This window comes from Betta splendens, chromosome 21 (assembly GCF_900634795.4).
Source record: "Betta splendens chromosome 21, fBetSpl5.4, whole genome shotgun sequence".
Lineage (NCBI taxonomy): Eukaryota > Metazoa > Chordata > Actinopteri > Anabantiformes > Osphronemidae > Betta > Betta splendens.
The window spans coordinates 16,546,893-16,615,619 of NC_040899.1; the positions used below are offsets into that span (position 1 = coordinate 16,546,893).

General features: G+C 46.7%; 29 non-coding genes across 29 annotated transcripts; 20 read left to right on the forward strand and 9 right to left on the reverse strand.

Annotated features, from left to right (window-relative positions):
- The first annotated feature begins 6,090 nt into the window (after positions 1–6,090).
- trnas-gcu (transfer RNA serine (anticodon GCU)) lies at positions 6,091–6,171 on the forward strand. The gene has a single exon. It is a non-coding gene; the product is annotated as a tRNA-Ser (tRNA).
- Positions 6,172–7,302: 1,131 nt separating this feature from the next.
- On the forward strand, positions 7,303–7,384 carry trnas-gcu (transfer RNA serine (anticodon GCU)). Its single transcript has one exon. It is a non-coding gene; the product is annotated as a tRNA-Ser (tRNA).
- Positions 7,385–8,530: 1,146 nt separating this feature from the next.
- On the forward strand, positions 8,531–8,612 carry trnas-gcu (transfer RNA serine (anticodon GCU)). The gene has a single exon. It is a non-coding gene; the product is annotated as a tRNA-Ser (tRNA).
- Positions 8,613–14,848: 6,236 nt separating this feature from the next.
- Positions 14,849–14,930, forward strand: trnas-gcu (transfer RNA serine (anticodon GCU)). Its single transcript has one exon. It is a non-coding gene; the product is annotated as a tRNA-Ser (tRNA).
- A 1,140-nt stretch (positions 14,931–16,070) lies between these two features.
- Positions 16,071–16,152, forward strand: trnas-gcu (transfer RNA serine (anticodon GCU)). The gene has a single exon. It is a non-coding gene; the product is annotated as a tRNA-Ser (tRNA).
- Positions 16,153–17,294: 1,142 nt separating this feature from the next.
- trnas-gcu (transfer RNA serine (anticodon GCU)) lies at positions 17,295–17,376 on the forward strand. The gene has a single exon. It is a non-coding gene; the product is annotated as a tRNA-Ser (tRNA).
- A 101-nt stretch (positions 17,377–17,477) lies between these two features.
- Positions 17,478–17,550, reverse strand: trnaa-agc (transfer RNA alanine (anticodon AGC)). The gene has a single exon. It is a non-coding gene; the product is annotated as a tRNA-Ala (tRNA).
- A 968-nt stretch (positions 17,551–18,518) lies between these two features.
- trnas-gcu (transfer RNA serine (anticodon GCU)) lies at positions 18,519–18,600 on the forward strand. Its single transcript has one exon. It is a non-coding gene; the product is annotated as a tRNA-Ser (tRNA).
- Positions 18,601–18,699: 99 nt separating this feature from the next.
- On the reverse strand, positions 18,700–18,772 carry trnaa-agc (transfer RNA alanine (anticodon AGC)). The gene has a single exon. It is a non-coding gene; the product is annotated as a tRNA-Ala (tRNA).
- A 971-nt stretch (positions 18,773–19,743) lies between these two features.
- trnas-gcu (transfer RNA serine (anticodon GCU)) lies at positions 19,744–19,825 on the forward strand. Its single transcript has one exon. It is a non-coding gene; the product is annotated as a tRNA-Ser (tRNA).
- Positions 19,826–19,926: 101 nt separating this feature from the next.
- Positions 19,927–19,999, reverse strand: trnaa-agc (transfer RNA alanine (anticodon AGC)). Its single transcript has one exon. It is a non-coding gene; the product is annotated as a tRNA-Ala (tRNA).
- Positions 20,000–20,968: 969 nt separating this feature from the next.
- On the forward strand, positions 20,969–21,050 carry trnas-gcu (transfer RNA serine (anticodon GCU)). Its single transcript has one exon. It is a non-coding gene; the product is annotated as a tRNA-Ser (tRNA).
- A 101-nt stretch (positions 21,051–21,151) lies between these two features.
- trnaa-agc (transfer RNA alanine (anticodon AGC)) lies at positions 21,152–21,224 on the reverse strand. The gene has a single exon. It is a non-coding gene; the product is annotated as a tRNA-Ala (tRNA).
- A 968-nt stretch (positions 21,225–22,192) lies between these two features.
- Positions 22,193–22,274, forward strand: trnas-gcu (transfer RNA serine (anticodon GCU)). The gene has a single exon. It is a non-coding gene; the product is annotated as a tRNA-Ser (tRNA).
- Positions 22,275–22,374: 100 nt separating this feature from the next.
- trnaa-agc (transfer RNA alanine (anticodon AGC)) lies at positions 22,375–22,447 on the reverse strand. Its single transcript has one exon. It is a non-coding gene; the product is annotated as a tRNA-Ala (tRNA).
- Positions 22,448–23,414: 967 nt separating this feature from the next.
- Positions 23,415–23,496, forward strand: trnas-gcu (transfer RNA serine (anticodon GCU)). The gene has a single exon. It is a non-coding gene; the product is annotated as a tRNA-Ser (tRNA).
- Positions 23,497–23,597: 101 nt separating this feature from the next.
- Positions 23,598–23,670, reverse strand: trnaa-agc (transfer RNA alanine (anticodon AGC)). Its single transcript has one exon. It is a non-coding gene; the product is annotated as a tRNA-Ala (tRNA).
- Positions 23,671–24,637: 967 nt separating this feature from the next.
- trnas-gcu (transfer RNA serine (anticodon GCU)) lies at positions 24,638–24,719 on the forward strand. Its single transcript has one exon. It is a non-coding gene; the product is annotated as a tRNA-Ser (tRNA).
- A 100-nt stretch (positions 24,720–24,819) lies between these two features.
- On the reverse strand, positions 24,820–24,892 carry trnaa-agc (transfer RNA alanine (anticodon AGC)). Its single transcript has one exon. It is a non-coding gene; the product is annotated as a tRNA-Ala (tRNA).
- A 966-nt stretch (positions 24,893–25,858) lies between these two features.
- Positions 25,859–25,940, forward strand: trnas-gcu (transfer RNA serine (anticodon GCU)). The gene has a single exon. It is a non-coding gene; the product is annotated as a tRNA-Ser (tRNA).
- Positions 25,941–27,081: 1,141 nt separating this feature from the next.
- On the forward strand, positions 27,082–27,163 carry trnas-gcu (transfer RNA serine (anticodon GCU)). The gene has a single exon. It is a non-coding gene; the product is annotated as a tRNA-Ser (tRNA).
- Positions 27,164–28,303: 1,140 nt separating this feature from the next.
- trnas-gcu (transfer RNA serine (anticodon GCU)) lies at positions 28,304–28,385 on the forward strand. Its single transcript has one exon. It is a non-coding gene; the product is annotated as a tRNA-Ser (tRNA).
- A 1,141-nt stretch (positions 28,386–29,526) lies between these two features.
- Positions 29,527–29,608, forward strand: trnas-gcu (transfer RNA serine (anticodon GCU)). The gene has a single exon. It is a non-coding gene; the product is annotated as a tRNA-Ser (tRNA).
- A 99-nt stretch (positions 29,609–29,707) lies between these two features.
- Positions 29,708–29,780, reverse strand: trnaa-agc (transfer RNA alanine (anticodon AGC)). The gene has a single exon. It is a non-coding gene; the product is annotated as a tRNA-Ala (tRNA).
- Positions 29,781–30,748: 968 nt separating this feature from the next.
- Positions 30,749–30,830, forward strand: trnas-gcu (transfer RNA serine (anticodon GCU)). The gene has a single exon. It is a non-coding gene; the product is annotated as a tRNA-Ser (tRNA).
- A 99-nt stretch (positions 30,831–30,929) lies between these two features.
- On the reverse strand, positions 30,930–31,002 carry trnaa-agc (transfer RNA alanine (anticodon AGC)). The gene has a single exon. It is a non-coding gene; the product is annotated as a tRNA-Ala (tRNA).
- Positions 31,003–31,971: 969 nt separating this feature from the next.
- On the forward strand, positions 31,972–32,053 carry trnas-gcu (transfer RNA serine (anticodon GCU)). The gene has a single exon. It is a non-coding gene; the product is annotated as a tRNA-Ser (tRNA).
- Positions 32,054–33,194: 1,141 nt separating this feature from the next.
- trnas-gcu (transfer RNA serine (anticodon GCU)) lies at positions 33,195–33,276 on the forward strand. The gene has a single exon. It is a non-coding gene; the product is annotated as a tRNA-Ser (tRNA).
- Positions 33,277–34,419: 1,143 nt separating this feature from the next.
- On the forward strand, positions 34,420–34,500 carry trnas-gcu (transfer RNA serine (anticodon GCU)). Its single transcript has one exon. It is a non-coding gene; the product is annotated as a tRNA-Ser (tRNA).
- Positions 34,501–68,727: the final 34,227 nt, after the last annotated feature.

A 68,727-nucleotide genomic window follows, 5' to 3' on the forward strand; every position in this document is an offset into this window, starting at 1 on the left:
GGAGCCTCCAAGACGGCGCAGTTAGGAATGAAATTCCTGCAATAAGAGCACATACCTAAAAAGGACATAAGCTGTTTGTATGTGCACGGTTTAGGCAGGTTCTGAATAGCTTCAGCTCTTTTAGGTGAAATGGATTTTCCTTCAGCGGTGATGATGTGACCTAGGAAGGTAACTTCAGTCTGAACAAACTGTAATTTAGACAGACTTGCTTTGTGTCCTGCAGCATGCAGGTGTTTCAGCAGCTTGACCGTGTCTGCTGCGCAAGTTTCCTGATCCTCACTGCAGATCATCAAGTCGTCAACGTACTGCAGCAGGGCGGTGCCTGGGGACAAGACAAGATCATCCAGGCTGTCTTTCAGTGCCATATTGTAGATTGTAGGGCTTTCTGAATATCCCTGACACAGTCTGGTAAAGGTGTATGATTTTCCGTTAAATTCAAAAGCGAACCAGAATTGACTGTCTTTGTGAATGGGCACGCTGAAAAAAGCATTGGCCAAATCAATTACTGAAAAACATTTTGCTTGGGCGGAACCTGAGAAAGAATGGTGTAGGGGTTCGGTACCGTAGGCGCGCGTGGTTGGACCGCCGCATTTACTGCTTGCAGATCCTGGACAAACCTCCATTCTGTTGGCTGTCCTTTGTCTCTGATTTTCTTAAATGGGAAGAGTGGAGTCCTCACTGGAGAGTTGTCACATGGGACGACGACTCCTGCTTTCAAAAGAGAGTTAAACACCGGTGTTATTCCTTCAATTGCTTTTCTCTTTAAAGCGTATTGCTGTTTGCATGGTCTGTAGTCAGATTTTGGCGTGATGACCACTGGGTCACACCCTTTGATCAAACCTACATCATATTTGTGTGTGGCCCACATGGAAGCCGGAACTTCCTGTAAGGCTGGATACTGCGTCAGAGCGTCCTCCGACAAAAACACGTGGTGTGGAGTGTGTGTGGAATGTTGAGGTACCAAGTGCACTGTACGCTGCGCATGAAAGTTGGACTGAAAAAGTTTTTTGTAAGCATGCAAAGTAGGTGAATATATCACATTCGGGTCGGAAGTCGTTTGCCAGTCTCCTTCCCGTTGACATCTGTCCACGAAAGGACCCAAGTCCTGCCATCTGTCTCCGTCATGTTTTGACAGAAGGGCATGTGGATCTGTAGAATAAGCATCAACAAATCTCTCTTGTTCGTTAGTGAGAGAAATCGCAAGCGCAGACATATGTTCATCCCAGAATAGAGAGGTTGAGGTCAGTTTGTCCGCATGTGTGCGTAACCATGATTTTTCAAACTTCTCATCAGGACCAGTGGACACATGTGCTGTACAAGACAGGTCAGATGTGTCTCTAAAGGTCGTATTCTGTGAGGAAACAAGCTGTCGAGCAGCCTGTATGAGGGCCTCAGTTACAGCCTCTCCCTTCAGTAGCCACTGATAAGAGTAGAGCAGTGGCTCTGAGCTGAAATTAACACAATCAAAAGAAAAATTATTTACATTGTCCGGAGTGGAAATCAGTGAAATACCTAAACTACACATGAGATCTCTTCCTAATAGATTAACTGGGCATAAGTTTGAAAAATGAATGTTTGAGTGTCTTGCCGTCTGATGTTGTGCAAGACAGAGGAACAGTAAGTTTTTCTTTTATTGTCTGGCCAGACGAACCTATAGTGTGCGCAAATCGTCCACTCATTTTAGGTGGATTGGAAAACATGGAAGATTTTATTACCGAATTTTTGCTCCTGAGTCTACTAAAAACACCATACGTTCACCTTGAACCGTCAGAGCAAATTGTTTGAAACCATTTGACTGTAAAGTCCTGCAGCAGTTGTCATTTAGCTGTTTGTTATTCAAAATCACTCTGTGGGATGTTTTGAGCAGAAAGCGATTCTTCATTGCAAGCAGATAAGCATGAATTTGAATCAATTGAGCATGTATCAAGTGTGAGCGTGTGTGTGTGTGTGTCTGTGCGGTACCGTCTACATCATCATGTGAACGGAAACCTTCGCTGGGCTCCTCCTCTAGTCAGTCTGACGAGAGTGCCCGGGAGGGTGGAACCTGACGTAGCCGGGGGCAGTACTTCCTCCAGTGTCCCATCTCGCCGCAGATGTGGCAAGCGTTTCCTGGATCTCCAGATGCGCCTCCTGTGTCTCTGTTGGACCAATTCCGTCTGAAGTCTCTTCCTCGTCCTCGCCCGCGAAACCTGCCCGCTCCTCTGTTGTTGTTATGCATCGCAGAGAACATCTCCAAGGATGGCAGACACAGTTCCTTCTGTTGTTTTTCCTTCTTCGCCATCTTCTTCTGCTGGAGAGTGTCATAAGCATGGCGTGCGTGTCTTGTGAGGTCAGACAGACGCGCTTCTTCTTTCCATCCGATGTATGACTGCTTTACAGCGTCAAAAACTTCAGGGAGTAAGCCTTTCATCACCAGTTCACACAGGTGACTCTCGTATGTTGAACAGATGAGTCCTCCCACTCCTTCAGGGGGAGGTCGAGCTCCTCCGTGTGTGTTGTATGCAGTGGTGAGGCGGTGAACAAAGTCATCAACTGATTCCTCAGGTTGTTGTTTGCATGTGGTGACTTTAATCATACAGACTTTATCAGGGAACGCAGTTTCGAGGTGGGCAACAGGCGTCCTCACTGCGGCAACGAATCCATCATTTAAGTTGTTTGTCCAGTCTTTGTGTTTGAGAGCAAGTGTCACATCAGGCAATTGTCTAGCCAGCTTTTGGTATTCACAAGGTGCAAGACGTTTGGCCAGGATGCGACGAATCTCAGCTCCAGTGGGTCTGTACTCCTGGCAGAAAGCCAGAAGGTTGGCACCGAATGTCTGGAAGAGTGTGAGCAAAGTCAGCTATGTAAGCGCTAGTCCATGGTCTGTGCACTAACATGCTTCCTTCAGGGCCGGCCACTTCCACCATGGGCAAGCTGATTTCTGGAGCTACTGGTGTGTTGCTCCTTAGGGTACGAACGCTGGTAGTTGCAGAGGCAGCACTCGTAGTAGCAGTTGGTGCAGGGGCACAGCTTGTGGCAGTGGATGATGTAGGAATGAAGCCGATAGGTGAGTTGGCCCAGAACGCCTCTGCATCCATTCCAGGAGTTGGTGTGAGATTTACACTGTCCTCCACATGCTCTGACTGCTCTGCAGCCGATGTTGCAGCTCCTGATGACAGAGGTTGGCTAGGCTGTTGGTGTGGGCCAGGCTGCTACAGTGGTGCAGGCTGTTGATGTGGGGCAAGCTGTTGATGTGGGTCTGGCTGTTGTCGTTGATCAGGCTGTTGTCTGTGGTCAGGCTGTTGCTGTTGGTCCGGCTGTCCACCCTGCCCGGCCCTCCTGCTGACATAGAAGGAGTCCAGGTCGGAATTCACCTTGACCGCGCTCAGCTCTGCAAAGGGATACAAAGCAGAAACAGTGGGAGGGCTCTGTCTCTCATCATGTTGTGTGTGTGTATGGTGGCGGTGTGCAAGCTTCCACAGAGTTGTTATCTTTTCTGCCAGCTACGTCACCACTCTCGTCTTTTCTCCCTCCTAACTCTTTTTGGCATTTCAGTCTTTCCCTGCGTTCTGATTCTTTAACCCAAATTTTAAGGCATCTGTTGTTTAATTCAATTTCTTCTAAAGTTTTAACTTTGATTGTTCTACTTTTATGGAGATGTTTCTCCTTTTCTTCTAATTTTTCTTTTAAAGCGCGTATGTCCTTCACACTGAGTGAACCACCTTTTTGAAACCCATAATGTTTTGTCCAGTCGTGAAGACATGACACGCACTCATCACCATATTTACGTCTCATTAATTTTGTAATGCTGCAGTCTGGTGGTGGAGACTTAGATCGCCCCGAACCCATCTTTCAGATTCCCGGCGGTTTTCTGCCTTAGACTTTTTTGTGTTCCGGCCGGAACCTTTTTTCGAAATTTCTCTTCCACGGACGTCTCCGTAGAAAGGGAACCGCTCAGATCAGCGACAGGGTTCTCGGAAGTGCTCCCTCACCGTCAGGCCCCTCTAAGACCCGGGTCCCTCGTATCTCAAAAACACTTCCCCCTGCAAACGCGCTCCGTATTTCATAAGCCGTCCTTTATTTCCTTGTCCACTCCCTTTGGACTGCGCTCTGATCTGCACACTGTTCTGTATCCTCAGTACAGACAAAAACAAGCTCGGTTCCACGAGCCAACCCTTAGCAACCACTGTCTCGACCACCAGGGTAGACTTGTACCTAATTAATTTTTCTACCTGAATATTAAATTTAAAATTAAAAAAAATTTGTTTGGTCCTAATTATTATATTTTAGATGTTTTCAGCCACATAGTCGTTTTAGAAATATTATTATCTCTATTCCTAGTTATGTTTTCTTTTGTCGTTGTTTGTTTAAGTCTAGTAGGGGATGTTTTAGAATTAATTGTTATTTGCCTTACTTTCCCTAAACCAAATGATCAGAGCCAAGTAAACCTGAAACCAATTTCAAACCCGTTTTCTTTTTTTTTTTCCTTAACAAGTCGCAACAAAATGGAATCTCTCTCACCGGGCCGAGTAGAGGTTGGATTTTGTGTTCGTTGGATCTCGTCAGAGGCGATGCAGACGGGTGAGCAGTCCTCCCACTCAGAACAGCTGTAGAGGTTTGGAGGCTGAGCGACCCTAGTCCTCAGGACTATCGTCCCTGGTCACACCGTCCAGACGACCTGCCGCGGGATCCTGTTCGTAGACGCCAATTTCTGTGGCGGAAATTTTCCATAAAGAAGCAGATGAGAGAGTTGTCCTTTTGTGCGATTTATTGAAATAATAAAGAAAATAAAAATAATGGGGAAAGCAAATAAAAAGCATGGATGTTGATCGTGCACATCAACAAACCAAAAACCAGCTGGGGAGATCAGTGCACACACCACGAAGGTGTGATGCAAAGAGCCTACGATCCTCAAGTTGCTTCTGCCTTTTAACCCCTTTCCTCGGCTCTGGTGGAATGTCTCTCTGCAGCAATGGAATTGTTTGCGCCACCTTATCTCGCTGTGAATGAGAATGTTTGCTTTCTCACTTCTGCATCGTCATGTCTTGTTATCCAAAGTAAGGAACACCGAGCTTCCAAGACAAGATGCATTCGCTTTACCAGCCTTGGGTCTGGTGGGGAGTCAGATAGGATGGAGCCAGAGTCCGGGTGTAAAAGACAAACATATATCAGAAATTATTAGTCAGTCAAATGGAACATCAGACGTTTAGACTTGATGTACGTCAGGGCACAAGAGATTAGTTGTTTGTGTAAGAATGTTCAGTATTGCACCTAACCAGCACATGACGAGTGTGTTGGATAAGAAATAGCACAAGGCAACATTTTTTCCATTACAGGGATCAATATTGGCAAACCTGTGGATAGTTGGAAAATAGGCTATTGACATGCAGACTACTTCAAAACACAACCATTAGTAAGACAAAAAAAAGACACATGGAGACTGTGGGAATCAATGCCACTGTGTCTTGCATGCTATGAGAGCACTCTACCACTTGAGCTAATACCCCTACATGTAACCAATCTTTACAAGGGCCTTTACAAGTCCCTCATAGGGGTGATGTAATGCAGCAATCTCTGAACTCATGGGGTAGACTCCCATCTTGGTCGACGCAGCCAATCTGACTTAAATGATTTATTGTACTTGGGGGTACAACGTATACAACAGTGGTCATACAGATGCAGAGACTGCTTCAGATGACTGGTAGGTGTCGTGTAATGTAACGCTGGTCTTAGTATGTTACAGTGCACAGCATGAGATCACTGTATTGTACAAAGCTCAACAACTAGGCCAAGGCAGATGTAGGTGGATTAAACAACTGCAAGTTAGTTGTATCAGCTACTTTTAATACAATTGAAACAGGCATTTACTGTTACAGTGTTTGGTTCAATTAATAAAACTAATCACCAAGCATTCACTTCATTCACTGGGATGTAGGTGAGCCTGGGAATATATAGTTGGAAAACAGGCTATTGACCTGCAGACTGAGCGAAACCAGATCATGAAAGAAAGACACTTGCAGAATTTGGGCTTCAACCCCAATTCCCATTGCATGCTCAGCAAGCTCTCATTGAAAATATTGTTGTGAAGGATGTAAATTTCCTTGGAGGACAGATGAGGTGGCTAGTGGTTAAGGCGATGGACTGCTATTCCATTGTGCTCTGCACGCGTGGGTTCGACTCCCATCCTCATCGGCCTAGTAAATTATTACTTGTAGTTGGTTTTCAGACACATTTGCTGACATTTTTTCAAAATGAATTAAAAAAAAACATTTGTGAGAAGAAACAAAGACACATGGAGAATGTGGGCATTGATCCCACTGGCTCTCGCATGCAAAGTGAGCGCTCTACCACTTGACCTTAAACCCCTGAGTTTCATGCATTGTTGCTGAACACTTTACAGGTCAATAGTAGGGGTGTTGTACAAATCGCTGAGTGTATGTGGTCGACTTCCATCTTGGTCGACGCTGCCAATTTCGCTGCCAATTTTTGTAGTTGGGTATACAATACAACATTGATCGTAGACGCAAAACCTGCCTCATCGTGTTATGTACCACTGATTTAAGCATGTCACAATGCAGAGTAGTTTGGGTATTGTTACATAGCTAAACTAGGTAAGCGTAGAAACGTTGCCGGTGTGAGCTTCTTTGGAGAGAAAGGAAAAAAGCATTTACTGGTATAGCGTTTTTGTTCAATTTAAAGAGCAAATCAAGCCCACCAGAGCACCAAGTGAAGTGTTTTCCTTCGGTAAAGTATCTTACACGAGCTCACCAGCCGCTGCACTGCAGCCGCAGGGGATGGCTGGACATGCAGAGATCAATTTCCACAACGAGGGATCTATTTATCGATTTATTGTACTTGGGGTTACAACATATACAACAGTGGTCATACAGATGCAGAGACTGCTTCAGGTCACTGGTAGGTGTCGTGTAACGTAACGCTAGTCTGACTGATGTTACAGTGCACAGCATGAGATCACTGTATTGTACAAAGCTCAACAACTAGGCCAAGGCAGATGTAGGTGGGTTTAACAACTGCATGTTAGTTGTATCAGCTACTTTTAATACAATTGAAACAGGCATTTACTGTTACAGTGTTTGGTTCAATTAAAAAAAACTAATCACCAAGCACTCATCTCAATCACTGGGATGTTGGTGAGCCTGGGAATATATAGTTGGAAAACAGGCTTTTGACCTGCAGACTGAGCGAAACCAGATCATGAAAGACACTTGCAGAATTTGGGCTTCAACCCCAATTCCCATTGCGTGCTCACCAAGCTCTCATTGAAAATATTGCTGTGAAGGATGTAAATTTCCTTGGAGGAAAGATGAGGTGGCCGAGTGGTTAAGGCGATGGACTGCTAATCCATTGTGCTCTCCACGCGTGGGTTTTACTCCCATCCTCGTCGGCCTATTAAATTATTACTTGTAGTTGGTTTTCAGACACATTTGTTGACATTTTTTCAAAATGAATAAAAAAAAAAAAAACATTTGTGAGAAGAAACAAAGACACATGGAGAATGTGGGCATCAATCCCACTGCCTCTCGCATGCTAAGCGAGCTCTCTACCACTTGAGCTAATTCCCCTGAGATTTACACATCATTGCAGAATACTTTACAGGTAATAGTAGGGTTGTTGTACAAATAGCAGCATGTAGGGTGTCGACTTCCATCTTGGTCGACGCTGCCAATATCGCTGCCAATTTTTGTAGTTGGGTATACAATACATATACAACATTGATCGTAGACGCAAAACCTGCCTCATCGTGTTATGTACCACTGATTTAAGCATGTCACAATGCAGAACATTACATTGGGGTATTGTTACATAGCTAAACTACGTAAGCGTAATACCGTTGCCGGTGTGAGCTTCTTTGGAGAGAAAGAAAAAAAGCATTTACTGGTATAGCGTTTTTGTTCAATTTAAAGAGCAAATTAAGCCCACCAGAGCACCAAGTGAAGTGTTTTCCTTCGGTAAAGTATCTTACACGAGCTCACCAGCCGCTGCACTGCAGCCGCAGGGGATGGGTGGACAAGCAGAGATTAATTTCCACAACGAGGGATCTATTTATCGATTTATTGTACTTGGGGTTACAACATATACAACAGTGGTCATACAGATGCAGAGACTGCTTCAGGTCACGGGTAGGTGTCATGTAACGTAACGCTGGTCTGAGTATGTTACAGTGCACAGCATGAGATCACTGTATTGTACAAAACTCAACAACTAGGCCAAGGCAGATGTAGGTGGGTTAAACAACTGCACGTTAGTTGTATCAGCTACTTTTAATACAATTGAAACAGGCATTTACTGTTACAGTGTTTGGTTCAATTAAAAAAACTAATCACCAAGCATTCACTTCATTCACTGGGATGTTGGTGAGCCTGGGAATATATAGTTGGAAAACAGGCTATTGACCTGCAGACTGAGCGAAACCAGATCATGAAAGAAAGACACTTGCAGAATTTGGGCTTCAACCCCGATTCCCATTGCGTGCTCAGCAAGCTCTCATTGGAAATATTGCTGTGAAGGATGTAAATTTCCTTGGAAGAAAGATGAGGTGGCCGAGTGGTTAAGGCGATGAACTGCTAATCCATTGTGCTCTGCACACGTGGGTTTGACTCTCATCCTCGTCGGCCTATTAAATTATTACTTGTAGTTCGTTTTCAGACACATTTGCTGACATTTTTTCAAAATGAATAAAAAAAACATTTGTGAGAATAAACAAAGACACACGGAGAATGTTGGCATCGATCCCACTGCCTCTCGCATGCTAAGCAAGCGCTGTACCACTTGAGCTAATTCCCCTGAGTTTTACACATCTATGCAGAATACTTTACAGGTAATAGTAGGGTTGTTGTACAAATAGCAGCATGTTTGTGGTCGACTTCCATCTTGGTCGACGCTGCCAATTTTGCTGCCAATTTTTGTAGTTGGCGATACAATACATATACAACATTGATCGTAAACGCAAAACCTGCCTCATCGTGTTATGCACCACTGATTTAAGCATGTCACAATGCAGAGCATTACATTAGGGTATTGTTACACAGCTAAACTAGGTAAGCGTAGAAACGTTGCCGGTGTGAGCTTCTTTGGAGAGAAAGGAAAAAAGCATTCACTGGTACAGCGTTTTGTTCAATTTAAGGAGCAAATCAAGCCCACCAGAGCACCAAGTGAAGTGTTTTCCTTTGGTAAAGTATCTTACACGAGCTCAACAGGCGCTGCACTGCAGCCGCAGGGGATGGGTGAGAATAAGAATAAGAAAACCTTTAATAGTCCCGCAGTGGGGAAATTACCTCTCACAACAGCAGTACAGAAGAGCAAGAATACAGGTACAGAACAGTTTGTGTTGGCACAGTACAAAGCAGTACAGTACAGTTAGAGAGAGTATGAGGTCATTGCAGGGTTATTGCACAGTAATGGGTATAAGATTTTTACCGATAACAATATACATGATTGTTCACAGACTTACACAAATATTGTGCAGAGCAGGTTGCTATATAAACCACTGATGCAGTGGGTGGGTGACTGTGGTGGGACGTGGTCAACAGTTCTGATTGTACAGTCTGACAGCAGCAGGTAGGAAGGATCTACGATATCTCTCCTTCACACAGCGAGGGTGGATCAGTCTGCTACTGAAGCTGCTCTCCAGAGCAGACAGTGAGTCCTCCAGTGGGTGAGAGACCTGGTCCATGATGGATGTCAGTTTAGCCAGGACCCTTCTCTCACCCACCTCCTGCACCGTGTCCAGAGTGCAGCCCAGGACAGAGCTGGACTTCTTGATGATCCTGTCCAGTCCCTTCCTGTCCCTCGCTGTGATGCTGCTGCCCCAGCAGACCACACCGTACAGGATGGCTGATGCCACCACAGAGTCATAGAAGGTCTTCAGGAGTGGCCCCTTCACTCCAAAAGACCGCAGTCTCCTCAGCAGGTGTCTGCTCTGACCCTTCCTGTACAGTGCATCCGTGTTATGAGTCCAGTCCAGTTTATTGTTCAGATGCACTCCCAGGTACTTGTAAGAGTCCACTCTCTCAATGTCCCTTCCCTGGATGTGCATCGGTGGTATGACAGCAGGCTGCTGTCTGCGGAAATCCACCACCATCTCCTTTGTTTTCCCTGCATTGATCAGGAGGTGGTTCCGCTGGCACCAGTCCACAAAGTTCTGAGTGAGGCCTCTGTACTCTGCATCGTCATCATCTGTGATCAGTCCGACGATCGCAGAGTCATCAGAGAACTTCTGCAGAACACAGCTGTCCGTGTTGTGTCTGAAGTCTGACGTGTAGAGGGTGAAAAGGAAGGGGGCCAGTACAGTCCCCTGTGGGGCCCCCACACTGCAGGTCAGAGTGTCAGACACACAGTCCCTGGCTCTCACAAACTGAGGCCTGTTTGTGAGATAGTCCATAATCCACTCCGTCAGATGAAGGTCCACACCAGCCTCCTCCAGTTTGTGTTTCACACACGGATCCACACAGATCCTCACAGTGCTGCCGGGCTTCTCTAGGTGGGAAAGGGCTCGATGTAGGAGGAAGATGACGGCGTCGTCTACTCCTATGCCGTGTCGGTAGGCAAACTGCAGCGGGTCCAGGTAGGTTCCCACTGCAGAGCGGAGGTTACCCAGGACCAGTCTCTCCAGTGTCTTCATCAGGTGTGATGTCAGAGCCACTGGTCTTAAGCTGCTGGGGTCTTTGGCGTGCGGTGTCTTGGGCACTGGTACCACGCAGGAGGTCTTCCAGAGCTGTGGTACCACCCTCAGCTTGAGGCTCAGGTTGAAGACATTCTCCATAACTTCACACAGTTCGCCTGCACAGGACTTAAGGAGTCTGGAGCTGATGCCGTCTGGTCCAGCTGCTTTCCTGAACTACTGGGTTTTCTAAATATACCCATTCCCACTAGAAGGTGGTCAAATGATCTGCTCGGCTAGCTGAGACCCTGAATCATCTGTGAACAGCTGCCTTTGTTAGGTAAAGAGGGCCATCACTGACGCACTCTAGGTGGTGGGTTGCGTGGGCTTGCTGACCCTGCTCCTGTCTGCAAGGCTGCACAGTTCCTATGAGTCTAAGAGTGACATCCACTGTTACAATGTTCAACCGCTATGTGCTTGGATTTACAACGTGAAAGGACGAGTGTCATTGTTGCGGTCTCACCGAAGGAAGCAATAAGATATCATCATCAATAATACAATAAGACAGTTTTAGATCCTTCTCAAATGTGGCGAAGCTTTGTTTATTTACAAAAAAAAACTAGTTCAAATATTGTTTGCACTGTAACGTCATCAAAAATTACAGAAAAGATGACAGTACACTCATCAAGTTTTAACAAATGTGCAATAAAAAATATAAACAGAAAACGCTTGAAAACGTTTTTTATATTCCGTTTATTTCGTTATTACTGCTTTCACCTGTAACACATAAAGTCATTGTAGAGCTACAACCATGTTCCTACAAAGTTAACCAGATGTTTATTTCGTTATTCCCTCTTTCATGTCCGTCTGTTGAATGAAAGTGGGCGTGGCCATCCACGTAACAGAGCAGGGACACTGGGGGAAGGGGAAACGCTCATCAACACGCAGGACAAAGATCTGCGTTTCTCTGCTGCTACAGCCTCGGCTGCGTTGGGTTGTTAGTGTCCCTTTCACCTCTACCACATGAAATGTGTTCCTGCTAAGTTGATCTTGAGCTGCTATCAGAATCGTTTTTATTCCCCAGGTTTGAACAGGGCAAACATTACTTTTATTTACAAAAAAATTAAAACGTTCACATGTGATTTGCCCGCTTTGATGTAGACAAAATTCTTGAAAGCGTTTTACATTACATCCCGTTTATTTCGTTATCCCCACTTTCATATCTGTCTGATAAATAAAAGTGGGCGGGGCTATCAGTCCCGTAGCAAAGGTAAGCGCTGACTGTGGGGGCTGGGCGCATCAACATACAGGACAAAGACCTGTGTTCCTCTGCCACAGCCTCCTCTTTCAGACTGTTGCTTTGGGCCGTTACTCCCCCACTTACTGGAGCCACATGTTGACAAAGTTGACCAGCCGCTTTCATGTAGACACCAAACTCTATAAAGCATTTTACTTTACATTCCGTTTATTTCGTTATTAATATACATGTAATTGCAAATGCTGCTCTGAGTGTAACGGAGTTAAAATTAATTCCACTTGTGGTCAGCTGAGGGCGCTGTCTTCCCCCCTCCGGGGTGGGGTGTCACCAAGAAGACAAGGGAGAAGAAGAAGACTGAAGAGTTGTGGCGGGGAAGAAGTCAAGAACGACGCCTGATGACCCCACTGAAAAAGTAGCGATGGCAGCGTGAACGGCCAGACTGTTGTTCAGTCCAGGAAGTTTGTTTGAGTGTTTTGCACAGGCGTATTGTTCTCTCTTTTTGGGAAAGGTTTTGCTTCAAGGATGCTAACTGCATGGAGATGAGTACCTTGTGCTAGTCCCATTAATAAACGGTACAACGTGAACAGACGACGTCCTCCCGACCGTCATTTAATATATAAAACACAACGCAGAGTCACTAAAGAAGGGTTGCTAAACTAACCGGTTGGACGCCAAGTTCAATTGAGTTAGTTACATGAGCTCTTTTACTTTGATGAGTTTTGTGTCTACATGAAAGCGGGCAGAAAAACGTCCATGCGTGTGTCACGCTGAAAGCGGCTGGTGAACCTCTTGGGAACATGGCTGTAGCTCTGCAATGACTTTATGTGGTACAGGTGAAAGGGAAAATAACAAAATAAACGGAAATATAAAACAGAAACGCTTTCAAGCGTTTTCTGTTTAAATTTTTTATTGCACATTTGTTAAAACTAGATGGGTGTACTGTCTTTTTTCCTAATTCTTAGTGACGTTACAGTGCAAAGCGTATGGGATTTTTTTGTAAATAAAAATAATTAAATAAATGGAATATAAAACGATAACGTTTCAAGCGTTTTCTGTTTATATTTTGTAAATAAAAATAAACCCGGTGAATAAAAACGATTCTGATTCTGAAAGCAGCTGATCAACTTCGTAGGAACACATTTCATATGGTACAGGTGAAAGGGACACTAACAACCCAACGCAGCCGAGGCTGTAGCAGCAGAGAAACGCAGATCTTTGTCCTGCGTGTTGATGCGCGTTCCCCTTCCCCCAGTGTCACCGCTCTGGGACGTGGATGGCCACGCCCACTTTCATTCACCAGACGGACATGAAAGAGGAAATAACGAAATAAACAGCTGGTTACCTTTGTAGGAACATGGCTGTAGCTCTGCAATGACTTTATGTGGTACAGGTGAAAGGAGTAATAACCAAATAAACGGAATATAAAATGGAAACGCTTTCAAGCGTTTTCTGTTCACCCAAACTAGATGGGTGTACTGTCATCTTTTCAGTCATTTTTAGCATTTGCATGTTGTTGTATATGAATAACGAAATTACGTTTGACAAAACTGTGAAGAGTTCCGTGTCTACATGAAAGCGGGCAGAACAACGTCCGTCTATGACTCACTGCCGAAAGCGGCTGGTGAAACATGGCTGTAGCTCTGCAATGACTTATTATGTGGTACAGGTGAAAGGGGAAATAACGAAATAAATGGAATATAAAACCGAAACGCTTTCAAGCGTTTTTTTGGTTTATAATATATTTTTAATTGCACATTTGTTAAAACTAGATGGGTGAGCGGTGTACTGTCGTCTTTTCTGCAATTTTTAGTAACGTTACAGTGAAATAATGTGTGAACTTTATTTATTTTTTTTGTAAATAAGCAAAGCAGCAAAACTGTTTTATTGTCTTGTTTTTTATTGCTTCCTTCGGTGAGACCGCAACAATGACACTCGTCCTTTCACGTTGTAAATCCAAGCACATAGCGGTGGAACATTGTAACAGTGGATGTCACTCATAGACTCATAGGAACATGAGTAGGAACCCTGCTCTGCCTTGCAGGCAGCAGCAGGGTCAGCGAGCCCATGCGTCCCACCCCACAGAGAGCGTCGGTGATGGCCCTCTTTACGTAACAAAAGCGGCTCTTGGCAGGGTGCCAGCTGGAGCGTGGCGGACAAGTGAACACCCAGCCGTAGTTAGGGGTATATGTAAAGGTGTACGTCCCTTAGTAGTTCTAGTGTTAAGCATGTCACAATGCAGAACATTACATTGGGGTATTGTTACATAGCTAAACTACGTAAGCGTAATACCGTTGCCGGTGTGAGCTTCTTTGGAGAGAAAGAAAAAAAGCATTTACTGGTACAGCGTTTTTGTTCAATTTAAAGAGCAAATCAAGCCCACCAGAGCACCAAGTGAAGTGTTTTCCTTCGGTAAAGTATCTTACACGAGCTCACCAGCCGCTGCACTGCAGCCGCAGGGGATGGGTGGACAAGCAGAGATTAATTTCCACAACGAGGGATCTATTTATCGATTTATTGTACTTGGGGTTACAACATATACAACAGTGGTCATACAGATGCAAAGACTGCTTCAGGTCACTGGTAGGTGTCGTGTAATGTAACGCTGGTCTTAGTATGTTACAGTGCACAGCATGAGATCACTGTATTGTACAAAGCTCAACAACTAGGCCAAGGCAGATGTAGGTGGGTTAAACAACTGCATGTTAGTTGTATCAGCTACTTTTAATACAATTGAAACAGGCATTTACTGTTACAGTGTTTGGTTCAATTAAAAAAACTAATCACCAAGCATTTACTTCATTCACTGGGATGTTGGTGAGCCTGGGAATATATAGTTGGAAAACAGGCTATATACCTGCAGACTGAGCGAAACCAGATCATAAAAGAAAGACACTTGCAGAATTTGGGCTTCAACCCCAATTCCCATTGCGTGCTCAGCAAGCTCTCATTGGAAATATTGCTGTGAAGGATGTAAATTTCCTTGGAAGAAAGATGAGGTGGCCGAGTGGTTAAGGCGATGGACTGCTAATCCATTGTGCTCTGCACGCGTGGGTTCGACTCCCATCCTCGTCGGCCTATTAAATTATTACTTGTAGTTGGTTTTCAGACACATTTGCTGACATTTTTTCAAAATGAATAAAAAAAACATTTGTGAGAAGAAACAAAGACACATGGAGAATGTGGGCATCGATCCCACTGCCTCTCGCATGCTAAGCAAGCGCTCTACCACTTGAGCTAATTCCCCTGAGTATTACACATCACGTTGCAGAATACTTTACAGGTAATAGTAGGGTTGTTGTACAAATAGCAGCATGTATGCGGTCGACTTCCATCTTGGTCGACGCTGCCAATTTCGCTGCCAATTTTTGTAGTTGGCGATACAATACATATACAACATTGATCGTAGACGCAAAACCTGCCTCATCGTGTTATGTACCACTGATTTAAGCATGTCACAATGCAGAGCATTACATTAGGGTATTGTTACACAGCTAAACTAGGTAAGCGTAATACCGTTGCCGGTGTGAGCTTCTTTGGAGAGAAAGGAAAAAAGCATTCACTGGTAAAGCGTTTTGTTCAATTTAAGGAGCAAATCAAGCCCACCAGAGCACCAAGTGAAGTGTTTTCCCTTGGTAAAGTATCTTACACGAGCTCACCAGGCGCTGCACTGCAGCCGCAGGGGATGGGTGGACATGCAGAGATTAATTTCCACAACGAGGGATCTATTTATCGATTTATTGTACTTGGGGTTACAACATATACAACAGTGGTCATACAGATGCAGAGACTGCTTCAGGTCACTGGTAGGTGTTGTGTAACGTAACGCTAGTCTGACTATGTTACAGTGCACAGCATGAGATCACTGTATTGTACAAAGCTCAACAACTAGGCCAAGGCAGATGTAGGTGGGTTAAACAACTGCAAGTTAGTTGTATCAGCTACTTTTAATACAATTGAAACAGGCATTTACTGTTACAGTGTTTGGTTCAATTAAAAAAACTAATCACCAAGCATTCACTTCATTCACTGGGATGTTGGTGAGCCTGGGAATATATAGTTGGAAAACAGGCTATTGACCTGCAGACTGAGCGAAACCAGATCATGAAAGAAAGACACTTGCAGAATTTGGGCTTCAACCCCAATTCCCATTGCATGCTCAGCAAGCTCTCATTGAAATATTGCTGTGAAGGATGTAAACTTCCTTGGAGGAAAGATGAGGTGGCCGAGTGGTTAAGGCGATGGACTGCTAATCCATTGTGCTCTGCACGCGTGGGTTCGACTCCCATCCTCATCGGCCTATTAAATTATTACTTGTAGTTGGTTTTCAGACACATTTGCTGACATTTTTTCAAAATGAATTAAAAAAAAACATTTGTCAGAAGAAACAAAGACACATGGAGAATGTGGGCATCGATCCCACTGCCTCTCGCATGCTAAGCAAGCGCTCTACCACTTGAGCTAATTCCCCTGAGTTTTACACATTGTTGCAGAATACTTTACAGGTAATAGTAGGGTTGTTGTACAAATAGCAGCATGTATGTGGTCGACTTCCATCTTGGTCGACGCTGCCAATTTCGCTGCCAATTTTTGTAGTTGGCGATACAATACATATACAACATTGATCGTAGACGCAAAACCTGCCTCATCGTGTTATGTACCACTGATTTAAGCATGTCACAATGCAGAGCATTACATTAGGGTATTGTTACACAGCTAAACTAGGTAAGCGTAGAAACGTTGCCGGTGTGAGCTTCTTTGGAGAGAAAGGAAAAAAGCATTTACTGGTACAGCGTTTTTGTTCAATTTAAAGAGCAAATCAAGCCCACCAGAGCACCAAGTGAAGTGTTTTCCTTCGGTAAAGTATCTTACACGAGCTCACCAGGCGCTGCACTGCAGCCGCAGGGGATGGGTGGACATGCAGAGATTAATTTCCACAACGAGGGATCTATTTATCGATTTATTGTACTTGGGGTTACAACATATACAACAGTGGTCATACAGATGCAGAGACTGATTCAGGTCACTGGTAGGTGTTGTGTAATGTAACGCTGGTCTGAGTATGTTACAGTGCACAGCATGAGATCACTGTATTGTACAAAGCTCAACAACTAGGCCAAGGCAGATGTAGGTGGGTTAAACAACTGCACGTTAGTTGTATCAGCTACTTTTAATACAATTGAAACAGGCATTTACTGTTACAGTGTTTGGTTCAATTAAAAAAACTAATCACCAAGCATTCACTTCATTCACTGGGATGTTGGTGAGCCTGGGAATATATAGTTGGAAAACAGGCTATTGACCTGCAGACTGAGCGAAACCAGATCATGAAAGAAAGACACTTGCAGAATTTGGGCTTCAACCCCAATTCCCATTGCATGCTCAGCAAGCTCTCATTGGAAATATTGCTGTGAAGGATGTGAATTTCCTTGGAGGAAAGATGAGGTGGCCGAGTGGTTAAGGCGATGGACTGCTAATCCATTGTGCTCTGCACGCGTGGGTTCGACTCCCATCCTCATCGGCCTATTAAATTATTACTTGTAGTTGGTTTTCAGACACATTTGCTGACATTTTTTCAAAATGAATTAAAAAAAAACATTTGTCAGAAGAAACAAAGACACATGGAGAATGTGGGCATCGATCCCACTGCCTCTCGCATGCTAAGCGAGCACTCTACCACTTGAGCTAATTCCCCTGAGTTTTACACATCATTGCAGAGTACTTTACAGGTAATAGTAGAGTTGTTGTACAAATAGCAGCATGTATGGTGTCGACTTCCATCTTGGTTGACGCTGCCAATTTCGCTGCCAATTTTTGTAGTTGGGTATACAATACATATACAACATTGATCGTAGACGCAAAACCTGCCTCATCGTGTCATGTACCACTGATTTAAGCATGTCACAATGCAGAGCATTACATTGGGGTATTGTTACATAGCTAAACTAGGTAAGCGTAATACCGTTGCCGGTGTGAGCTTCTTTGGAGAGAAAGGAAAAAAGCATTTACTGGTACAGCGTTTTTGTTCAATTTAAAGAGCAAATCAAGCCTACCAGAGCACCAAGTGAAGTGTTTTCCTTCGGTAAAGTATCTTACACGAGCTCACCAGGCGCTGCACTGCAGCCGCAGGGGATGGGTGGACATGCAGAGATTAATTTCCACAACGAGGGATCTATTTATCCATTTATTGTACTTGGGGTTACAACATATACAACAGTGGTCATACAGATGCAGAGACTGATTCAGGTCACTGGTAGGTGTTGTGTAATGTAACGCTGGTCTGAGTATGTTACAGTGCACAGCATGAGATCACTGTATTGTACAAAGCTCAACAACTAGGCCAAGGCAGATGTAGGTGGGTTAAACAACTGCACGTTAGTTGTATCAGCTACTTTAAATACAATTGAAACAGGTTTTTACTGTTACAGTGTTTGGTTCAATTAAAAAAACTAATCACCAAGCATTTACTTCATTCACTGGGATATTGGTGAGCCTGGGAATATATAGTTGGAAAACAGGCTATTGACCTGCAGACTGAGCGAAACCAGATCATGAAAGAAAGACACTTGCAGAATTTGGGCTTCAACCCCAATTCCCATTGCGTGCACAGCAAGCTCTCATTGGAAATATTGCTGTGAAGGATGTAAATTTCCTTGGAAGAAAGATGAGGTGGCCGAGTGGTTAAGGCGATGGACTGCTAATCCATTGTGCTCTGCACGCGTGGGTTCGACTCCCATCCTCATCGGCCTATTAAATTATTACTTGTAGTTGGTTTTCAGACACATTTGCTGACATTTTTTCAAAATGAATAAAAAAAACATTTGTCAGAAGAAACAAAGACACATGGAGAATGTGGGCATCGATCCCACTGCCTCTCGCATGCTAAGCGAGCACTCTACCACTTGAGCTAATTCCCCTGAGCTTTACACATCATTGCAGAGTACTTTACAGGTAATAGAAGGATTGTTGTACAAATAGCAGCATGTATGGTGTCGACTTCCATCTTGGTTGACGCTGCCAATTTCGCTGCCAATTTTTGTAGTTGGCGATACAATACATATACAACATTGATCGTAGACGCAAAACCTGCCTCATCGTGTCATGTACCACTGATTTAAGCATGTCACAATGCAGAGCATTACATTGGGGTATTGTTACATAGCTAAACTAGGTAAGCGTAATACCGTTGCCGGTGTGAGCTTCTTTGGAGAGAAAGGAAAAAAAGCATTTACTAGTACAGCGTTTTTGTTCAATATTAAAGAGCAAATCAAGCCTACCAGAGCACCAAGTGAAGTGTTTTCCTTCGGTAAAGTATCTTACACGAGCTCACCAGGCGCTGCACTGCAGCCGCAGGGGATGGGTGGACATGCAGAGATTAATTTCCACAACGAGGGATCTATTTATCGATTTATTGTACTTGGGGTTACAACATATACAACAGTGGTCATACAGATGCAGAGACTGCTTCAAGTCACTGGTAGGTGTTGTGTAATGTAACGCTGGTCTGAGTATGTTACAGTGCACAGCATGAGATCACTGTATTGTACAAAGCTCAACAACTAGGCCAAGGCAGATGTAGGTGGGTTAAACAACTGCACGTTAGTTGTATCAGCTACTTTAAAAACAATTGAAACAGGCATTTACTGTTACAGTGTTTGGTTCAATTAAAAAAACTAATCACCAAGCATTCACTTCATTCACTGGGATGTTGGTGAGCCTGGGAATATATAGTTGGAAAACAGGCTATTGACCTGCAGACTGAGCGAAACCAGATCATGAAAGAAAGACACTTGCAGAATTTGGGCTTCAACCCCAATTCCCATTGCATGCTCAGCAAGCTCTCATTGGAAATATTGCTGTGAAGGATGTAAAATTTCCTTGGACGAAAGATGAGGTGGCCGAGTGGTTAAGGCGATGGACTGCTAATCCATTGTGCTCTGCACGCGTGGGTTCGACTCCCATCCTCATCGGCCTATTAAATTATTACTTGTAGTTGGTTTTCAGACACATTTGCTGACATTTTTTCAAAATGAATTAAAAAAAAACATTTGTGAGAAGAAACAAAGACACATGGAGAATGTGGGCATCGATCCCACTGCCTCTCGCATGCTAAGCGAGCACTCTACCACTTGAGCTAATTCCCCTGAGTTTTACACATCATTGCAGAGTACTTTACAGGTAATAGTAGGGTTGTTGTACAAATAGCAGCATGTAGGGTGTCGACTTCCATCTTGGTCGACTCTGCCAATATCGCTGCCAATTTTTGTAGTTGGGTATACAATACATATACAACATTGATCGTAGACGCAAAACCTGCCTCATCGTGTCATGTACCACTGATTTAAGCATGTCACAATGCAGAGCATTACATTGGGGTATTGTTACATAGCTAAACTAGGTAAGCGTAATACCGTTGCCGGTGTGAGCTTCTTTGGAGAGAAAGGAAAAAAGCATTTACTGGTACAGCGTTTTTGTTCAATTTAAAGAGCAAATCAAGCCTACCAGAGCACCAAGTGAAGTGTTTTCCTTCGGTAAAGTATCTTACACGAGCTCACCAGGCGCTGCACTGCAGCCGCAGGGGATGGGTGGACATGCAGAGATTAATTTCCACAACGAGGGATCTATTTATCGATTTATTGTACTTGGGGTTACAACATATACAACAGTGGTCATACAGATGCAGAGACTGCTTCAAGGTCACTGGTAGGTGTTGTGTAATGTAACGCTGGTCTGAGTATGTTACAGTGCACAGCATGAGATCACTGTATTGTACAAAGCTCAACAACTAGGCCAAGGCAGATGTAGGTGGGTTAAACAACTGCACGTTAGTTGTATCAGCTACTTTTAATACAATTGAAACAGGCATTTACTGTTACAGTGTTTGGTTCAATTAAAAAAACTAATCACCAAGCATTCACTTCATTCACTGGGATGTTGGTGAGCCTGGGAATATATAGTTGGAAAACAGGCTATTGACCTGCAGACTGAGCGAAACCAGATCATGAAAGAAAGACACTTGCAGAATTTGGGCTTCAACCCCAATTCCCATTGCATGCTCAGCAAGCTCTCATTGGAAATATTGCTGTGAAGGATGTAAATTTCCTTGGAGGAAAGATGAGGTGGCCGAGTGGTTAAGGCGATGGACTGCTAATCCATTGTGCTCTGCACGCGTGGGTTCGACTCCCATCCTCATCGGCCTATTAAATTATTACTTGTAGTTGGTTTTCAGACACATTTGCTGACATTTTTTCAAAATGAATTTAAAAAAAACATTTGTGAGAAGAAACAAGGACACATGGAGAATGTGGGCATCGATCCCACTGCCTCTCGCATGCTAAGCGAGCACTCTACCACTTGAGCTAATTCCCCTGAGTTTTACACATCATTGCAGAATACTTTACAGGTAATAGTAGGGTTGTTGTACAAATAGCAGCATGTATGGTGTCGACTTCCATCTTGGTCGACGCTGCCAATTTCGCTGCCAATTTTTGTAGTTGGGTATACAATACATATACAACATTGATCGTAGACGCAAAACCTGCCTCATCGTGTCATGTACCACTGATTTAAGCATGTCACAATGCAGAGCATTACATTAGGGTATTGTTACATAGCTAAACTGGGTAAGCGTTATAACGTTGCCGGTGTGAGCTCCTTTAGAGAGAAAGGAAAAAAGCATTTACTGGTACAGCGTTTTTGTTCAATTTAAAGAGCAAATCAAGCCTACCAGAGCACCAAGTGAAGTGTTTTCCTTCGGTAAAGTATCTTACACGAGCTCACCAGGCGCTGCACTGCAGCCGCAGGGGATGGGTGGACATGCAGAGATTAATTTCCACAACGAGGGATCTATTTATCGATTTATTGTACTTGGGGTTACAACATATACAACAGTGGTCATACAGATGCAGAGACTGCTTCAGGTCACTGGTAGGTGTTGTGTAATGTAACGCTGGTCTGAGTATGTTACAGTGCACAGCATGAGATCACTGTATTGTACAAAGCTCAACAACTAGGCCAAGGCAGATGTAGGTGGGTTAAACAACTGCACGTTAGTTGTATCAGCTACTTTTAATACAATTGAAACAGGCATTTACTGTTACAGTGTTTGGTTCAATTAAAAAAACTAATCACCAAGCATTCACTTCATTCACTGGGATGTTGGTGAGCCTGGGAATATATAGTTGGAAAACAGGCTATTGACCTGCAGACTGAGCGAAACCAGATCATGAAAGAAAGACACTTGCAGAATTTGGGCTTCAACCCCAATTCCCATTGCATGCTCAGCAAGCTCTCATTGGAAATATTGCTGTGAAGGATGTAAATTTCCTTGGAGGAAAGATGAGGTGGCCGAGTGGTTAAGGCGATGGACTGCTAATCCATTGTGCTCTGCACGCGTGGGTTCGACTCCCATCCTCATCGGCCTATTAAATTATTACTTGTAGTTGGTTTTCAGACACATTTGCTGACATTTTTTCAAAATGAATAAAAAAAAACATTTGTCAGAAGAAACAAAGACACATGGAGAATGTGGGCATCGATCCCACTGCCTCTCGCATGCTAAGCGAGCACTCTACCACTTGAGCTAATTCCCCTGAGTTTTACACATCATTGCAGAGTACTTTACAGGTAATAGTAGGGTTGTTGTACAAATAGCAGCATGTATGTGGTCGACTTCCATCTTGGTCGACGCTGCATATTTCGCTGCCAGTTTTTGTAGTTGGCGATACAATACATATACAACATTGATCGTAGACGCAAAACCTGCCTCATCGTGTTATGTACCACTGATTTAAGCATGTCACAATGCAGAGCATTACATTAGGGTATTGTTACACAGCTAAACTAGGTAAGCGTAGAAACGTTGCCGGTGTGAGCTTCTTTGGAGAGAAAGGAAAAAAGCATTCACTGGTATAGCGTTTTGTTCAATTTAAGGAGCAAATCAAGCCCACCAGAGCACCAAGTGAAGTGTTTTCCTTCGGTAAAGTATCTTACACGAGCTCACCAGGCGCTGCACTGCAGCCGCAGGGGATGGGTGGACATGCAGAGATTAATTTCCACAACGAGGGATCTATTTATCGATTTATTGTACTTGGGGTTACAACATATACAACAGTGGTCATACAGATGCAGAGACTGCTTCAAGTCACTGGTAGGTGTTGTGTAATGTAACGCTGGTCTGAGTATGTTACAGTGCACAGCATGAGATCACTGTATTGTACAAAGCTCAACAACTAGGCCAAGGCAGATGTAGGTGGGTTAAACAACTGCATGTTAGTTGTATCAGCTACTTTTAATACAATTGAAACAGGCATTTACTGTTACAGTGTTTGGTTCAATTAAAAAAACTAATCACCAAGCATTCACTTCATTCACTGGGATGTTGGTGAGCCTGGGAATATATAGTTGGAAAACAGGCTATTGACCTGCAGACTGAGCGAAACCAGATCATGAAAGAAAGACACTTGCAGAATTTGGGCTTCAACCCCAATTCCCATTGCATGCTCAGCAAGCTCTCATTGGAAATATTGCTGTGAAGGATGTAAATTTCCTTGGAGGAAAGATGAGGTGGCCGAGTGGTTAAGGCGATGGACTGCTAATCCATTGTGCTCTGCACGCGTGGGTTCGACTCCCATCCTCATCGGCCTATTAAATTATTACTTGTAGTTGGTTTTCAGACACATTTGCTGACATTTTTTCAAAATGAATTAAAAAAAAACATTTGTCAGAAGAAACAAAGACACATGGAGAATGTGGGCATCGATCCCACTGCCTCTCGCATGCTAAGCGAGCACTCTACCACTTGAGCTAATTCCCCTGAGTTTTACACATCATTGCAGAGTACTTTACAGGTAATAGTAGGGTTGTTGTACAAATAGCAGCATGTAGGGTGTCGACTTCCATCTTGGTCGACGCTGCCAATTTCGCTGCCAATTTTTGTAGTTGGCGATACAATACATATACAACATTGATCGTAGACGCAAAACCTGCCTCATCGTGTCATGTACCACTGATTTAAGCATGTCACAATGCAGAGCATTACATTGGGGTATTGTTACATAGCTAAACTAGGTAAGCGTAATACCGTTGCCGGTGTGAGCTTCTTTGGAGAGAAAGGAAAAAAGCATTCACTGGTATAGCGTTTTGTTCAATTTAAGGAGCAAATCAAGCCCACCAGAGCACCAAGTGAAGTGTTTTCCTTCGGTAAAGTATCTTACACGAGCTCACCAGGCGCTGCACTGCAGCCGCAGGGGATGGGTGGACATGCAGAGATTAATTTCCACAACGAGGGATCTATTTATCGATTTATTGTACTTGGGGTTACAACATATACAACAGTGGTCATACAGATGCAGAGACTGCTTCAAGTCACTGGTAGGTGTTGTGTAATGTAACGCTGGTCTGAGTATGTTACAGTGCACAGCATGAGATCACTGTATTGTACAAAGCTCAACAACTAGGCCAAGGCAGATGTAGGTGGGTTAAACAACTGCACGTTAGTTGTATCAGCTACTTTTAATACAATTGAAACAGGCATTTACTGTTACAGTGTTTGGTTCAATTAAAAAAACTAATCACCAAGCATTCACTTCATTCACTGGGATGTTGGTGAGCCTGGGAATATATAGTTGGAAAACAGGCTATTGACCTGCAGACTGAGCGAAACCAGATCATGAAAGAAAGACACTTGCAGAATTTGGGCTTCAACCCCAATTCCCATTGCGTGCTCAGCAAGCTCTCATTGGAAATATTGCTGTGAAGGATGTAAATTTCCTTGGAGGAAAGATGAGGTGGCCGAGTGGTTAAGGCGATGGACTGCTAATCCATTGTGCTCTGCACGCGTGGGTTCGACTCCCATCCTCATCGGCCTATTAAATTATTACTTGTAGTTGGTTTTCAGACACATTTGCTGACATTTTTTCAAAATGAATAAAAAAAAACATTTGTCAGAAGAAACAAAGACACATGGAGAATGTGGGCATCGATCCCACTGCCTCTCGCATGCTAAGCGAGCACTCTACCACTTGAGCTAATTCCCCTGAGTTTTACACATCATTGCAGAGTACTTTACAGGTAATAGTAGGGTTGTTGTACAAATAGCAGCATGTAGGGTGTCGACTTCCATCTTGGTCGACTCTGCCAATATCGCTGCCAATTTTTGTAGTTGGGTATACAATACATATACAACATTGATCGTAGACGCAAAACCTGCCTCATCGTGTCATGTACCACTGATTTAAGCATGTCACAATGCAGAGCATTACATTGGGGTATTGTTACATAGCTAAACTAGGTAAGCGTAATACCGTTGCCGGTGTGAGCTTCTTTGGAGAGAAAGGAAAAAAGCATTTACTGGTACAGCGTTTTTGTTCAATTTAAAGAGCAAATCAAGCCTACCAGAGCACCAAGTGAAGTGTTTTCCTTCGGTAAAGTATCTTACACGAGCTCACCAGGCGCTGCACTGCAGCCGCAGGGGATGGGTGGACATGCAGAGATTAATTTCCACAACGAGGGATCTATTTATCGATTTATTGTACTTGGGGTTACAACATATACAACAGTGGTCATACAGATGCAGAGACTGCTTCAAGTCACTGGTAGGTGTTGTGTAATGTAACGCTGGTCTGAGTATGTTACAGTGCACAGCATGAGATCACTGTATTGTACAAAGCTCAACAACTAGGCCAAGGCAGATGTAGGTGGGTTAAACAACTGCACGTTAGTTGTATCAGCTACTTTTAATACAATTGAAACAGGCATTTACTGTTACAGTGTTTGGTTCAATTAAAAAAACTAATCACCAAGCATTCACTTCATTCACTGGGATGTTGGTGAGCCTGGGAATATATAGTTGGAAAACAGGCTATTGACCTGCAGACTGAGCGAAACCAGATCATGAAAGAAAGACACTTGCAGAATTTGGGCTTCAACCCCAATTCCCCTTGCATGCTCAGCAAGCTCTCATTGAAAATTTGCTGTGAAGGATGTAATTTCCTTGGAGGAAAGATGAGGTGGCCGAGCGGTTAAGGCGATGGACTGCTAATCCATTGTGCTCTGCACACGTGGGTTCGACTCCCATCCTCATCGGCCTAGTAATTTTTTACTTGTAGTTGGTTTTCAGACACATTTGCTGACATTTTTCAAAATGAATAAAAAAAAACATTTGTGAGAAGAAACAAAGACACATGGAGAATGTGGGCATCGATCCCACTGCCTCTCGCATGCTAAGCAAGCACTCTACCACTTGAGCTAATTCCCCTGACTTTGACACATCATTGCAGAGTACTTTACAGGTAATAGTAGAGTTGTTGTACAAATAGCAGCATGTATGGTGTCGACTTCCATCTTGGTTGACGCTGCCAATTTCGCTGCCAATTTTTGTAGTTGGGTATACAATACATATACAACATTGATCGTAGACGCAAAACCTGCCTCATCGTGTCATGTACCACTGATTTAAGCATGTCACAATGCAGAGCATTACATTGGGGTATTGTTACATAGCTAAACTAGGTAAGCGTAATACCGTTGCCGGTGTGAGCTTCTTTGGAGAGAAAGGAAAAAAGCATTTACTGGTACAGCGTTTTTGTTCAATTTAAAGAGCAAATCAAGCCTACCAGTGCACCAAGTGAAGTGTTTTCCTTCGGTAAATTATCTTACACGAGCTCACCAGGCGCTGCACTGCAGCCGCAGGGGATGGGTGGACATGCAGAGATTAATTTCCACAACGAGGGATCTATTTATCGATTTATTGTACTTGGGGTTACAACATATACAACAGTGGTCATACAGATGCAGAGACTGCTTCAGGTCACTGGTAGGGGTTGTGTAATGTAACGCTGGTCTGAGTATGTTACAGTGCACAGCATGAGATCACTGTATTGTACAAAGCTCAACAACTAGGCCAAGGCAGATGTAGGTGGGTTAAACAACTGCACGTTAGTTGTATCAGCTACTTTTAATACAATTGAAACAGGCATTTACTGTTACAGTGTTTGGTTCAATTAAAAAAAACTAATCACCAAGCATTCACTTCATTCACTGGGATGTTGGTGAGCCTGGGAATATATAGTTGGAAAACAGGCTATTGACCTGCAGACTGAGCGAAACCAGATCATGAAAGAAAGACACTTGCAGAATTTGGGCTTCAACCCCAATTCCCATTGCATGCTCAGCAAGCTCTCATTGGAAATATTGCTGTGAAAGATGTAAATTTCCTTGGAGGAAAGATGAGGTGGCCGAGTGGTTAAGGCGATGGACTGCTAATCCATTGTGTTCTGCACGAGTGGGTTCGAGTCCTATCCTCGTCCTCTTATTAAATTATTACTTGTAGTTGGTTTTCAGACACATTTGCTGACTTTTTTAAAAATGAATTAAAAAAAGCATTTGTGAGAAGAAACAAGGACACATGGAGAATGTGGGCGTCGATCCCACTGCCTCTCGCATGCTAAGCGAGCACTCTACCACTTGAGCTAATTCCCCTGAGTTTTACACATCATTGCAGAGTATGTTACAGGTAATAGTAGGGTTGTTGTACAAATAGCAGCATGTATGGTGTCGACTTCCATCTTGGTTGAAGGTGCCAATTTCGCTGCCAATTTTTGTAGTTGGGTATACAATACATATACAACATTGATCGTAGACGCAAAACCTGCCTCATCGTGTCATGTACCACTGATTTAAGCATGTCACAATGCAGAGCATTACATTGGGGTATTGTTACATAGCTAAACTAGGTAAGCGTAATACCGTTGCCGGTGTGAGCTTCTTTGGAGAGAAAGGAAAAAAGCATTTACTGGTACAGCGTTTTTGTTCAATTTAAAGAGCAAATCAAGCCTACCAGTGCACCAAGTGAAGTGTTTTCCTTCGGTAAAGTATCTTACACGAGCTCACCAGGCGCTGCACTGCAGCCGCAGGGGATGGGTGGACATGCAGAGATTAATTTCCACAACGAGGGATCTATTTATCGATTTATTGTACTTGGGGTTACAACATATACAACAGTGGTCATACAGATGCAGAGACTGCTTCAGGTCACTGGTAGGTGTTGTGTAATGTAACGCTGGTCTGAGTATGTTACAGTGCACAGCATGAGATCACTGTATTGTACAAAGCTCAACAACTAGGCCAAGGCAGATGTAGGTGGGTTAAACAACTGCACGTTAGTTGTATCAGCTACTTTTAATACAATTGAAACAGGCATTTACTGTTACAGTGTTTGGTTCAATTAAAAAAACTAATCACCAAGCATTCACTTCATTCACTGGGATGTTGGTGAGCCTGGGAATATATAGTTGGAAAACAGGCTATTGACCTGCAGACTGAGCGAAACCAGATCATGAAAGAAAGACACTTGCAGAATTTGGGCTTCAACCCCAATTCCCCTTGCATGCTCAGCAAGCTCTCATTGAAAATATTGCTGTGAAGGATGTGTATTTCTTTGGAGGAAAGATGAGGTGGCCGAGCGGTTAAGGCGATGGACTGCTAATCCATTGTGCTCTGCACACGTGGGTTCGACTCCCATCCTCATCGGCCTAGTAATTTTTTACTTGTAGTTGGTTTTCAGACACATTTGCTGACATTTTTCAAAATGAATAAAAAAAAACATTTGTGAGAAGAAACAAAGACACATGGAGAATGTGGGCATCGATCCCACTGCCTCTCGCATGCTAAGCAAGCACTCTACCACTTGAGCTAATTCCCCTGACTTTGACACATCATTGCAGAGTACTTTACAGGTAATAGTAGAGTTGTTGTACAAATAGCAGCATGTATGGTGTCGACTTCCATCTTGGTTGACGCTGCCAATTTCGCTGCCAATTTTTGTAGTTGGGTATACAATACATATACAACATTGATCGTAGACGCAAAACCTGCCTCATCGTGTCATGTACCACTGATTTAAGCATGTCACAATGCAGAGCATTACATTGGGGTATTGTTACATAGCTAAACTAGGTAAGCGTAATACCGTTGCCGGTGTGAGCTTCTTTGGAGAGAAAGGAAAAAAGCATTTACTAGTACAGCGTTTTTGTTCAATTTAAAGAGCAAATCAAGCCCTACCAGAGCACCAAGTGAAGTGTTTTCCTTCGGTAAAGTATCTTACACGAGCTCACCAGGCGCTGCACTGCAGCCGCAGGGGATGGGTGGACATGCAGAGATTAATTTCCACAACGAGGGATCTATTTATCGATTTATTGTACTTGGGGTTACAACATATACAACAGTGGTCATACAGATGCAGAGACTGCTTCAAGTCACTGGTAGGTGTTGTGTAATGTAACGCTGGTCTGAGTATGTTACAGTGCACAGCATGAGATCACTGTATTGTACAAAGCTCAACAACTAGGCCAAGGCAGATGTAGGTGGGTTAAACAACTGCACGTTAGTTGTATCAGCTACTTTTAATACAATTGAAACAGGCATTTACTGTTACAGTGTTTGGTTCAATTAAAAAAACTAATCACCAAGCATTCACTTCATTCACTGGGATGTTGGTGAGCCTGGGAATATATAGTTGGAAAACAGGCTATTGACCTGCAGACTGAGCGAAACCAGATCATGAAAGAAAGACACTTGCAGAATTTGGGCTTCAACCCCAATTCCCATTGCATGCTCAGCAAGCTCTCATTGGAAATATTGCTGTGAAGGATGTAAATTTCCTTGGAGGAAAGATGAGGTGGCCGAGTGGTTAAGGCGATGGACTGCTAATCCATTGTGCTCTGCACGCGTGGGTTCGACTCCCATCCTCATCGGCCTAGTAATTTTTTACTTGTAGTTGGTTTTCAGACACATTTGCTGACATTTTTCAAAATGAATAAAAAAAAACATTTGTCAGAAGAAACAAAGACACATGGAGAATGTGGGCATCGATCCCACTGCCTCTCGCATGCTAAGCGAGCACTCTACCACTTGAGCTAATTCCCCTGAGTTTTACACATCATTGCAGAGTACTTTACAGGTAATAGTAGGGTTGTTGTACAAATAGCAGCATGTATGGTGTCGACTTCCATCTTGGTCGACGCTGCCAATTTCGCTGCCAATTTTTGTAGTTGGGTATACAATACATATACAACATTGATCGTAGACGCAAAACCTGCCTCATCGTGTCATGTACCACTGATTTAAGCATGTCACAATGCAGAGCATTACATTGGGGTATTGTTACATAGCTAAACTAGGTAAGCGTAATACCGTTGCCGGTGTGAGCTTCTTTGGAGAGAAAGGAAAAAAGCATTTACTGGTACAGCGTTTTTGTTCAATTTAAAGAGCAAATCAAGCCTACCAGAGCACCAAGTGAAGTGTTTTCCTTCGGTAAAGTATCTTACACGAGCTCACCAGGCGCTGCACTGCAGCCGCAGGGGATGGGTGGACATGCAGAGATTAATTTCCACAACGAGGGATCTATTTATCGATTTATTGTACTTGGGGTTACAACATATACAACAGTGGTCATACAGATGCAGAGACTGCTTCAAGTCACTGGTAGGTGTTGTGTAATGTAACGCTGGTCTGAGTATGTTACAGTGCACAGCATGAGATCACTGTATTGTACAAAGCTCAACAACTAGGCCAAGGCAGATGTAGGTGGGTTAAACAACTGCATGTTAGTTGTATCAGCTACTTTTAATACAATTGAAACAGGCATTTACTGTTACAGTGTTTGGTTCAATTAAAAAAACTAATCACCAAGCATTCACTTCATTCACTGGGATGTTGGTGAGCCTGGGAATATATAGTTGGAAAACAGGCTATTGACCTGCAGACTGAGCGAAACCAGATCATGAAAGAAAGACACTTGCAGAATTTGGGCTTCAACCCCAATTCCCATTGCGTGCTCAGCAAGCTCTCATTGGAAATATTGCTGTGAAGGATGTAAATTTCCTTGGAGGAAAGATGAGGTGGCCGAGTGGTTAAGGCGATGGACTGCTAATCCATTGTGCTCTGCACGCGTGGGTTCGACTCCCATCCTCATCGGCCTATTAAATTATTACTTGAAGTTGGTTTTCAGACACATTTGCTGACATTTTTTCAAAATGAATAAAAAAAACATTTGTCAGAAGAAACAAAGACACATGGAGAATGTGGGCATCGATCCCACTGCCTCTCGCATGCTAAGCGAGCACTCTACCACTTGAGCTAATTCCCCTGAGTTTTACACATCATTGCAGAGTACTTTACAGGTAATAGTAGGGTTGTTGTACAAATAGCAGCATGTAGGGTGTCGACTTCCATCTAGGTCGACTCTGCCAATATCGCTGCCAATTTTTGTAGTTGGGTATACAATACATATACAACATTGATCGTAGACGCAAAACCTGCCTCATCGTGTTATGTACCACTGATTTAAGCATGTCACAATGCAGAGCATTACATTAGGGTATTATTACACAGCTAAACTAGGTAAGCGTAGAAACGTTGCCGGTGTGAGCTTCTTTGGAGAGAAAGGAAAAAAGCATTCACTGGTACAGCGTTTTGTTCAATTTAAGGAGCAAATCAAGCCCACCAGAGCACCAAGTGAAGTGTTTTCCTTTCGGTAAAGTATCTTACACGAGCTCACCAGGCGCTGCACTGCAGCCGCAGGGGATGGGTGGACATGCAGAGATTAATTTCCACAACGAGGGATCTATTTATCGATTTATTGTACTTGGGGTTACAACATATACAACAGTGGTCATACAGATGCAGAGACTGCTTCAAGTCACTGGTAGGTGTTGTGTAATGTAACGCTGGTCTGAGTATGTTACAGTGCACAGCATGAGATCACTGTATTGTACAAAGCTCAACAACTAGGCCAAGGCAGATGTAGGTGGGTTAAACAACTGCACGTTAGTTGTATCAGCTACTTTTAATACAATTGAAACAGGCATTTACTGTTACAGTGTTTGGTTCAATTAAAAAAACTAATCACCAAGCATTCACTTCATTCACTGGGATGTTGGTGAGCCTGGGAATATATAGTTGGAAAACAGGCTATTGACCTGCAGACTGAGCGAAACCAGATCATGAAAGAAAGACACTTGCAGAATTTGGGCTTCAACCCCAATTCCCATTGCATGCTCAGCAAGCTCTCATTGAAAATATTGCTGTGAAGGATGTAAATTTCCCTTGGAGAAAAGATGAGGTGGCCGAGTGGTTAAGGCGATGAACTGCTAATCCATTGTACTCTGCACGCGTGGGTTCGACTCCCATCCTCATCGGCCTATTAAATTATTACTTGTAGTTGGTTGTCAGACACATTTGCTGACAATTTTTCAAAATGAATAAAAAAAAACATTTGTGAGAAGAAATAAAGACCCATGGAGAATGTGGGCATCGATCCCACTGCCTCTCGCATGCTAAGCGAGCTCTCTACCACTTGAGCTAATTCCCCTGAGATTTAGACATCATTGCAGAATACTTTACAGGTAATAGTAGGGTTGTTGTACAAATAGCAGCATGTAGGGTGTCGACTTCCATCTTGGTCGACGCTGCCAATTTCGCTGCCAATTTTTGTAGTTGGCGATACAATACATATACAACATTGATCGTAGACGCAAAACCTGCCTCATCGTGTCATGTACCACTGATTTAAGCATGTCACAATGCAGAGCATTACATTGGGGTATTGTTACATAGCTAAACTAGGTAAGCGTAATACCGTTGCCGGTGTGAGCTTCTTTGGAGAGAAAGGAAAAAAGCATTTACTGGTACAGCGTTTTTGTTCAATTTAAAGAGCAAATCAAGCCTACCAGAGCACCAAGTGAAGTGTTTTCCTTCGGTAAAGTATCTTACACGAGCTCACCAGGCGCTGCACTGCAGCCGCAGGGGATGGGTGGACATGCAGAGATTAATTTCCACAACGAGGGATCTATTTATCGATTTATTGTACTTGGGGTTACAACATATACAACAGTGGTCATACAGATGCAGAGACTGCTTCAGGTCACTGGTAGGTGTCGTGTAACGTAACGCTGGTCTGACTATGTTACAGTGCACAGCATGAGATCACTGTATTGTACAAAGCTCAACAACTAGGCCAAGGCAGATGTAGGTGGGTTAAACAACTGCACGTTAGTTGTATCAGCTACTTTTAATACAATTGAAACAGGCATTTACTGTTACAGTGTTTGGTTCAATTAAAAAAACTAATCACCAAGCATTCACTTCATTCACTGGGATGTTGGTGAGCCTGGGAATATATAGTTGGAAAACAGGCTATTGACCTGCAGACTGAGCGAAACCAGATCATGAAAGAAAGACACTTGCAGAATTTGGGCTTCAACCCCAATTCCCATTGCATGCTCAGCAAGCTCTCGTTGGAAATATTGCTGTGAAGGATGTAAATTCCCCTGGAGAAAAGATGAGGTGGCCGAGTGGTTAAGGCGATGAACTGCTAATCCATTGTACTCTGCACGCGTGGGTTCGACTCCCATCCTCATCGGCCTAGTAAATTATTACTTGTAGTTGGTTGTCAGACACATTTGCTGACAATTTTTCAAAATGAATAAAAAAAAAACATTTGTGAGAAAGAAATAAAGACCCATGGAGAATGTGGGCATCGATCCCACTGCCTCTCGCATGCTAAGCGAGCTCTCTACCACTTGAGCTAATTCCCCTGAGATTTACACATCATTGCAGAATACTTTACAGGTAATAGTAGGGTTGTTGTACAAATAGCAGCATGTAGGGTGTCGACTTCCATCTTGGTCGACGCTGCCAATTTCGCTGCCAATTTTTGTAGTTGGCGATACAATACATATACAACATTGATCGTAGACGCAAAACCTGCCTCATCGTGTCATGTACCACTGATTTAAGCATGTCACAATGCAGAGCATTACATTGGGGTATTGTTACATAGCTAAACTAGGTAAGCGTAATATCGTTGCCGGTGTGAGCTTCTTTGGAGAGAAAGGAAAAAAGCATTTACTGGTACAGCGTTTTTGTTCAATTTAAAGAGCAAATCAAGCCTACCAGAGCACCAAGTGAAGTGTTTTCCTTCGGTAAAGTATCTTACACGAGCTCACCAGGCGCTGCACTGCAGCCGCAGGGGATGGGTGGACATGCAGAGATTAATTTCCACAACGAGGGATCTATTCATCCATTTATTGTACTTGGGGTTACAACATATACAACAGTGGTCATACAGATGCAGAGACTGCTTCAGGTCACTGGTAGGTGTCGTGTAACGTAACGCTGGTCTGACTATGTTACAGTGCACAGCATGAGATCACTGTATTGTACAAAGCTCAACAACTAGGCCAAGGCAGATGTAGGTGGGTTAAACAACTGCACGTTAGTTGTATCAGCTACTTTTAATACAATTGAAACAGGCATTTACTGTTACAGTGTTTGGTTCAATTAAAAAAACTAATCACCAAGCATTCACTTTATTCACTGGGATGTTGGTGAGCCTGGGAATATATAGCTGGAAAACAGGCTATTGACCTGCAGACTGAGCGAAACCAGATCATGAAAGAAAGACACTTGCAGAATTTGGGCTTCAACCCCAATTCCCCTTGCATGCTCAGCAAGCTCTCATTGAAAATATTGCTGTGAAGGATGTAAATTTTCTTGGAGGAAAGATGAGGTGGCCGAGTGTTAAGGCGATGGACTGCTAATCCATTGTGCTCTGCACGCGTGGGTTCGACTCCCATCCTCATCGGCCTAGTAATTTTTTACTTGTAGTTGGTTTTCAGACACATTTGCTGACATTTTTTCAAAATGAATAAAAAAAAAACATTTGTCAGAAGAAACAAAGACACATGGAGAATGTGGGCATCGATCCCACTGCCTCTCGCATGCTAAGCGAGCGCTATACCACTTGAGCTAATTCCCCTGAGTTTTACACATTGTTGCAGAATACTTTACAGGTAATAGTAGGGTTGTTGTACAAATAGCAGCATGTATGATGTCAACTTCCATCTTGGTTGACGCTGCCAATTTCGCTGCCAATTTTTGTAGTTGGGTATACAATACATATACAACATTGATCGTAGACGCAAAACCTGCCTCATCGTGTCATGTACCACTGATTTAAGCATGTCACAATGCAGAGCATTACATTGGGGTATTGTTACATAACTAAACTAGGTAAGCGTAATACCGTTGCCGGTGTGAGCTTCTTTGGAGAGAAAGGAAAAAAGCATTTACTGGTACAGCGTTTTTGTTCAATTTAAAGAGCAATCAAGCCCACCAGAGCACCTAGAGAAGTTTTTTTCTTTCGGTAAAGTATCTTACACGAGCTCACCAGGCGCTGCACTGCAGCCGCAGGGGATGGGTGGACATGCAGAGATTAATTTCCACAACGAGGGATCTATTTATCGATTTATTGTACTTGGGGTTACAACATATACAACAGTGGTCATACAGATGCAGAGACTGCTTCAGGTCACTGGTAGGTGTTGTGTAATGTAACGCTGGTCTGAGTATGTTACAGTGCACAGCATGAGATCACTGTATTGTACAAAGCTCAACAACTAGGCCAAGGCAGATGTAGGTGGGTTAAACAACTGCACGTTAGTTGTATCAGCTACTTTAAATACAATTGAAACAGGCATTTACTGTTACAGTGTTTGGTTCAATTAAAAAAACTAATCACCAAGCATTCACTTCATTCACTGGGATGTTGGTGAGCCTGGGAATATATAGTTGGAAAACAGGCTATTGACCTGCAGACTGAGCGAAACCAGATCATGAAAGAAAGACACTTGCAGAATTTGGGCTTCAACCCCAATTCCCAGTGCGTGCTCAGCAAGCTCTCATTGGAAATATTGCTGTGAAGGATGTAAATTTCCTTGGAGGAAAGATTAGGTGGCCGAGTGGTTAAGGCGATGGTCTGCTAATCCACTGTGCTCTGCACGCGTGGGTTTGACTCCCATCCTCATTGGCCTATTAAATTATTACTTGTAGTTGGTTTTCAGACACATTTGCTGACATTTTTTCAAAATGAATTAAAAAAAAACATTTGTCAGAAGAAACAAAGACACATGGAGAATGTGGGCATGGATCCCACTGCCTCTCGCATGCTAAGCGAGCACTCTACCACTTGAGCTAATTCCCCCGAGTTTTACACATCATTGCAGAGTACTTTACAGGTAATAGTAGGGTTGTTGTACAAATAGCGGCATGTAGGGTGTCGACTTCCATCTAGGTCGACTCTACCAATATCGCTGCCAATTTTTGTAGTTGGGTATACAATACACATACAACATTGATCGTAGACGCAAAACCTGCCTCATCGTGTCATGTACCACTGATTTAAGCATGTCACAATGCAGAGCATTACATTGGGGTATTGTTACATAGCTAAACTAGGTAAGCGTAATACTGTTGCTGGTGTGAGCTTCTTTGGAGAGAAAGGAAAAAAGCATTTACTGGTACAGCGTTTTTGTTCAATTTAAAGAGCAATCAAGCCCACCAGAGCACCTAGAGAAGTTTTTTTCTTTCGGTAAAGTATCTTACACGAGCTCACCAGGCGCTGCACTGCAGCCGCAGGGGATGGGTGGACATGCAGAGATTAATTTCCACATTTATCGATTTATTGTACTTGGGGGTTACAACATATACAACAGTGGTCATACAGATGCAGAGACTGCTTCAGGTCACTGGTAGGTGTTGTGTAATGTAACGCTGGTCTGAGTATGTTACAGTGCACAGCATGAGATCACTGTATTGTACAAAGCTCAACAACTAGGCCAAGGCAGATGTAGGTGGGTTAAACAACTGCACGTTAGTTGTATCAGCTACTTTTAATACAATTGAAACAGGCATTTACTGTTACATTGTTTGGTTCAATTAAAAAAACTAATCACCAAGCATTCACTTTATTCACTGGGATGTTGGTGAGCCTGGGAATATATAGCTGGAAAACAGGCTATTGACCTGCAGACTGAGTGAAACCAGATAAGGAAAGACACTTGCAGAATTTGGGCTTTAACGCCAATTCCCATTGCATGCTCAGCAAGCTCTCATTGGAAATACTGCTGCGAATGACGTGAAACTCCTCCGAGGAAGGATGAGGTGGCCGAGTGATTAAGGCGATGGACTGCTAATCCATTGTGCTCTGCAAGCGTGGGTTTGACTCCCCTTCTCGTCGGCCTAGTAAATTAATTCTTGTAGTTGGTTTTCAGACACATTTGCTGACAATTTTTCAAAAAAAGATGAACAAAACGCTGCATGTATGGGGTTGACTTGGTGACTGGTACAGCGTTTTTTTTTTCAAATTAAGGAGCAAGTCAAGCCCACCAGAGCACCATGTGAAGTGTGTCCTTTGGTAAAGTATCTTACCCAGGTGCTGCACTGCAGCTGCAGGGGATGGGTGGACATGCAGAGATTAATTTCCACAATTAGGGATCAATACTTCCAAACCGGGCTATGGATAGTTGGACAATAGGCTATTTACATGCAGACTACTTCAAAACACAACCATTAGTGAGAAGTGTATCGCTGGCCAGGATGTGTTTGTCCAGGTCCTTCATCCCCCAGACAGTCTTTGGTCTGCTCGAGCTGCGTTGCAAACACTGTGCAGCCGTCGGTTTGTATGTCACCTTCTTGAGATGCCATAGCGTTGGGACCTGTTGATGAGACTGTAGATAAACACTTGTTCCAAGTTTGCCAGGAGAGGCAGTACAGATGTATTCGCGTCAGCGAGTTTTCTGTTCACCGCACCTCCATCCCTGCCACAGGCACCAAACCAAAATCAGAACCAGCGAGGGATCCTCCAATCGGGAATGATCTCACCACCAGACATTTCGGAACCATTCTCTACTTTGTCCGATGTGGAAAAATCATCCAACCCGGCAATTTTTCCCACCAGGAGGATCCTCCAACATGGGGATTCCTCCAACTTGGAAAAATCCTCCAATCTGGGAAATCTGTGTTTTCACAGGCAAATTATTTCACCACCCTCCCGTCCCGTGTCCTCTCAGGGTTCGACACAAGGGTCCTTGGCAATAATGTCGCCAATCAGCCTCACGGGTCCAACGACAACCTGTAAGGGTCGATCCAAACTGAGGTGGTGGTGTCCATTTCCGGGTCTTCGCGAGCCGCTGGCTCAAAGATGATGTTGTAGCTTCCATTGTAAACCACCACAGATAAAAATCTTAGTTCCTTACGGTCTTGAATGCACCCCAAAGAACAGCGCCATCCCCCGACTCTTTCTTTGGATTTGGGACGCAGTCAGACAGCAAAACGATTTTCGCCCTTGGCAGGCGAGGCCCAGATCTTCCCCGTTAGGACCTCCATTTTCTCCCAGGAGGCGTTCAGTAGCGCCCAAAAGGGTCTGCATCGATAGGACGCAAGTCTCGCCAGACAGCGAACTTGTCATTGTCTTTGGCTTTTCCAGTACCTTTAGCGCTATCCATGCGGTCGTCTCCGGTCTTTGCTATTATTGACCAGTGTTTCCAGGGTGTAGAGAGTTCTCGGCCTGTGGATGTGATAGTGTAGTATATTTATGTATCATATCATATATTATTATATAGGTAGTGAACAATCTGTTCGGGTCAGGTTAAGATGCAGTGACTGTTCCTCAACCCTTGCAGTTTGGCAGGGTCGTTGTCTGGGGAGCATCTGGGATAGACTCCAGGAAACAGACATTTACATTTACTTTTAGCAGTAAAATTGATCATTGCTTATGAGAGAAGTACAGAGAGTAGATGGGTTCGTGTGAGGTGGGGTGAAAGAGTTTGCGTTAACTGGGTTCGCAGAATCCGTGTTCGCAGAATCTGTTGTTGTTAACAATGTTTATCCAAGCTGTTCCTAAGGAAATATTCAAAATGTCACGCCGACCTGGGAAAGGAACTGGGAGGTTGATGGTGGGCCAGATGCAGCTGGAGCTGGACAGATAACACGGCCCAGCGCCAGGACTTTCCAAGTAGCCGAGAAAAACATCTACACGTCCTTATTTGGACATGTGGAAAGATTTTAGGTGGTGGTTAAAAGCAGGCCTGTCACAGCTCATGTCATTTAGCCACTGCACTCAGTCGTTTCCGGTTTTATTTTGTCACCACTTCCTGTCTCAGTCATTGTTAGTCTCAGTCAGCCTTGCTTCCAATTCTAATCTACTCACCTGCCGGTCGTTTAGTCATCATCACTCAGGATTTAAGCACCACCTCTAAGCCCAGCACCTTGCCAGATTGTCGCTTTTGTGTTCTTGCCAGCAATCCAGCGTTTTGTATTCGTAACCTTGATAGTCCGTGTATGACTCTGTTTTGTACCTGACCACGTCTCCAGCCCAGCCTGTGATTCTCCTGCCTTGCCGTGAGTTGACCCTCGCCTGTCTTGGAACCACTGATTGTCTAAACCCTGCCTGTACTGAACCTGCCAGCTCCGTGTACCGACCCTTGCCTGCCTGACCACGAGCGTGAATAAACCCTGTTGTTCACTGAGCCTTGTCTCCGCTGTGCGTGTGGGTCCGCTACCTCGGAAGCCGTGACAGTACAATCTGGCCACACTCGGACCCAGCCGGCGTCTTGCATCGGTTTAAGGGGCTGCGAGAGATTTTGTTTTGTTTACTCGGACAACGCGGAGTCGCGATGGTGTTTACCTGCTCGAGGCTGCCGGAGGACCTCCGCTGGTGCTTCGGGGAGCTCGCGAGGAATTACGCGGAAGCCCCCAGTCTGAAGGCGCGGCTCCGCGTAATAAAACAGGCGATCGCTATCCTGGAGGAGGAATTTTGGTGGCTTGACTACCCGGGAGTGCAGACGCTTTTTGAGAAGCTCCAGGCAGTACGGAGGGATTTGGCACGCGCTCTGCGCGCGGCGCCCGCCAGCGTCTCATCAGCTGTTCCTGCTGCACCGGAAAGCGCTCCTGTCGCTGCTCAGTCGAGTCAAGTTCACGTTCCTGTCGTCACTCAGTCAAGTCAAGCTCACGTTCCTGTCACTGCTCAGTCGAGTCAAACTCACTCCCCTGTTGCCGCTCAGGCAGATCCAGCTCCCGTTCCAGACACCAGCTCACCGGTCCCAGTCCATGCCCACGTTACCGCCATAGTTCCCGAGTCCAATTCCGCTCGTACCGCGGCCCCAGCCCCTGCGTCAGACCTGGCAGTTGAGAAGCCCACAGCTAGCCGTCGGAGGTCCAGACGGCGTCGACGACAGCCGGTTTCCCCTGTCCAGGCTCCAGAAGACGCGATCACGGAAATCAGACTGCCTCCTTCGCCAGCAGAGGGCACTCTCGCCCCAGCAGACGACATACCCACCTCCATCGCAGGCATCCCGGACAGCATTCTCCAACGGATCCGTGCCCAATGCGCTCCTCCAGTCCTGTTCCTGTTTGCACACTGGCTGAACTCCGCTGAGGCAGAGACCGACCCGGTAACCAAGGAGCGTCACTTCCGTGAAGCCGCCTTGCTCATCGCTCGGAAGCCTGCGCTGCGCGAGGCCCTGGTTTTCATTGAACCCCCATCAGAGCCTGCACCCGTTCCTGCATCAGAGCCTGCACCCGTTCCTGCATCAGAGCCTGCACCCGTTCCTGCATCAGAGCCTGCACCCGTTCCTGCATCAGAGCCTGCACCCGTTCCTGCATCAGAGCCTGCACCCGTTCCTGCATCAGAGCCTGCACCCGTTCCTGCATCAGAGCCTGCACCCGTTCCTGCATCAGAGCCTGCACCCGTTCCTGCATCTAAGTCTGCACCACTGGCCCCAGCGTCTAAGTCTGCACCACTGGCCCCAGCGTCTAAGTCTGCACCACTGGCCCCAGCGTCTAAGTCTGCACCACTGGCCCCAGCGTCTAAGTCTGCACCACTGGCCCCAGCGTCTAAGTCTGCACCACTGGCCCCAGCGTCTAAGTCTGCACCACTGGCCCCAGCGTCCCTGGCTGCACCACTGGCCCCAGCGTCCCTGGCTGCACCACTGGCCCCAGCGTCCCTGGCTGCATCACTGGCCCCAGCGTCCCTGGCTGCATCACTGGCCCCAGCGTCCCTGGCTGCATCACAGCCTGCAGCAGCTCAAGCCCCAGCTCAGCCTGCAGCAGCTCAAGCCCCAGCTCAGCCTGCAGCAGCTCAAGCCCCAGCTCAGCCTGCAGCAGCTCAAGCCCCAGCTCAGCCTGCAGCAGCTCAAGCCCCAGCTCAGCCTGCAGCAGCTCAAGCCCCAGCTCAGCCTGCAGCAGCTCAAGCCCCAGCTCAGCCTGCAGCAGCTCAAGCCCCAGCTCAGCCTGCAGCAGCTCAAGCCCCAGCTCAGCCTGCAGCAGCTCAAGCCCCAGCTCAGCCTGCAGCAGCTCAAGCCCCAGCTCAGCCTGCAGCAGCTCAAGCCCCAGCCCAGCCTGCAGCAGCTCAAGCCTCAGCTCAGCCTGCAGCAGCTCAAGCCTCAGCCCCGCCTGCAGCAGCTCAAGCCTCAGCCCCGCCTGCAGCAGCTCAAGCCTCAGCCCCGCCTGCTCAAGCTCAAGCCTCAGCCCCGCCTGCTCAAGCTCAAGCCTCAGCCCCGCCTGCTCAAGCTCAAGCCCCATCTTTACGCCAGCTAGCAGGCACCTCTGGCCAGCCACACCAGGTCTCAGTTCCTGTTCCCGTTCCTGTCGGCCATATTGAGGCCGTTCCTGTTCCTGTTCCTGTCGGCCATGTTGGGGCCGTTCCTGTTTCTGTCGGCCATGTTGAGGCCGCCCCTGTTCCTGTCGGCCACATTGAGGCCGTTCTAGTCCCAGCTCCTGTCGGCTCCTCAGAGGAGGACGCCGTTCTAGTTCCTGTCGGCCATATTGAGGCCGTTCTAGTCCCAGTTCCTGTCGGCTCCTCAGAGGAGGACGCCGTTCTAGTTCCTGTCGGCCAAGTAGAGGCCGTTCTAGTCCCAGTTCCTGTCGGCTCCTCAGAGGAGGACGCCGTTCTAGTTCCTGTCGGCCAAGTAGAGGCCGTTCTAGTCCCAGTTCCTGTCGGCTCCTCAGAGGAGGACGCCGTTCTAGTTCCTGTCGGCCAAGTAGAGGCCGTTCTAGTCCCAGTTCCTGTCGGCTCCCCTGAGGAGGACGCCGTTCTAGTTCCTGCCACTGTCGACCCCTCGGAGGCTGCAGCCCCCGACGATCCCCAGGAGGGGGTCGTCCCGGCCGCAGCATCTGCCGCAGCGTCTGTTGCGGTTCCTGCCGACCTCCCGGAGGAGGTCGGTCCAGCTCCGTCTCCTGCCGACCTCCCGGAGGAGGTCGGTCCAGCTCCGTCTCCTGCCGACCTCCCGGAGGAGGTCGGTCCAGCTCCGTCCCCTGCCGACCTCCCGGAGGAGGTCGGTCCAGCTCCGTCCCCTGCCGACCTCCCGGAGGAGGTCGGTCCAGCTCCGTCCCCTGCCGACCTCCCGGAGGAGGTCGGTCCAGCTCCGTCTCCTGCCGACCTCCCGGAGGAGGTCGGTCCAGCTCCGTCTCCTGCCGACCTCCCGGAGGAGGTCGTCCAGCGCTGTCTCCTGCCGACCTCCCGGAGGAGGTCGGTCCAGCTCTGTCTCCTGCCGACCTCCCGGAGGAGGTGGTCGGCCCGCTCCTGGTTCCTGTGGGTTTTGGGCCAATGTGTGCAGGTGCAGTTCCTGGCGGTCCGGCCCCGGACACGTTCGTCGCTGCTCCTGGCGGTCCGGCCCCGGACACGTTCGTCGCTGCTCCTGGTGGTCCGGCCCCGGACACGTTCGCCTCGGCTCCTGGTGGCCCGGTCCCGGACACGTTTGTCTCAGTTCCTGGTGGTTTGATCCCGGCCACGCTCGTCGCAACTCCTGGAGGTCCGGTCCCGGCCTCACTCGTCGCAACTCCTGGAGGTCCGGTCCCGGCCTCACTCGTCGCAACTCCTGGAGGTCCGGTCCCGGCCTCACTCGTCGCAACTCCTGGTGGTCCGGCCCCGGCCTCACTCGTCGCAACTCCTGGTGGTCCGGCCCCGGACACGTTCGCCTCAGCTCCTGGTGGTCCGGCCCCGGACACGTTCGCCTCAGCTCCTGGTGGTCCGGCCCCGGACACGTTCGCCTCAGCTCCTGGTGGTCCGGCCCCGGACACGTTCGCCTCAGCTCCTGGTGGTCCGGCCCCGGACACGTTCGCCTCAGCTCCTGGTGGTCCGGCCCCGGACACGTCTGTCTCCGCTCCTGGTGGTCCGGCCCCGGACACGTCTCCATGTCTGTCTTCCCCTCTGGTTCCTGCCGCGTCTCCACGTCTGTCTTCGCCTCTGGTTCCAGCCTCGTCTCCACGTCTGTCTTCGCCTCTGGTTCCAGCCTCGTCTCCACGTCTGTCTTCGCCTCCGGTTCCTGCCTCGTCTCCACGTCTGCCTTCGCCTCTGGTTCCTGCCTCGTCTCGGTCTCTGCTGCCGGACTGGTGGCCTCGCCCTCGGCGCATCCTGCTGTTTGGATGGCGCTGCCTCCTGCGGCGTCGTCCGCCTCGACCCATCAGTCTTCAGGATCGGCGTCCGCCTGGAGGACATCGCCGTTCGGGGTGGTCCCCGTGGACGCTGGCCCAGCTCAGGGGCACTAGGCGTGCCACCCTGCCCCAGCGGCGGCTGAGCAGGATCTCGCCGCGCATCCACCCTCCTTGAGGAGGCTTCTGGACTTTGTATTCCCCGTCATGGACTCATTATTCATGGACTCACCTCATGGACTTGGTTCTGCTCCCTGCCACTCAGTGCCTTGATCATCATGTGTTTGTTCCAGTCCGTTGCCCATCATGTTTAGTTGTGTTTTGATCCCCTCATTTTTTGTCCCAGCCTGTCGCCCCCCTTGCATGGTTGTGTTTTGTTTTTGGTCGTCTTGGAATCCGCCCTAGACGGGGGGGTTCTGTCACAGCTCATGTCATTTAGCCACTGCACTCAGTCGTTTCCGGTTTTATTTTGTCACCACTTCCTGTCTCAGTCATTGTTAGTCTCAGTCAGCCTTGCTTCCAATTCTAATCTACTCACCTGCCGGTCGTTTAGTCATCATCACTCAGGATTTAAGCACCACCTCTAAGCCCAGCACCTTGCCAGATTGTCGCTTTTGTGTTCTTGCCAGCAATCCAGCGTTTTGTATTCGTAACCTTGATAGTCCGTGTATGACTCTGTTTTGTACCTGACCACGTCTCCAGCCCAGCCTGTGATTCTCCTGCCTTGCCGTGAGTTGACCCTCGCCTGTCTTGGAACCACTGATTGTCTAAACCCTGCCTGTACTGAACCTGCCTGCTCCGTGTACCGACCCTTGCCTGCCTGACCACGAGCGTGAATAAACCCTGTTGTTCACTGAGCCTTGTCTCCGCTGTGCGTGTGGGTCCGCTACCTCGGAAGCCGTGACAAGGCCTTCACAGGCTGGGGTTTTCAGAGCGCTTCGCAGAGGGTCCGCTGGTAGCACACAGCGGACCTTTTCCGACCTCTCGGTTCTCTCTGCAGAGGAACAAGCAGGTGAATTCGGTCTCTGCCTCTCTTGTTATTACTCTTTTGTAATCATTATATGATTGTTTCAATTTGTCATGTATAATAAATTTGTATGCTATTGATTTAAACTTCAAAGTTGAGTTCTTGTGAAATCTCTGTCGTGGTTGAAGAGAATAGAAATACACAACAGAAATTGGCGTCACTCCAAGCCGACAGGTGCCCGACTGCACCCAGCCCGAGACGACTCGTCACTGGTGGCCACAGGTGAGATGCGCTTAAAGCTCTTATATGACGATTCTCTGTGTTGGGGGCAGTGTGGGCAAATGTTGGTTACATTGGAAGATTCTAAATTCTGATTCGGCTATTTCTAGAAAACAATCTGTGTGGGAATAAGCAGAGAGAGGCAGTGGAGAATTTGCTTGTATAATTTGCTGTATATAAATATAACTAACCAACTGCTTTATTTGTGTGCTGTGCTTTGCTTTTATTGTGGGGAAATAGAAAATGACATGGCCTATTGACCTTTTTGACCTTTTTTTTTTTTTTTTTTTTTTTTTGTTCTGTCCAGCAGTTTAGCAAGCAGCATATATTAAGAATAAGAATAATAAGAATAAGAAAACCTTTAATAGTCCCGCAGTGGGGAAATTACCTCTCACAACAGCAGTACAGATGAGCAAGAATACAGGTACAGAACAGTTTGTGTTGGCACAGTACAAAGCAGTACAGTACAGTTAGAGTGAGTATGAGGTCATTGCAGGGTTATTGCACAGTAATGGGTATAAGATTTGTACCGGTAACAATATACATGATTGTTCACAGATTTACACAAATATTGTGCAGAGCAGGTTGCTATATAAACCACTAATGCAGTGGGTGAGTGACTGTGGTGGGATGTGGTCAACAGTTCTGATTGTACAGTCTGACAGCAGCAGGTAGGAAGGATCTACGATATTTCTCCTTCACACAGCGAGGGTGGATCAGTCTGCTACTGAAGCTGCTCTCCAGAGCAGACAGTGAGTCCTCCAGTGGGTGAGAGACCTGGTCCATGATGGATGTCAGTTTAGCCAGGACCCTTCTCTCACCCACCTCCTGCACCGTGTCCAGAGTGCAGCCCAGGACAGAGCTGGACTTTCTGATGATCCTGTCCAGTCTCTTCCTGTCCCTCGCTGTGATGCTGCTGCCCCAGCAGACCACACCGTACAGGATGGCTGATGCCACCACAGAGTCATAGAAGGTCTTCAGGAGTGGCCCCTTCACTCCAAAAGACCGCAGTCTCCTCAGCAGGTAGAGTCTCAATGTCCCTTCCCTGGATGTGCATCGGTGGGATGAGAGCAGGCTGCTGTCTGCGGAAATCCACCACCATCTCCTTCGTTTTCCCTACATTGATCAGGAGGTGGTTCCGCTGGCACCAGTCCACAAAGTTCTGAGTGAGTCCTCTGTACTCTGCATCGTCATCATCGGTGATCAGTCCGACGATCGCAGAGTCATCAGAGAACTTCTGCAGAACACAGCTGTCCGTGTTGTGTCTGAAGTCTGACGTGTAGAGGGTGAAAAGGAAGGGGGCCAGTACAGTCCCCTGTGGGGCCCCCACACTGCAGGTCAGAGTGTCAGACACACAGTCCCTGGCTCTCACAAACTGAGGCCTGTTTGTGAGATAGTCCATAATCCACTCCGTCAGATGAAGGTCCACACCAGCCTCCTCCAGTTTGTGTTTCAGAAGCATCGGCTGGATGGTGTTGAAGGCACTGGAGAAGTCAAAGAACATGATCCTCACAGTGCTGCCGGGCTTCTCTAGGTGGAAAAAGGGCTCGATGTAGGAGGAAGATGACGGCGTCGTCTACTCCTATGCCGTGTCGGTAGGCGAACTGCAGCGGGTCCAGGTAGGTTCCCACTGCAGAGCGGAGGTTACCCAGGACCAGTCTCTCCAGTGTCTTCATCAGGTGTGATGTCAGAGCCACTGGTCTGAAGCTGCTGGGGTCTTTGGCGTGCGGTGTCTTGGGCACTGGTACCACGCAGGAGGTCTTCCAGAGCTGTGGTACCACCCTCAGCTTGAGGCTCAGGTTGAAGACATGCTCCATAACTCCACACAGTTCGCCTGCACAGGACTTAAGGAGTCTGGAGCTGATGCCGTCTGGTCCAGCTGCTTTCCTGGCCTTGATCTTCCTGAGCTCACTTCTCACCTGGGTGCTGGAGAAGGATAGGGGTGGAGGGAGTGTCTTAGTGTGGTGTGAAGTGTGGGGTTGAGGAAGTGACTCAGTGTGGTGTGAAGTGAGGGGGTGTGGTTGGGATGAGTCACCAGTCGTCAGGGCTGAGGGTAGAGGGCTTTGTGTAAAGGTGTGAAGGGCTGTGGGGGCTGGTAATCCAGTGGTATGAGGTGACAAGAGGTTCGGAGGCAGCTGCTGGGAGGTGTGAGTGGGTGCTTGGTCAAACCTATTAAAGTGTGAGTTCAGCTCGTTGACCCAGCTCAGGTCCCCCTCAGCCTGTGGGTGTGGAGCTTTGAAGCCTGAGATGGTTTTCAGGCTCCTCCACACCTCACTCACATTGTTCTGCTGCAGCTGCTCCTCCATCTTCCTCCTGTAGCTGGAATTCCCCTCACGGATTTTCCTCCTCAGCTCCTTCTGCACCCTCCTCAGCTCCTCCCTGTCCCCTGATTTAAATGCTCTCTTCTTCTCCTTTAGCAGAGCTTTAATATCAGGGGTGACCCATGGTTTGCTGTTGGTGAAACACCGAACCCGCCTGGTGGGAACAGTGTTTTCACAGCAGAAGTTTATGTAGTCCGTTACACAGTCTGTTATTGCGTTAATGTCCTCCCCATGTGGGTCGCAGAGCTCCGTCCACACAGGGGTGTTAAAACAGTCCCTGAGAGCCTCCTCGCTCTCAGCTGTCCACCTCTTCACTGTGCGGGGCACCACCTGTGTACAACAGGCATAGAATAAGTCCAGTGTTTTATTGTCTCTGGTGGGGCAGGTCACATACTGGGTGTATGTAGACAGAGCAGCTGAAGGAGGTGCATGGTTAAAGTCCCCAGAGATCAGGAAGAGGGCCTGTGGGTGCTGTGTTTGCAGCCTGCTGGTGACTGAGAGCAGGGTCTCAGAAGCTGTGTCAGCGTTAGCGGAGGGTGGGACGCACACAGCAATTATTATAACGTGTGTGAACTCCCTTGGCAGGTAGAATGGCCTCATGCCCACTGCCAACAGCTCAATGTCTCTGTTACACAGCTTCATTTTGACAGTGCAATGTCGTGGCATACACCACCTGATGTTCACAAACACAGCCAGACCCCCTCCCTTCCTCTTACCGCTGTTCTCCGTTCTGTCCGCACGTAGCAGATGAAAATTGTCCAGTGCGACAGTCGAGTCCGGGATGAGTGACGTCAGCCAGGTCTCCGTGAACAGCAGGACGCTGCTCGTTCTGTACTCCGGCTGGTACCGTGTGAGCGCCGCGAGCTCGTCGATCTTGTTGGCGAGAGATCTCACGTTCCCCATGATGACGGAGGGGACAGCGGGCCTGAAGCGTCTCGTTTTCTCCCGTCGCAGTTCTCCAGCGCGGCGCCCACGTCGGGACTTCACCAGCACCTCAGCGGTGATCCCGTGTCCGTCTCTGGGCAGAACTACGGCGCTGCGCAGCGCGATCAGCTGCTCCGCGGTGTAAACAATGCGCGCTCTGACCCCGACGCACATCGTAGCTTTAAAAACAGCGTTTGTACTGCGCCAAACTTAGAAAAACTATAAAAAAGCTGTGTACAGGTTGTGTACACTAATGTTACTAACAACACACTAGAAAGGTAAACTTAAATAAGTGAAGAAAGTAATAAATAGAAGTAAGAGGACAGGAGCTGTTGTGACCAGCAGCCAGCTCGACCGGCGCCGGAGAAAAAAAAAAAAAAAAAACGCAAAAACTTTTTCCTTTTTGCAACGCAAAAAGGAAAAAGTGGAAGAAGTTTGAAGATAGAGGGATAGAGGGCATTACGCTGAATGCCACATTGTGATGGACAGCTATGCTTTAACAAGAAGAGTATATATAGAATACATATACTCTTCCTGATTTATGGTTTATTTAATGGTTTATTTAGCTAATCCAAAATGTGTGTGATGTTGCTGTGTTGGTGGACAGGTTAGGTTTCTGCTTTAGGGTGTGTATGCGGGAAGGGGGGGGGGGGGTAAGGGGTGCAACCAGCTGCTGAAACCAAGCAAATCTGTTAAGTACATAAAAAAATAAATAAGAAGCATGGATGTACCTTAGGCTAACACATTCATAACTAAACAATTTTTGTACTGTGGTTTACCTTGGAGATTAATACTAATACCAATAATAGTGCTAAGGTATGTGCACATACTAATTCAAACATATACATACAATATACATACATATGTGCATTATTATACATATCCCATACTACTTAATAAAAGTAATGACATACAACACCACAAATTCCATATTCACACATTATTCATATTGGTAGTGATAAGTATCAATAATACTTACAGTTGGATTTGGAAAGTGTCCCACTACAAGGTTAGTAAGGCTGTAGCTTAACATTATTCCCCTCAAAGGGTGAGGCAGACGTTGGTGCATGAACAATGCCACTTGTGGAAGCCAGGGTGATGTGAGGGGCTCCGCCACCACGCCATCCAGCAAGCAGAGGAAGGAGTCCCAGCAGCCAGGGAGCCCACACACCTTCAGTTCCAGGAGGGCAGGTGTTGCAACCCAAGCCGCCCACACAGAGCCCCCCAGACAGAGCTGCAGCAGCCACAGAGACAGCACCCAAGGCCAGAGTGGGCCACCGGGGGTCAACGCTGTCCGCCCCATGAGAACCAGGGGCAAACACTCCCCCCGGCGGGAGGGTCGGCCTGAAAGAGTAGAGCCCGAGGACCCACGGTCCGTAGGGAGCCCGCCAGAAGATGCCCCCGCGCCCAGAGTGGGGCCCGCCCCCAGTCCACCACCCCCACATGGGCGGAGCGGGGCCTACCCCATCGGCCCGACCTCATCCCCTGGAGCTACAGCGGCCTGCAACACAAGGCCAGCAATTGGTGGGGTCAGCAGAAAAGAGACCACCCAGGCAGACGATCATCGTACCCCGGGCGAAAAACCGGACCCCCCACACTTCAACCGCACCACACGCATACCAACTCACACAAACACAGACGCATACACCCACCCACATGAGCAACACACATCATCACATCAACACACACACACCATAGACTCTCTCACAACAAACTAGTCAATCATACGTGAACCAATGCGCTCTCAGATACATTCTCGCACCCACACCATTCGCTTGATCACATTCGTGGGGAGGGTAGGTCTCTGGCCTGCCGTCCATGTGGCCCCAGGCAGGGACCGCAGCTCCTCCCGAGCCCCGACCAACCCCCCCAACCCGGGTGGAGGCAGTGGGCAGCAGAAAAAGGTCCCCCAGAACCCTGCAACGCAGCTTGGACGTGAGTGTGTGGAACTAAAGTGCACTGAAGGTGGGTGACACCTCCAGGAGCACAACCGCTGGCTGACGGTGTGTCCCCCGGACAGTGCCCCCCCTCGCCCTAAATGTCTTTTTGCAGTTAAAACTGGGTGGTGATCTCTCCATCAGGGCCAGTGGCCGAGGCCACAACTGGCCTCAGCCCCAGGCCCCAGTGAAAGAGCCCACCCCCGGCCCTAAATGCATGTGTATGTAGCTAAGTATGAGGAACTTTGGGAGATACCCAATTCTCCGGGGGGTCCAGCAGACAGAGCCATCAATGGGAAGGCTCCGTCTACTGCCCCCCCCGGAAGGAGCCCCCAGATTCCTGGACAAGTGTGTATGACTAATGCAATTAAAACTGCAGAGCATCCCACTAGGAAGGGACGGAACCACTTCCCAGTAGCCCCGGTCCCTCCATCAGCAGGACGCCCCTTGCAGACCTAAGTGGATGAATGCGGAGAAATGTAGTTGGGAAGCAGAGCGCCAGGGTCCGCAGAGCCAGGTTCCCGACTAGCTCTGCTACCTATCCCACCACCCCCCACAACCCCCAGCCAGGAAGGGACAGCCGAGACCCAGGGACCACAGTACTACTGCCCAGGCGCCACACGCAGCACAGCCAGAGCCATCCTCACCCTTCTTTCACACTTACCCATTCTCTCGCTCAAGTATACCCATGCTCGCCCCGTGTAGTGTGACACTCAAACCCACACACATACTCTGCAGTTGTGCATTGAGGGCCAGCCTCCGCCCAGGGCCCAATGAAGGTTCTAGCCTGAGTAGTCCGCCAACCCCCCCTGCAACAGGCCCGAGCAGTTACCAGAGGGCGTCGGACCGCTAGGGCAGGCAGCGCCCCACCCGAGCAGGGGCAGCGCCCCAGGGGAGAGACACCCCTCCGGGCACAGGCAGGCACCCCCAGAGGGAGTCCCCCGGACGCAGGTCACCCAGGTCTCCACCCCCAGGTCCGCCCCCGCACACCGGCAGGGAGGCCCGCCTCCGGCTCCCCGGAGACAGGCACACGCCAACCCTCAAAATGGTCCCACCCCGGCACAGGGCCGCCGGTCTCAGCACCCACCACACCCCCGCCGCAGGGGACCCATGCGGCCAGCCCAGAGTCCACCAACCCGTTGTCCCGGTTCCTTAGGCAGGCAGGCACCACCAACCACTAGTCACCCCCCCACCACTGTGCCAGGCATGACGCAGCACCCAAGCCCCACGCATCCTTACCTGGAAATGGAATCAATCAGAGTATAGTTTTGGTCATTGATTTGATGAAGCAGACAATGTGTCTAAGTTGGTATAATCTAACAAGCTGTTCAGGTATTGAGTAATGCTTAATTTTTTTTTAGTTTTCCAGTTCATGAGGATGATTTTCTTTGCGACACAGAGGGCAGAAAGAAGTGTGTGTGATGAGTTTGTCTCTAGATCAAGCCCACTGAGATCTCCTAGAAGACAAAGTGCAGGGGCTGCTTCTTCAAAAGAGGTAAACTTGTCTCTTGTGAAAACATGTTTCAGATGTGTTATCCCTTTGATATGCCAAGTTGGAAAGTGTATTGCCTTTTTGTTTTGTATGATGTCTGGATTGTTCCAGAGAGGTGTGTTTTGGCAAAGAGTAAGCGAAGACCCATTAATTTTAAGAAACCCCCACCAGGCTTGCAGAGATGCTTTTATGCTAATGTTCTGGTAACAACTATAATGTTTGATTTTGGTGCTGATAAAGGGCAGATCTGCAACTTTAATATTTCCACAAAATGTTTGTTCAATGTCTATCCAGGAGGAGTCTGCTGGCATGGGTTTTATCCATTTGTGGACATGGTTCAGTCTATTGGCAAGAAAATAGTGGTGGAAGTTAGGTAGTTCTAGGCCGCCGCAGCGTCTGGATTTTTGAAGAGTTTTTAAACTAATTCGTGGTGGCTTGGTTTTCCACAAAAACTGTGAGATGTAGGAGTCTAATGTCTTAAACCACGCCTGGGCTGGCTGAGTTGGAATCATTGAAAATATGTAATTAATTTTTGGCAGGATCATCATTTTTATGGTGGCAATTCTTCCCATAAGTGAAATGGGTAAGGACTGCCATCTTTTGAGGTTGGCTTCTATTTGTTTTAATAATGGATTGTAGTTTAGATCAATAAGCTCTGATAGCCTAGACGACAATTCAATGCCCAAGTATTTAATGTTCCCTGAATGGAGTGTGGTAGAGGAGATGTTAGTCACCTTAAGGTTAAGTGGTAGCACTATAGATTTGGTCCAGTTAATAGAGTACTCTGAAAGTCCTGAGAATTCATCTATGAGGCTGATAGTTGTAGGAAGAAACGTCTGTGGCTCCAGGAGAAACAGTAACACATCGTCAGCATATAAACTTATTTCATGATTTACTGATTTGGTCGATATTCCAGTAATTCCTTCATGCTGTCTTATTGCTGCGGCTAGAGGTTCAATAAATATTGCAAATAGTGATGGGGACAGTGGGCAGCCCTGTCTTGTCCCTCTATGCAGATTAAACCTTGGTGAGATCTGGTTGTTTGTTCTGACTGCAGCGTTTGCTGAGTTGTATAATATTTGGATCCAGTCTATGAATGTTTCCCCAATGCCGAATTTGTGCAGAGTGGCTAAAAGAAACTTCCAGTTTACTCTATCGAAAGCTTTTTCTGCATCTAAGGAGACGATGGCTGACTCTAGTTTATGGGTGGTGACATAATCAATTAAATTAATTAGTCTGTTCATATTGTTTGTTGACTGTCTACCTTTAATGAAGCCTGTTTGATCAGAGTGAATTATATATGGAGTGATTTTTTCTAATCTTCTAGCAAGTGCTTTACACACTATTTTTAGATCTACATTTATTAGTGAAATTGGTCTATAACTCGATGGGAGTGTAGGGTCTTTTCCTGGTTTTTGGAGCAGGCTTATGAAGGCAGAATTCATATTTGTGGGTAATGAATGTTGTTGTTTAATTTCAGCTAACATTTTTTAAAGGCTGGGTGCCAGCATGGACCAGAACTCTTTATAAAATTCAGTTGGGAATCCATCTGGTCCTGGAGCTTTTTTATTGGGCATCTCCTGCAGAGCTTCATGTAGTTCTGCCAAAGATAACAATGAGTCTAGATTTGTAGATTGTTCTTCATTTAGCTTTGGCAGTTCTAGTTTATTCAGAAAAGCCTCTATGGCTGAGGTGGGTGGATCTATTTGGGACGTATATAACTCTTGGTAAAAGTTTTTAAAGGTATCATTTATTTCATGGGGATCACGAGTAATGTTGCCTTCCTTATTAGTTATTGAATGGATGATTTGTTTCTCTTTATTATTTTTTATTGGTTAGCTAGAAATTTACCACATTTATTAGCATGGTCAAAGTTCTCCCAGCGTAATTGGTCTATCTGAAACTGAGTTTTGCAATCAATTATATTATTTAATTTCAGCTTTAGATTCTTTAGGTCTTCTAGGACATCATTGGTTGGAGAGGCTGCATATTTAATCTCTAGAGATTTTATTTTTTGTTCTAATTCTAATTCAAGTAACATGTCCTTTTTTTTCTTGTGTGATGAGTATGAAATAATTCTACCGCGCATAACTGCCTTCCCAGTCTCCCAAAGAACACAGGGTGAGATTTCCGGTGTATCGTTGATTTCTATAAAGGTTTTCCATTCTCTCCTGACATAACTGATGAAGTCTTGATCATTGAGTAAGGATGTATTAAACCTCCAATTCCTGGTTGATGGTGTGGCTGTCTTAATCAACGAAATGGACATTGGTGCATGATCACTGATTATGATAGAGTGAATATTGGTGTCAGAGACATCTTGTAAGACTGAGTTATTTACTAAAATATAATCTATACGGGAGTGAGAGTGGTGAACTGGTGAGAAAAAGGTATATTCCCTGGATGTAGGATGAAGAGAATGCCATGTGTCACAGAGACCAAAGTCATCCATGTACTGTTTTAAGGTCTGTACTGATTGCCAGTTCCTGTTGCTCACAGCTTTGCTTAGCCTGTCCAACTCTGGGTTAAATACTCTGGGTTAAATACTAAATTAAAGTCCCCTCCTACTATAAGTTTGGAACCAGAGTGAGCAGACAGTGATGTGAAGAAGCTACAGGAAAGAGGGGTCGTCAGCATTAGGGCCATACACATTAGCTATGCAATATTCAATGTTTCCTATCAAGATATTAATGATTATATATCTCCCTTCTGGATCTACAATGGTATCGTTATGCGTAAAGTTAATATTTTTATTTATCAGGATGGCGACCCCTCTTTGTTTAGAAATGTAACCGGCTAAGTAAGCATGTGGGAACTCTGCTGATGCCAGAGTGTAATTTATAATTTTGGGAATATGAGTTTCCTGTAGTAAAACAATGTCTGCTTGTAGGGTTTTCAAATGGTTAAATATTTTAAATCGTTTCTCCTTCTTATTGATTCCACGTACATTCCAAGTGACAATCTTCAGTGGTGTCATATCTTACCTGACTGCTGTGGATCACTAGTCTTGTGTGTATGTAGTGTGACAGACTTTAGGTGTGTGGCTAACCTTAAGTACCTGTGTATTCTGAGTTGTGTGTTATCTATGTATGTGCACGTGTTTCCCCTGTGCAGTAGATGTTTGTGTGTGGCTGCTGGAGGGCTACATAGCTGGCTGACTACGTGGAAGAAGAATAGAGAAAAGAAGGATGTAGACAGTGTGGAGTGAAAGTAGGTGAAGGAAAAAGAGTAAAGGGATGATATATATATATATATATATATATGCTTATATATTTAAGGCACTGTAGGTTTATGTGCGTATGAGGAGACCTACATTAAGCTTGGGACTGATCAATCCAAGTGTAGATTTTCTCATGAGTTGTGAGGCCTGAGAGACATAGGGAAATCAGTAAAAGCACTTTCTGTGATATGCATATGAAGTGTGCTGGCAATAATGTATGAAGTTTAATCAAGTGTGTATTTGTGTATATACGTATGTGAAGTTAAACGGCGTAATAGTTGCTTGTTGCTGATTTAAATTTGAGTAGGCTGGGTTGACAGCGGCTCCTCTACTCCTCCGGTGCAGAAGGAGTGTGTGTGTGTGTGAGGGAGAGAGGAAAAGAGAGCAGGAGGGCGGGGGAGTGAGTGTGTGTGTGTGTGGACTAGACAGAGATCCCCGCTCCTCATACGTGTGTTTTCAGATAGTTGGGGGGAGACGTTGGCTTGGTGCCAGGTGGCGACGAAGTTTTAATTTTTGTAGTAGTTTAATACTGTAACATTTTTGATTGTCCTATATTGTGTTCACTTTTCTTTGTACCTTTATAATCATTTTGACGTAATCTGAGTGTTTTAGTGCATTTTTTGGTGACGACGTGTCCGCACTGTGGTTGGGAGTGTTCAAGCTGGTCACGGTGTGTAAAGACCGCGGCTGCTTTGTTTATTAAAATAATAAAAAAGGGGGGAGTTGAGGCGCGGTCTCTAAATCAGGTGTGGAGGCGTCAGCTGTGTGCCTCTTCTGTTGTCTACGCTCCCGAGAGAGAGTGTGTGTTTTCCTGCTCAGAGCACTAGGCTCAGTGTGTGTGTCATACTGGTCAGAGCATTAGGCTCGGGTGTGTGTGTGTGTGAGTGTGCATTGGAGAGACATAGACACATAGTTGGCAGACTGCACTAAAGCCTTAGTTTTGTTCCTATTATTACTATTAGTGTAATGGACAGCAGCTAAACTTCAAAACGTATACTACGTCGGTTGAAAAGGAAGGAATTTTACTGTAACGCTAATGCTTCTAAATTGGCTCAGAGCCGTCAGAAGTGTGCTTCTCTAAGAGCAGAATCAGACTGGAAGTACAAAGACAAACAGAGTACTTACGAGCCTCCATCTGTCTGAGGCTCCGCCTCACCCCTCCCCTGAGTTTTCACCAACTTTTCAGATCTGATGTATGTATGTATAGACTATTAGTGCCTGGTTAGTATTAGGTGAGAATAAATGTTAGTAATACAGTAGGTGAGAATAGAACCACAGGGGTATGCGATATACATGCTAGTGGACTAGTAGTGGTCTGCAGCGTGTTGGTTATACTTTCTGTCAGTGTGTATTGGTGGGATTTAGCTTCTATTTTTTCATTTTCAGTTTCCATTTTTGTCTGGTTCTAGGTTAACTAGGTTATTTGGGCAAAGTTAATAAACATTCCTCCATTTATATCAAAGGTCTTTCTGCTCACGCGTCTGTAGCACCTGCATTCTCATGAGCAAGACCACCATTTGTGACCTAATGTGGGTTAGGCACAGCATGTGACATCACTATCACGTTAAATCAAGTGTTTCAATTATGCTGATTTTGTATAAACCTAGTAATATAAACAAAGCACATGATCAGCTCCAATAAGACGCTTATAATTTTTCTTCAGCAGTTGCTCTGAAGTGGGCGTTTCTGCAGTGGTTTGGTTTATCTTTGCATCAGACTTACTCTTTTATTCAGAACAAATCAAAACTCATCAGCTCAACAGTCACTAGGAATGATTATCGGGCCAGTTGCTTAAAACAGAGGTAAAACCAAGATACCCAGAAAGGAAGAGCGTCTAATTACAATTTAACTGTTTAATATTTATGTTGCTTTTCACTAACTATGGGTTGTAAAGACAGGGAACTTACTTCAGTTATGAACACTGATTGAGATTAGTTCAGTTACAAGTATAATTAGGTGTAATTAGGGGTTGAAATCATATCTTCAGTAAAGATACATATTTAATAATGAGATATGTGGATGGGAACATGTCTCCAGTCGAGGTGTTGATGAAGGAAATTCAGAAATGCTCAGACAAATGGAGCAAGCAGACACATGAATCCACGTCGCCCTGGCCTTCAGAGGGGACATTTGATCTGAGGCAGTGTGCAGAGATGCAGGGTTTTATAAAAACCTATAAGATAAAAGACAAATCTGTAAAGCGAGGCCTTAAACGGGAAAAAGAAAATGCAGTGTTGCAATTGTTTATTAACTGTGCAAAAATGATGGGCAAAAAGACGACTCAATGTGGTGATAATCAATTTAATCAGATCTCTAAAACTAAGTCTCTTTCAGATGCATCCCAGATGAATGCAGAAGAAACAAAACCTTTACGGACGAAGAAGCCAGTTCACCCTGTAGCTGATCTAGAAGGGACAGACAGGGCAGTGAAAAGGGATGAGTTGTTAGAACTGCCCGACATTTATTTAAAAACAGAGAAAATCTCAATTGGAAATTCCTGCAGTGAAAGTGATCTGCGTGACAGAGCAGTTAGATCACTGTGGGCTGAGTCAGATAAGGAATCAGTGTGTGTGGGTGACGAACGGGTAAATGAGGTTTCTGATGGACTTCCTCTGCTGATCAAAAGGGCAAAGTGTCAAAATCTGCCCTGGCCTTCAAAACCGGAACAGAATGATCTGACTGACACTGTGGGACTTTGCAACTTGTCACTAGAACAAATAACTAAGCATGTGATTCATGCTGTTGAGCTGCGTCAGAAGCAGGCAAAGGAGGCAGTGAAAGAACCAACATGCCAGCAGCAGCGAACAGAGGGGGAGAAAAGAGAGAGGAGGATGGTCTCTGCTCAACCAGCCAGCGTGCCTCAGACCCCACCTACACCACCAGGCATGGCCACACCTCAGGTGATGTACATTCTACCAGGAGGGTGGACAAGACGACCTCCTATGAGGAGAGGAGGGTTCCCTGCAGACAAAGGCAGAGGAACGGGGCAGCCACAGAGGAGGCGTGAGATGCTACTGCTGTGGGAAGACTGGTCACGTAAGAAGCCATTGCTTTGATTGGCTACGAGGCTCACGAGGAGTGCCGAGACCAAAGGGGTCCGCTGATCAATGTGGAGGCCCCTCAGCTGGTTACTGGAGAGGACCAGACACCTGCAGGATTCATGAACTTTGTTGATGGGCTCCATCAAAAGCCAAAAAGCCAGATGCCTCTGAATCTGTGACTTCACCTTGATGCACACTTTAGTACTTTGAGACTCAGACAAATATCTAAAATTTGGAAACAAAATAAACAAGTCGGCTGGTGAGAATGACTTAGTCCTTAAACCTGCCAACAGAGACAAAAATTAAAAATATGCCATTTTTACTAGGCAAGGGAAAGACAAAGGTATAGAGAATATTTCAAGATAAAGTTCCCAATTCAATCACTCTGCTGACAAATGCTCCACCTGATGCTCAGTGGGTGACGGTGTTAAAAACAATGTGAAATGAAGTATGTGGATGAAGGGACTGTGTGCACCAGACTTTGAGACATGCCTCATTTCATCTCTCCAACTAACACTAACTGTAGACAGTTGTCTCATTATATTGGTAAAGACTCATTCTCATTATTGAGGTAAGGAAGTTTCACTAGACAAGCCTTAATACTGTAGGAAGTGCCTCCCACATACCATAAAGTGAGTGAAGTATCTGAGGAGGTCAATCAGCTAAAAAGGGAATGAGGAGAGTGTACATGTTTCCCTCATACAGTAAACAGCAGTTTGATCCCTACAGTATGTAAGCTAGTATAACGCATCATGCTCTCATGTGTTACAGAAAACATTAAACTTCAAGGTGACTAAAACCAGGTGTGCCTTTCACTGATACTGTGCCAGTTCCCCAATAGATAGAAAAACCTTACCATTCGGAACCTGCAAGGTGTAACTGTTGCAACAATGCTTAGCCTTCTATAGTACAGTATTATAATAAAAATGGATTGTGTTGCTACGAGCAGTTACAGTTCACTGCACTACATTTAGGATTTGCACAGTACGTCTACTGTTTAAGTGGGGCCGCAGTTTTAATGATCGCCTTGACATGTTTTGATGAGGTTCCACTTAGTTCTTATCATCACTATCATTAATATATTCCAACAGAGCAGAAGACACATTTAGCAAATGTGTAAACCAGGTCTCAGTTCATTTTTTCTTTCCATTCTTTTGCTAAACAGTTGACATAGATGTCATCAGTCTGCAGGCCTTAAACAAGTGTTACAGGGCTGTGGTGTTCTTTACGGCATAGAAGGAGGAGGTCTGGGAAAGAGACTGAGCAGCACCAGTGACGGTGCTTTATCCTCCAAGAGGGGTGACTGTATGTGGGTTTATATGGACTTTCTTTAATAGGTTACAATACTTCAGTTATCGTCCACAGCTATTTTGTTATCACTACAAATTCTGACAGTCACAGGGGAATTATAATTAGATGTAACAATAATTGTGGGGTTGTTTGAATTTCTAGGGTATAGCTTTGCGTTTCCAACAGTTAACTAGGTTGTGTTATGTCCATGTGTCATTTCTGATAGTTTGTGAGGATTCAGCTTATTTAGTCTTTACGTTAATTTTGTCATAAAGTCACTTAATGCATGCATCCGCAATGCGTCTTGAATTTAAAAAGGTTTCCTACAACGCAATGATTCTGTGTTCATAATGGGATTAGTTCGTGTTGATGTTATAGTTATTAAGGTCTAAACATTCTTGTTTCTCCTATCGACATTGTCCTTAAGTTCACTCAGTTTATTCAGGGATTGATGATGATCCCTGGTAAGGATAAACACATAGGATGAATAAGTGTAGGAAATTACTTTTAAGGGTTTTGCTAGTGTTCTTTTATCCATCCATCTTAATTTAATGATTTAATCGGCTTCAAATTCAATGGACAGTTATCTGTCTATTGAGGGGGGAAAATGTATTGTAAAAAATTGTTTTGATTATTGCTTTATGACGGTCCCTAGTAACTGGGGAACTTGTGTGTGTGGCATCTGCTGTGAGAATGGACTATTCTGTTTCTGTTGTGTTTTATCCCAAGTTGGTGAACTTAATCCATGGGAGAAAGGTTGTGGTCGAGTTGGCACAAAATTTGATTTGGTATATACTGTAAATAGCTTACGCTACAGAGGAATATGATCTCACAGCGGGACTCATTGTGAAGTGATAGGAAAAGTGACAGGAGCAGGGTATGTCAGGAAGGAAAGGAGTTAAGGGAAGTCGAAGAGTGAATGAAAAGGGAAGTGTAAATGTGATAATGACAATAGAGGGATGAAAAAGTACTGTGAACATTGCATTTTAGTGTGTAGCTTGTAAAAATATGCCGAACGCATAGACTAACATTGCACGAAGCTTTGCTTGACGAAATGATGTTCTTGGCCGCTCGCTTTCAAGATTGATGGGCATTAAAATGCCCATGAGGAGGGGATTTGTAGTATATTTATGTATCATATCATATATTATTATATAGGTAGTGAACAATCTGTTCGGGTCAGGTTAAGATGCAGTGACTGTTCCTCAACCCTTGCAGTTTGGCAGGGTCGTTGTCTGGGGAGCATCTGGGATAGACTCCAGGAAACAGACATTTACATTTACTTTTAGCAGTAAAATTGATCATTGCTTATGAGAGAAGTACAGAGAGTAGATGGGTTCGTGTGAGGTGGGGTGAAAGAGTTTGCGTAAACTGGGTTCGCAGAATCCGTGTTTGCAGAATCTGTTGTTGTTAACAATGTTTATCCAAGCTGTTCCTAAGGAAATATTCAAAATGTCACGCCGACCTGGGAAAGGAGCTAGGAGGTTGATGGTGGGCCAGATGCAGCTGGAGCTGGACAGATAACACGGGCCAGCGCCAGGACTTTCCAAGTAGCCGAGAAAAACATCTACACGTCCTTATTTGGACATGTGGAAAGATTTTAGGTGGTGGTTAAAAGCAGGCCTTCACAGGCTGGGGTTTTCAGAGCGCTTCGCAGAGGGTCCGCTGGTAGCACACAGCGGACCTTTTCCGACCTCTCGGTTCTCTCTGTAGAGAAACAAGCAGGTGAATTCGGTCTCTGCTATTACTCTTTTGTAATCATTATATGATTGTTTCAATTTGTCATGTATAATAAATTTGTATGCTATTGATTTAAACTTCAAAGTTGAGTTCTTGTGAAATCTCTGTCGTGGTTGAAGAGAATAGAAATACACAACAATAGGCTGTGGATCCTCGAGGCAAGCCTCAGCATCCAACCGCTGTTTCTTACCTGCCAAACATACCTCGTCCAGGCCACTCTGTTCCTCTGAGGTCAAGGTAGCAGGAGGAGGAGACCCAGGTGGGAGGACAGCTGGAACACAAGGAACCTGTCGCCTTCCCAGAGCAAAGTCAGGGGACTTAAAATGGCTGAGGATGGAGGAAGGCCAGAACTAATAACCATAATACTGGCCTTCCTCCTCATCCAATTTTAAATGGCCACTGAGGAGCGACAGGCTGGGTGATTACGAGGAAACTAACGAATTAAAAACTGTGCAATATCCATTCCAGTTAATGCTGTGTGCGGGTGATTTATTGTTCCAACAAACAAACAACCCGTGGTGGCTTCCTATTGCGTAGGTTTGTGTCTTGTGGCTGCTGTCCATTCATGGTTCCTTTGCTGGTTTCTGTTCTTCCAAGTCTGTCTTACCATCTCTGTCTCCCGTAAAAACTGTTTGCCAACCCAGGCTCCTCCCATCACCTTAACTCGTCCCCCCTTTATAGCCGGTGAGGTCCCGGCCGTGCCGGAGCAATCTGATAAGGATAGGTTTCTATAATAAGCAGAGCTTTGTGACAGGTCTCTCTAGGATGCTGGTCTATGTGGACACAAACAGATCGTACCCAACTTCTTGCATCTGATTTAGGATCTAAAATCAACCAACATCCAGGACCCCCTTGGAGCTGTGCATCAGCAACTATAACAATGTCTCCAGGATTCACGTTTTTACTTAACCCTCACACAGCCTTCGAGGGGGTCAGACTGACCCCACGAGTCAAACTATGAAACTTTTGGTTCCTTTTTGGCTATGAATCACCTACGTGTCGCAGGATCCACGGCGGCTCGGGTCAACTCTCCCTTCATCTTCGTCACAGGCCTGTTCGGCGTCCTCGCGGGGTCCGACGTGACCCCAGCCCTCGGACCCTCTCCGCCCCGCGTCCTCCTGGGGGTCTGACGTGACCCCAGCCCTCGGGGCCTCTCCATCCGGCGGCCTCCCGGGGTCCGATACGACTCCAGATTTTCTATTTATTTATTTTTATCCTGCTCTCGTCCTGCACCATACCTCCACCCCTGCCACAGGCCCACTGATCATTGTGTATGTAATAGACGTGCTCTTTTAACATGTTGTCACCCACCACGAAACGGGACAGCTGGATGCCACACGAATCACACACTTGAATGTCAACAGGGTCCAGCTGATACGACATGCCCTCTCGGCTGCCGAGCTCCTTGAACATGTTGTCTGCAGTGCGAGGGCCGACCACGCTTCTCTTGCTCAGTGGGGTCAATAGCAGGAAGTTCTCTCATGGCTCTGACCTCTGTGGCAGCACTAGCCTGCTGACTGTAATCTGGAATGTTCTCCTGTTCTCGTTCATCTTGTGGTTCCCTGGATTCCAGTTCATTCTTACATTCCAGCCTGACAAGTTCAGACTCAGGTGCCAGATTACTCCAATCATCAATCACACCTCTGTTCTGCTCATACTCTTCAATTGCTTCCTCAATCTCTTTACTGTGCTTCTCATATTTATCCTTGGCGAACTAAAGTATGAGTATTAAAGTATGAGTTCAGCTCATTGACCCAGTTTCGTTTGACAATACATTTGGCTGTCTCAGGATGGTCACAATATAACAACCACACCCAGCCACTGTTGTGAAAGGACTCGTGGGTAAATGAGGTCTTTTCAGCTCCAGGTCTGATCAATATGGAAGGTACAGCTTGGGTAAAGCTCCATAGTATTTCTCTGGGTATTTTTTCTCTGATGACAGCAGGCTTATCATTCTTCCTCATTTGAACAAAGCCCATCTCATTCAGTATAGTCAGAGCGTCTTTGCTTTTGTTCTGACCATAGACAAACCTGCGTATACAGTAGCTGTAGCTGTATTGCTTCTTCCAGTGACAGTGACTCATCTGTGCTTTCTCTGGGTCGGACAATCACTGTCCTGGCAGATGGTGGCTTAGGAAACCCAAAACGACAATCTGCTCCAAAGCACCTGAAACCTGACCTCAAGTGTTTTTTGCTGTATACTTGTACTTTTGTGACTTTCCTGTACAGGTCAGGTTGTGTGTGTTGGTCAGGAAGCTGAGCTGTCATGTACTTGGACACAAAGTCACAGAGTCTGATCAGCGTCTTTTTCAAACTCAGGTGCACCTTCTACCCACAGAAGACCGTGTATGTCAGGGGAACCATGATTCTGAAACTCCAGTCTAATGAAATGATCCACAACCTTACCAACTATACCAATTATATCAATGATTAACCTGACTATCATAAACCATTTTTACTAAACATCAATCTTAGGGTTCTCCATTTCCCCCTCTGATACTTTAACACAGTGGTTCAGATGATACCAGGTGGGAGAGCCTTTAGCTTGAACTGCTCTCGAGGTCGTCTTGACCAACATGTTGGGACCTTCTTGTCGGGCATGGTCCCACTTCTTTCCGCCTCTTATAGCTGTGTTGATCCGCGCAGCCCCACAATATTAGGTGGGTGAGAAGTCTTGGTCTAGCTGGAATTGGATTAATTGGACTCTCCATCGGCTCCTTCGGCTCCAGTGGCTCTTCCATCATGGTTGTAGTGGAAGCTGTGGCACTGCACCCTCTGCGTTGTCCTGAGAAGCTCATCTGATGCCTAGCCTCTCTGCTAGCCGACCCAGTTGGTCCAGCTCACTTGTGGCCCTCACACCAAACACAGAGTCACTCGCTTCCAGACTGTCCAGGGCTCCAGCACTCCTCTGCTGCGTCGTCCTCTGTTCCCCTCAGACTGGTACTCCAGCTGTGACCTGAGAGCTGATAGCTGAGAGGCAGAAAGCTCTGCACCATAATGCAGCATAACCCATCCTACAGAGCTAGGGTTAGGGTTAGACTGAATAGAACATATAGTTTGCTTCTTGTCTCAGGCCGTCGTGTAGAAATCAGAAAATCCGAGAATATAAAATAACCAATTTGTAGCAGGTCAGAAGATAGAAGACCCTCTTCTGATACTGAAGTAACCTGTGGACAGAGGTTAGGGGTAGGAGAGAAATCGGTTCGGTTAGGCATGAAAATCAGTTTAAGCGAGGTGTTTATGCTGACACAGTTTCTCCACTGCTGCTCAGCCTAAAGAGAAGGGTTGAAGTTGTTAATGTGAGCTTCCTGAGTACAACAACACACTGAGATGCAGAATAAAAATGGTTAAACCCTCATTATATAAAATCAACAACAATAAACATCATTGACACGTGTCATGGTCAGTCCATAGAGCATATATCAGTCAGTCACGTCACTGTCATGAGCTCAGGGTTTTTATCGTGCACGTGAGCTAAGAGAGAAACCTCTTGCTCTATGAGAACTATAATTTAGAAAGGCTAGCCTGTGACCTTGTTCTGCTAAATGAGTCAGCAGTGTCACTCAGGGCCCATCAGTGATCCGGAGTTTGATCTTCTTAGACCTCTTCTTTCCTGCAATGGAACAGCACAGCACTCCTTCGTTTGTTAATTATCTGTTTTACATAAAAACGTAGGTCACTGGTTGATGCATTAAACACTATTCTGTCAAGCAAAGCTTCATGCAATGTTAGTTTTATGCGTTCTGCATATTTTTTACAAGATACACCCTGAAATGCAAGGTTCACAGCACTGTTTCATCTCTCTATTGTCAACATTCACATTTTCCTTTTCCTTTACTCCTTGACCTCCTTTCCTTCCTCACATACTGTACCATGCTACCATCTCTTTTTCTCTTACTCCACTAGGAATCCAGCTGAGATCATCCTCTTCGCAAGCTATACACTCCAATTCAACATATGAACAGACTCAAACACCAACCTTTGAACCAATAGGCCTCCTTCGAATAGGTTCGCCAACTTGGGATGAGACACAACAGAAACAGAATAGAAGAATAGTCCCACAGCAGACGCCACACATACAAGTCTCCTGTCATTCATTTTCATACTCCCCATACACACATACTGCATCCAAGTGATTATACAAATTACTAATTTAGAAAGTGAGGACAATCGAATCGCTAACTTAAGATGGGCACATTAGTACAACCCCTAAAAATCATTTCTTACCCTTACTTATCTATCCTTACTGGGACTTAAGTGAAATTAAGAACCTTATACAGCATCTAAACTTCAAGGTTACACCCTCGATGACAGCTAAACAAGAAGGATTGAGCTTTAGTAACTAACCTGATTAAGAACACAGAATCACTGCGATAAAACTTATTTATGTCAGGTTTTCGTTCTTGGTTTTATTTTGAAAGGACTCTTCTGTTTTTGATCCCAGTTTCCGGTTTTATTTTGTAAGCACTTCCGTTTCTCATCACACCACAGCAGTTCCCGCTTCACTCCCGGTCCTCATTACACTCACCTGTTTTGTATCAGTGATCTACTCCGTGTATTTAACCACCACCTGTCACATCAGTTCTCGGCCAGATCGTTGTTTACTGATTCATTGTTCTCACGCTCCAGCATTCGTCTTGTTCAGCTTACCCCGTTATCGACCCTGTTACGTTTTTGATCTTTGCTTCTCGTCTGATCCTGACCACTCTCGTAAGTCACTCTGTTACTGAACTCTGCTCGTTTCTGGACCTGTCTACGCCCGCCGATTCTGTTCCTGTGATCTGAGCCCTTTCTGGTTTTGACTCCCGCCTGTCCTCGGACCCGAATTCGCCTAACCCCTGTGGTGTTATTAATCTGTGCCTTCCTGTGAATGACCTGGACCGTTTTGTGACCTGGATTCTGTCATTAAATACTTCTTTAATCGTATCCACTGTCTACCGAGTCCTCGCTGTGCATGTGGGTCCGTTCATCTGCCGTTTCGTGACAGAACGATCTGGCCAGACTTGGACCCAGCCAGCACTCAGCCTCCGGTCAGGTCAGTGACTGTTTTTCTCGCTCCTTTTTTTTTAACGGCGAGTATAATCCACCCGAGGGAGCATGGAGTTCACCTGTGCCGAGCTACCTAGCGAGCTACGAGTTTATTTTAAGATCCTCGCGGAGGATTACCGACGGGCGGTTACCCCGAAGAACCAGCGCAGCGCCGTGGAGGTGGCGATATTGACGCTGGAGGACGATGACAGTGTGTTAGAGCGCCCCAGTGTTCGTCGCCTCTATGAGCGACTGTGCGCGAGGTTTGATGAACTAAGCGACGCGCTCCGCACCACGCCAGCGCCGGTCGCACCGCCGAAGGTTTCGGTTTCCTTCTCCCCGCCCCGTCGGACCGTTGTGTCTGCATCAACCTGCCCAGCTCCATGTTTGTTCCGCTGGGAGGATTCCCTGCATTCATGCGGTCCCCCGTCTCCAGTTCAGACGCGAGCTGTTCAGTCCCCCGCTCAGTCGTGTTTTGCCCAGTCCCCAGCTCAGTCGTGTTTTGCCCAGTCCCCAGCTCAGTCGTGTTTTGCCCAGTCCCCAGTTCAGTCATGCTCCGCTCAGGCTCCAGTCGCCGTTCAGCCTCGCCACGCTCACGCTCTAGTGCAGCCCTGTCACGTTCAGGTTCCAGCCCCAGTCCAGTCGAGCCCAGTCCAGTCGAGCCCAGTTCAGGTCTCAGTTCAGTCGAGTCTAGTCCACGTTCCAGTCCAGTCGAGCCCAGTTCAGTCTCCAGTCCAGTCGAGCCCAGTTCAGTCTCCAGTCCAGTCGAGCCCAGTTCAGTCTCCAGTCCAGTCGAGCCCAGTTCAGTCTCCAGTCCAGTCGAGCCCAGTTCAGTCTCCAGTCCAGTCGAGCCCAGTTCAGTCTCCAGTCCAGTCGAGCCCAGTTCAGTCTCCAGTCCAGTCGAGCCCAGTTCAGCCGAGCCCAGTTCAGTCTCCAGCCCAGCCGAGCCCAGTTCAGTCTCCAGCCCAGCCGAGCCCAGTTCAGTCTCCAGTCCAGCCGAGCCCAGTTCAGTCTCCAGTCCAGCCGAGCCCAGTTCAGTCTCCAGTCCAGCCGAGCCCAGTTCAGTCTCCAGTCCAGCCGAGCCCAGTTCAGTCTCCAGTCCAGTCGCGAGCTGTTCAGTCTCCAGTCCAGTCGCGAGCTGTTCAGTCTCCAGTCCAGCCGCGAGCTGTTCAGTCTCCAGTCCAGCCGAGCCCAGTTCAGTTTCCAGTCCAGCCGAGCCCAGTTCAGTCTCCAGTCCAGTCGCGAGCTGTTCAGTCTCCAGTCCAGCCGCGAGCTGTTCAGTCTCCAGTCCAGCCGCGAGCTGTTCAGTCTCCAGTCCAGCCGCGAGCTGTTCAGTCTCCAGTCCAGCCGCGAGCTGTTCAGTCTCCAGTCCAGCCGCGAGCTGTTCAGTCTCCAGTCCAGTCGCGAGCTGTTCAGTCTCCAGTCCAGTCGCGAGCTGTTCAGTCTCCAGTCCAGTCGCGAGCTGTTCAGTCTCCAGTCCAGTCGCGAGCTGTCCAGTCTCCAGTCCAGCCGCGAGCTGTCCAGTCTCCAGTCCAGCCGCGAGCTGTCCAGTCTCCAGTCCAGCCGCGAGCTGTCCAGGTTCCAGTTCAGTCGGGTCACGTTCCTGTCCAGGTTCCAGTTCAGTCGGGTCACGTTCCTGTCCAGGTTCCAGTTCAGTCGGGTCACGTTCCTGTCCAGGTTCCAGTTCAGTCGGGTCACGTTCCTGTCCAGGTTCCAGTTCAGTCGGGTCACGTTCCTGTCCAGGTTCCAGTTCAGTCGGGTCACGTTCCTGTCCAGGTTCCAGTTCAGTCGGGTCACGTTCCTGTCCAGGTTCCAGTTCAGTCGGGTCACGTTCCTGTCCAGGTTCCAGTTCAGTCGGGTCACGTTCCTGTCCAGGTTCCAGTTCAGTCCGGTCACGTTCCTGTCCAGGTTCCAGTTCAGTCCGGTCACGCGCAGGTCGTGTCCCAACCAGAGGGCACCACCTGTCGTACAGGTGCTATGCACACCCGATCAGGCCCGACGTCTGCTCCGTCGAGCTCGGCAGCGGCAAGTAGCCATGCCAGCTCCAGAGTAGATGCCGTTCCCGTCCCTGTCGGCCAAGTAGATGCCGTTCCCGTCCCTGTCGGCCAAGTAGATGCCGTTCCCGTCCCTGTCGGCCAAGTAGATGCCGTTCCCGTCCCTGTCGGCCAAGTAGATGCCGTTCCAGTCCCTGTCGGCCAAGTAGATGCCGTTCCAGTCCCTGTCGGCCAAGTAGATGCCGTTCCAGTCCCTGTCGGCCAAGTAGATGCCGTTCCAGTCCCTGTCGGCCAAGTAGATGCCGTTCCAGTCCCTGTCGGCCAAGTAGATGCCGCTCCAGTCCCTGTCGGCCAAGTAGATGCCGCTCCAGTCCCTGTCGGCCAAGTAGATGCCGCTCCAGTCCCTGTCGGCCAAGTAGATGCCGCTCCAGTCCCTGTCGGCCAAGTAGATGCCGCTCCAGTCCCTGTCGGCCAAGTAGATGCCGCTCCAGTCCCTGTCGGCCAAGTAGATGCCGCTCCAGTCCCTGTCGGCCAAGTAGATGCCGCTCCAGTCCCTGTTCCTGTCCCTGTCGGCCATGTTGCGGCCGTTCCAGTTCCTGTCACCCTCGGAGCCGCAGCGCCCGCCGGCCTCCAGGAGGAGGCGGCGCCAGCTGCAGTCCCCGCGCACCTCCAGGAGGAGGTCGCGCCAGCTGCAGTCCCCGCGCACCTCCAGGAGGAGGTCGCGCCAGCTGCAGTCCCCGCGCACCTCCAGGAGGAGGTCGCGCCAGCTGCAGCCCCCGCGCACCTCCAGGAGGAGGTCGCGCCAGCTGCAGTCCCCGCGCACCTCCAGGAGGAGGTCGCGCCAGCCGCAGTCCCCGCGCACCTCCAGGAGGAGGTCGCGCCAGCCGCAGTCCCCGCGCACCTCCAGGAGGAGGTCGCGCCAGCCGCAGTCCCCGCGCACCTCCAGGAGGAGGTCGCGCCAGCCGCAGTCCCGGCGGACCCCCAGGAGGGGGTCGCGCCAGCCGCAGTCCCGGCGGACCCCCAGGAGGGGGTCGCGCCCGCCGCAGTCCCGGCGGACCCCCAGGAGGGGGTCGCGCCCGCCGCAGTCCCGGCGGACCCCCAGGAGGGGGTCGCGCCCGCCGCAGTCCCGGCGGACCCCCAGGAGGGGGTCGCGCCCGCCGCAGTCCCGGCGGACCCCCAGGAGGGGGTCGCGCCCGCCGCAGTCCCGGCGGACCCCCAGGAGGGGGTCGCGCCCGTCGTAGTTCCTGTCGACCCCCAGGAGGGGGTCGCGCCCGTCGCAGTCCCGGCGGACCCCCAGGAGGGGGTCGCGCCCGCCGTAGTTCCTGTCGACCCCCAGGAGGGGGTCGCGCCCGCCGTAGTTCCTGTCGACC